The sequence below is a fragment of the Gymnodraco acuticeps genome, unplaced genomic scaffold (genome assembly GCF_902827175.1).
Source record: "Gymnodraco acuticeps unplaced genomic scaffold, fGymAcu1.1, whole genome shotgun sequence".
Classification (NCBI taxonomy): domain Eukaryota; kingdom Metazoa; phylum Chordata; class Actinopteri; order Perciformes; family Bathydraconidae; genus Gymnodraco; species Gymnodraco acuticeps.
Genome location: NW_022990646.1, coordinates 411361 through 466658, shown reverse-complemented (window position 1 = coordinate 466658; position 55298 = coordinate 411361). Strand labels below are relative to the sequence as shown.

At 40.8% G+C, this 55298-nt stretch overlaps 3 protein-coding genes across 6 annotated transcripts; all 3 read right to left on the bottom strand.

Annotated features, from left to right (window-relative positions):
- Positions 1–1446: 1446 nt before the first annotated feature.
- LOC117554788 (coiled-coil domain-containing protein 74B-like) lies at positions 1447–7067 on the bottom strand. Of its 3 annotated transcripts, XM_034229303.1 has the most exons (7): positions 6534–7067; positions 5599–5646; positions 4650–4767; positions 2242–2437; positions 2040–2140; positions 1868–1927; positions 1447–1759 (listed from the first exon to the last, which is right to left on the bottom strand). In XM_034229303.1, the coding sequence occupies exons 1-7, from the start codon at positions 6889–6891 to the stop codon at positions 1633–1635; spliced, it is 1008 nt and encodes a 335-aa protein (XP_034085194.1). In that variant the 5' UTR covers positions 6892–7067; the 3' UTR covers positions 1447–1632. The 3 variants fall into 3 exon arrangements, with proteins under 3 accessions (XP_034085194.1, XP_034085196.1, XP_034085195.1); XM_034229305.1 differs by lacking the exon at positions 1868–1927; XM_034229304.1 differs by lacking the exons at positions 1868–1927; positions 2040–2140.
- Positions 7068–8462: 1395 nt separating this feature from the next.
- Positions 8463–13210, bottom strand: LOC117554779. The gene is made up of 8 exons (XM_034229292.1): positions 13158–13210; positions 12084–12128; positions 11937–11984; positions 10725–11796; positions 10434–10589; positions 10097–10188; positions 9163–9220; positions 8463–8771 (listed from the first exon to the last, which is right to left on the bottom strand). Exons 4-8 carry the CDS (start codon positions 11412–11414, stop codon positions 8463–8465), a joined length of 1305 nt encoding a protein of 434 aa, XP_034085183.1. The 5' UTR covers positions 11415–11796; positions 11937–11984; positions 12084–12128; positions 13158–13210.
- A 780-nt stretch (positions 13211–13990) lies between these two features.
- ulk1b (unc-51 like autophagy activating kinase 1) lies at positions 13991–39742 on the bottom strand. 2 transcript variants are annotated; one of them, XM_034229285.1, is made up of 27 exons: positions 39084–39742; positions 38081–38173; positions 37525–37566; positions 34030–34062; positions 31970–32006; positions 30518–30691; positions 29429–29502; positions 29019–29120; positions 28439–28497; positions 27886–27968; positions 27692–27742; positions 27207–27298; positions 26921–27083; positions 26747–26801; positions 26559–26645; positions 26073–26216; positions 25801–25949; positions 22661–22914; positions 22344–22549; positions 21794–21915; positions 20754–20879; positions 19970–20154; positions 18955–19139; positions 18318–18436; positions 17605–17762; positions 16648–16783; positions 13991–16567 (listed from the first exon to the last, which is right to left on the bottom strand). In XM_034229285.1, the coding sequence occupies exons 1-27, from the start codon at positions 39171–39173 to the stop codon at positions 16512–16514; spliced, it is 3075 nt and encodes a 1024-aa protein (XP_034085176.1). In that variant the 5' UTR covers positions 39174–39742; the 3' UTR covers positions 13991–16511. The 2 variants fall into 2 exon arrangements, with proteins under 2 accessions (XP_034085176.1, XP_034085177.1); XM_034229286.1 differs by having other exon boundaries at positions 26921–27080.
- Between the last annotated feature and the right edge of the window lie 15556 nt (positions 39743–55298).

The following is a 55298-nucleotide window of genomic DNA, read 5'->3' as shown; positions in this document are numbered from 1 at the left end:
GAGCATGACAAGCGTTCCAATGTGGCGGGACAACTTCTGCTCATTAATGAAAGTAAAGTATATAAAGATGCAGCTCTGTTCCTCTGGATATTGAGGTTTCAGTGAGCATGCTCGTGAGCCTGCAGCTGGCACAGAGCGGCTCTCATCACTGCAGCGCTGTCTGAATGTTAATAGATTCGCACCCACTGGCTCTTAAGGGCTAATGCTTGCCAATTCCCACATTTCCACAAAGACGCAGTGATGCAACAAATTGGAAAGACTAAAACAAACAGGGCCTATTCTTCCTCGGGAGTAGAAGTTAAAAATGCTGTGTAACTGGTCATTTCCCCCAAATACTTTTTGTTTAATTACACTATGGTTTAATTTGTGATATTGTTACCAAGGGTCAAAACAAAACAGCCATATTTTCAGGTGGATATATAAATAATTTAGCCAATATTCCAACGACACAAACTCCATGCAGAATATGAAATCAATAAAAGTATCTGTAACCTCTCAAACATTGTAGGCTTCAAATGTAATGGACACTCTTCAATGTCTCTAAACACCTCCATCTGGTGGATGCATGCATGAAACAATGTGTTTAATCTGAACATAACATCATTTTACAGTGTTTGAACTTTTGCAGGGAGAAATGTCATACACATTGACAGACTGAGAGCTATTCACTTGTAACTAATGGAGAGGTATTGAGAGGTACCTTGAAAATGTCTGCCATCAGAGTATTTTGCTCACTGTGAAAATAAGTGCCCCTGAGGCACAGATTGGCTCTTACTGGGCTCTCACTGGCTGTATGAGAATCCACATTGTGATAGCTTTGAATCAGCAAAGGTTTTAGAGGTGGAGTGAGCTCAGCCGGGTTCATTCCGGGAATTGTCTGCCCCGCCTGGCTGCATGCAGTTCTTAACCTGCCCAACGCGGTTGCACAACTATAAGCTAGGTTTTGATTTATGTTGTGAAATTAAGCTAGGCTCTTTAACATGTTTGGCTTTTCACAGCTGTGTGTCTTCTCACTTCACTCAAATGTTAAGACAATTGCCAAAAATATTATGTTAAAAAGACAGGAAGAGCAGACGTCGTTGTAAAAAAACAGGACAGAGCTCTTTTTTTGTTGAGATAGTTCAATCTAGTTTTGTTGTGTAGAAAAAGGGCCTGGGAAAAAAGTTGTTATTCTTTTTCCTTAATGTGTTTTTAGAGAGCTAACTTTGGTTGTTTGCAGTGATAAAAGTATGAATTAGTTTGAATAATAACAAGTTATTATTTCTATATAGTACTGTACAATTCCCCCATCATTTTGGCAGAATTACAATAACTGTGCTCTAAAAGCTCAACGCACTGAATGCTGACTCAGTTTGGTAAAAGCAGCCATGTTCAGTTAGAGATGTCTACCTTTATAGTTCAAATGTCCTAAAATGTTTGGTAAACAATAAATAAATACATTTACCGTTACCAGGACAACACTGCATTTGTGACTTTATTTCCTTTTCTGTTTGTGTGCAGAATGAAAAACTATGTTTATCTTTTCATGTAAGCGGTCCTTCATGAGAACAATTATAAAAGAAAATATGATAGGACAGAAATACTTTATATGGTGGTGGATAACAGTGTACTGGATGTGTACTGGGGATCCTGTCAGTGCACCGTCCTTTTGAAGCGGTCTCTCTGCACAGCACGGGTCCTCCTCTGTCTGTCTGCGATGCTGTTGCTGAGGCTCTGTTTCAGGGCAGGGAGGACCACCCCAGAGTGAGAGGGTCCGGACCTGGGACAGAACATATGTAGATTTAACTGAGGGGGCCAAGATGGCTTTTTGAGCATGCAGTCAGTGCAAAATGATGGAACAGTTGTCCATAGAAACAGATTTACATACGGCTTTTCGGGAAATGTTTGAAGACCAAGTTTCGGAAATGTCTTTTCTTTTGTGACTTTGCTGACAGGTGCAACAAAAAAGAGAAAACCTAATCACAACTGTGGTCGTTTTTTTTTTAAGGAATCCTATATATTGATGAAGATTACAGTAATAAAATTGTCTGTCACTTTACCAGGTTCCGTCCACAAGGAAGGCCTTTGTCAGGATGTAGTTCTCTGGGGTGATTTTTTTGCTCAAAACAATATCTCTCAGCAACGACTTCACACGTATGATCTTTAAAGAAACGCGGTTGTTATAAAGCCATTAAAAATGTCCCAAAAAAAAATTAGAAAGAAAATAATATAGATGATTATTATGTGATGAAGGGCACTTACTTCCTGAGACTGTAAGCTGTTAGCGTTGTAGAGCTGCCGAATGATGACCTCACATTCCTGCAGGGTGGGGGCTCGCGGCGGATGGGAGGGGTTGCTGTGGATTCGTAGAGGTTGTAATGAGGTGATGAGCCCCCCCTTCACCTCTAGGCTGGGCTCCTGCCTGGCACATCCCAGAATGTCGCTGCCATCTCCAAGGCTGCACAAGTAGTCAGTGAGATCACATCATCAATCAATGTTGAAGGCAGTTCAAGACTTCCATTCCATGGCCTTGATTGTAAGGCGATACCAGATGTACCAAATCAAAGTGCATAAAATAATGTATATTTTGCACATTTATTTGACAAATCTAATATTACTTCGACATCTCTTTTAAATGACTGTTTCAAAAGTTGGCTGCACTACAGTTGAACCAATGGGTCGTTGCTTAAGGCCCCGTCCACACGGAGACGAAACGGAGACGAAAACGAACCGAATTAGATATCAAAAAAGTCTTCCGTCCACACGGAATCGGCTCAAGAAACGTGTCCATCCACACGAGACCGCTCGACCCGCTGGGCAGCTGTAGTACATATGCCGGGCCTATAAGTGGCGCTGGGGTCGGCAACCCGCGGCTCTTTAAGCCCTCCACTCTGGCTCCCTGGAGCTTAGACAAAAATAAGAAGGAAATAAAATAAAAGTATTTGTTGGACTATTTATATTTTGTTGCACGGTTGAAAATGTTTCGTATCTTGTATTTTGAGGTGATACTGTGACACATAAATTAAAAACAAAACGGTTTTAATTAGGTCAACTAAAATATGCGTCATATCCTGCTATATCCGGCACCAGCGCCTTTTCTTGCAGGTGAATAACCTGACCCCCGGCTCGATGAGCGAACTATGGATAAATCAAAGAAAAATAAAAGTATCGGAGGAACACAGGATTTAATTCTGTGTGGACAGAGTTATCTGCTTTCACAGCAAACGATGCTGGCTTACCGGTATGTTTGATATATAGAGAGAAGTTGTCAAAGGTGCTGCAGCCTTTACGTATTGGAGGAAAAACACGGAAGAGGAACACCGCTGACGATCTTCAGTCATAATTCAATCCGTTAACTCTTTTTATGGTGCAGCTATGTTTTATTTATTTCAAAGTGGGCCCATTTTAATTATATTAATTTTCTTCAAATGTGCAGGGGACTCCCCAAGTCAGGGCTCGAGCTTAAGGACGTCCAGTCGTCGAAAAAAATAGTGTCGGGGAGGATACAAAATAATTTTGGGACGAATTTGGGACGAGAGTTAAAATAAAAATACCCTGCTAACTCTACTACAAACGGCGATGAAAATGAAACCGACTGCACGTTTTGTGTAGCACACAGTTATTAAACCTCCTTGTCAACATAAACACACACGCACAAAACATTTAGAAACCCGCGAAATACACACACATAGGCCTACCTACAGCTGTGCCGCTGGCCAGCCGCCCAGCTGGCTGTGCCAGCGAATTCCTGGCCCGCAAATTCGCGGGTCTAGCTATGTACTGAGTGTGTGTATTTCGCGGGTTGAGTGATGTACAATGGCATCCCGTGGAGGAATTCTGAAATGTTTTACCGTTACATCACAAAAACGCACAGCAGAACCAGACCCTGGAGCGCCGGCCTCTTTATTTACTTACTCCTCTTCATATGCAAGAGAGCTAGGAACACTTTGCATTCAACTAATTACAATGTACTTATTTTTCTAAATGTTAGTAAAGAAGACTCCCATATCATATAATCTAAGAAGCTACGAGCATGGGATAAAAATGGGAACTAATGATATATCTACTTTAGAGTTGACTTTTAAAACAGTGAAATGTGTCAGCATTAAAACCATAAGCTCCACACTACTTTGTGAACTGTTTTTCTTCACACACTGTGGCTGTGGTGCACCACTGACTGTGGTTATAATCCGTGTGAATTACGTTTTCTTACACGCTACTTCAAACATTTCACACGCTTAATGGACAGCAGTATATCTATCCCCATTTCACAGTGTGTTCCACCTGAATTGTGCTTAACATTGTATACTTGTTGTTTCATCTCAATATTACATAGCAATATGAACCAACATGTAATTTTGTATTAGTGTTTTGATATCATTTCATTTAGAGCTGGACAATACAACCAATGTTGAATAGAGATATTGTGAGAGGAGATATTTTTTTGCAAAACTATGATAAAACTTGGGCTGAATTACTGTGACACAAATGTATGAGCTTATCAGATGTACCTGTGTGAAATCAAAACATGTTTTGTCAGCACATCTAGGTTATTTTATGATTTGTTTGAAATTCTTAAAACACTTTCAATCTTATCACACTCGAAGGTACTGAGGCAGGTAGGCGGTTAAGTATTGAATCAGATTGAAATGTAGAATGCAGAATTTCACCTCAGTGCTTGGTCCTGTGAGGGTCGAGTGTCCTGCAGCGTCTCCTCCAGGTAGAGTCCCGTACGGGCTTCACTTCCCTGAATGGGGGGTCTGATGCCTCGCCGACTTTGTGTCACTCCTATGAGAAAATAATCAGAATTCCTGTATTAGTCCTACAGCAGGGAGATGTCCATCGTTACAGTGAAGGGGACAGTGCAGACAAAAAGGAAAATAAATAAATTACATATTCAAGGTAAAAAATAAGAAGCAGCTTTAAGAACGCAAGTAAACAAACATATAAAAGTATTAGCGGCAAGTAAAAAAAAAGGACCCATTATTAAGATCATTATAAATTGTCATCTGTCTTTCACTTGTCCTTTTATATCAGATAGTTACAACTAGAACATTTCAGTTATTTTGCAAATCCAATACCAACGTTTATCATCCCACAGGCCATACGAATGTTAAACACCTGCACTTTTGAAAGAACGTATAGCATTCATCTGTTTGCAACTCATATATATCAATATTCCAATTACTGTATAGACTATTCTGCAGTTTCTATTCTATTCTGTTTCTATTCTATTTACTTGTACTATTTCATCTGTTTTATTGTGTTGCATTTTCATTGTCATAACTACATTGTAGCTATGCACACATGACAATAAAAGCCTTGAAACTTGAAACAATTAGAATCTTTTTCTGCACATTCTGAAGCTGCATTTGAACTTTTTGCCAATACAACGTTTACATTGTGAGATGTGTCATCTGCCAGAGATTTGGCCATACTGTAAACACCAAGATAATGTCCCTTTAATGACTGGTTGTTTTGTATATATTTATCTCAGAATGTAAAAGTACATATACCGTGTTAGAATATTTGATCAACATTGTCCACTACTTTCAACTCTTCCAATCTAGCAAGAAACACACAAGCAAAATCAAACTGTAATCCAGGATCACATCTTACCTTTTCTACAGGACTTGGGAGGCTCCATTATCATCTTAAACTGCAACTCTGCAACATTAAAATAGGATTAGTTTGCGACATACTGTAGGGAGGCACACAGGAGGTACAATGTTGAAACACAGTCCCGACATACAGGCGTGTTTCCATGGGGGCCTGAAGGCTGTGACAGTGTGCAGACAGAGAGGGGAGCTTCCTGGTGGGTGGTGAGGTGCATTTATGTGACCTGTTCAGTAAAGTGACACTAGATATGTGTCCACCTCCCACTGAGAGACCATCAAAACCCTGGAGTTGCTATGCGACCACTGTTCCTGGATTGAGTGTATTTCTTTTCAGCACCCTATCAGTAGACAGTCAGGGAGTGCCATTAACATCGATTCATTACAAGAAGGGTGGTTAGACATAACAACAGGAACTTTTAAATGGGAAAATAATAGGGATAAGGATTGTTCTTATTAATTGGCTCTGGGCCATTTGTCCAAAAAGTACCAGTTTTATTGATTATATCAATTTACTCTTGGAAACAATAAGGTATAATGTGTCTTCTCACCTTAAAAAAAACTCCTGCAAAGTGAAAGAGGTTCAATTAAAGAGGTCACACTTTTAGATATTTAGTTTTCCTTTATTTTTATATAATGGTTGTATTACTATTTAATCATGTTTTCCCTTCTGAAAAGCACTTTATAACCAGCTTCAGTTTTGAGAAACGTCTTACTTTACTCTACTGATATTATAATGGTATATTATAATGTCCTAGCTAACACAGCATACACTAATTTACAGGACTATGATTCAACTGTCAAAAAATACAACTATTTGTGCTTATCCCAAATTATTAGATGACATATTTAAGTGACCTCGGTTTAAGTATGAGCTATTGTGATAAATCGAAATTCTCTGACACTAATGGCAGTGTTTCAGGTCACTGTTTTCTTCACCTTTATTCTCCCGTCTGAGATACTCTATCTCTGCATGGAGCTTCTCGAGAGTGTCCTTGTGTTGCTGCTGAAGGAACTGGATATTCCTCCGCATGGACGCGACGTGGGGGTCCGTGTCGCTGTGAGAGGACACCTCTGCTGCCCTCCACACTCGTTTGTCAGCTGGAGGGACGACAGGCAGTGGCTGCAGTTTGTTTGGAGGTAAACGCTGAGGCGAGCAAGGCTTCCCGAGGCGCCCGACCCGGGTCCATTGTGGCAGATGCCGCACCGGCGGAAGATTATGACTTGACATTGCTAACGAACCATTGTAGCCTCTTTGGCTAGCGGTGACGACCTGTTTCTGCTCGAAGTGTTCCATTAGTACCAAGAGAACAAACTACCACCATCACCTAACAGTGTTTTCTCTTGCCATTATATTCCAGTGTGGAGTTTAAAACCTACATTGTTGTCTAACTATCTTGTTTCCTAAACTCTGTTGCTCGTAAACAGCTCAAGTACCCGTTGCGCTAATTTGACACGAGGCTCCACTCTCACTCACACACACAACGTTGCCATGACAACAGTTCAAGTCCATTATTTGTAGCCCTGAGTTGAAGCTCTCAGGTAAGATCCATTAGTCCCGCCTCCTGTATTAGGATTGGCTGCAGTATGGGTATCGTTTAAACACTGACATTTGATTGGTTGAGCTCGTTAGGGTCATTAAACTCCTAGATTCTGAGTCCTGAGTCCTGGATTTCGTCACTGTGGTCCTGCCTGACTCTCATCATACTACTTCTCTGATGGCTCCCACAGGATTGTTGACATCCTCCTGGATTCATCTTATTATTATAGACACATGCATTTCCAAACATTTGGACTATATTGTTAATGTATTATCTTTTCAATTTACACACGGCATCTGTCTGTCCGTGTGCCGTCCCATTTTCCCCCTTTAAACTGTGGGGTTTCTTTGGAAGTTTTTCCTTGTACGATGTGATGGTCCAAGGATAGAGTATTGTCATACTGATATTCTGTACAAACTGTGAAGTCCACTGAGACAAATGTAACATTTGTGATATTGGGCTATAAATAAACATTGATTAATTGATTGATTGTTAAACTATGGTATATTTACAGATGAGTTGGGGACACTAAGTATAAATGATCACTGTAGTTTCACATCCAAAAACCAGAAATGTTTTTCTACAATTCAGGCTTAGAGGGAATTGATAGTGCCGGGCAAGTAGATAAGATACACTCAAAGAAATAACTCATTGGATTAACTCAATTTTATTGTTGGCAGGTTTTCCATCCAATAAATATATGTGGCACAAACTCAAACTAATGGCATCCATGCAGTATAATGTAAATGAGTTAGTCCAACTCAAATTTTTCAAATAGAGTTTAAGTAAAATGATAACATTACCTTTATGAATTTAGATAATGCTAGTCCACCTAAATCCTATTTAATTAATTGAAAATGAAATAATGAGGTTAAATATAATTTAATAAAAATGTGTTACACATGATAGAAAACATGGTTTAGTTTTTTTTATTTTTAAATTCACATTATTCAAAACAATCCTCCATTCAATAGTGTTTAAAAATGAATGAATTCACACTGAAAGATGAAAAACATTTCTGAAAGATAATACCATTTTTAAAATGGCAGAGAAATGGAACTCCTATAATTGACTTACAAATCTCCCTTTGCCAAATACAATGAATACAATATAACAGGGGTATGCACTGCTCTTCTAACAGGACAATAACACATAACATGAAGAGTGCACTGCAAACACCAACATATGGAAATAGTGTTACAGTGTGTTGAAACAAACAAATACAGAAAAGCACAAATGATTGGTATAACGGCTCAATCTGCTCTGATTAGGAAACTCGTGAATAAAATGACAACAATGAACTCATGAGTCACTTCTTTTTCACATTTCAATCGAACAACTTGATCTTCAGACTTTCGATTTTACCATTCAGCTTGTGCCCATCCAGATTCATCACTACCTTCTGCATGAACTCGAAGGTGTGTTTGAGGTTGTCCGGAAAGCTCAAATCCAGGGCATAAATAAGTCCCAATAGCATGACAAACCCCACAATCACGCTGCCCAAGTTGTCCATGACTATATTGCCTTCGATGACAATTCCCACGTCCTCTTGCTGCCCATCCACATCTCTTTGAAGTGTGTATATGCCCATGACTGTGTTTGCCATGTCCCTCTTGGCATCTTCAGAGGCAGTGGCCTGAACAAAGACACAAGCATACAACACATGTGTTAACTAAAACCTGAATTACTACATTTTATAGAAGCAGATTTACTTATGTGGCTCTCCTCATTGATCAAAACAGTTTTAGACTAACCCTCTGGTATCACTCAAATGTACTACCCAATCTGGCCACTCAGGATAAAAATGTCCACTTTCAAAAACTTGAATGATAAAATGATATGATAACAATATTATATTTAAATATTTTTCCCCCACACTTTTTGGGAAGTGTGGGAACATTTTTTAAATGGACAATTAGGGTAATTTGTACACAGTGTATTCGAGACTGATTAGAAAAATTGAAATTCCAAAAAGTATCTAGAAAAAACACAAAATCATTATAGCCAAATCTGATGTGAAAAATTACCAATTTGGACAAAAATGTCCGAGTGATACCAGAGAAGGTTAGGACCTCCAACACAGAACTAAATTAAGCTTGTAAGAAAATGTTTACATAAATAAATTATAAAGATATATTCCTGTATGTTCTGTTTGATTATCAACTTTATCTTATTTATTAATTCAGGTATTAAGTTATTTGTTTACATCCCTACTTAATCATGTAATTTGTTGTTATTCCTGTAGTTAATTATGCATTTACCTACTTATTTCGATAAGTATTTGATTATTTATTATTTAATAATTTATTTCCTTGATTTATGTGATTATGTAATTATTCTTTTAACAATTTAGTAATTGCTGCATTCACATACCTTTTTAAACATGAATCTATTGATTAATATATTTCTGTATTTCAGCATTTATTTATTATTTTATTTATGTATTTATTCAATTATTTATAAGTTCTTACATATGTATTCATGTCCATATTTATTTATTCATTTATAGATGTATTTATATATAAATGTAAATATTTATTTCAGCATTCATTTATTATTTGTATTTATTTCCAGATATATTCATGTTTTAATTCACATTTGTATTTATCAATTGTATTCCTATGTTAATTTATAGATGTATTTATATCTGTATAAATGTATTAATTCACTTTTTTCTATATTTATTTTAACACTTGCCCGATGAAATTACTTCTGTATCTATTTATTATTATTTTTTTATTTCTGTATTTATTCATTCTTACATATATTCATTCCTATATTAATGTATACATTTATTTATTTCTGCATGTATTTATGATATGTGATAAGATATTTAGATGTAAGCAGGGATAGGGTTGTGTGCGCCATAGAATTTTCTTATTATCAATGTAAGTAATGGTGGTTATAATTGTGGGTAACACTGTTAACCACTACATTGAAAACATATTGTGATAAACATACCTGATACTCCTTAAAAAAGAGTCTGGATCCTCGTTGAGGTAGATCGCGATGCTTCGCAGGATGCACCCCCTCTTGATGTGGATGTTTTCAAACTAAAGCAGGGGCGATAAATCAAAGACAATTAAGCACAATGCATGTGCAACAGAGCAGGTAGTCTACAAAGTAGAGGGCTGTATCTGTCGTGTGTTTCCCTAAGCAGGACTCCTTACCCCTACATTTCCACAATAAGCTATTGCCTTAAAAACACTATAAAAGCAGACAATTTCTTAAATGTGTTCATATGAGCATGGACAAAAACAATACAGTGAAAAACGAGGTTCTCTGCATTTATACTAACCAAATCTGATATTGCAAGGGCTTCCTTGATTTTGTGGCCCTTTAGTCCTCCTTTGATCTTGAAGATCTTCAAGAGCTTGTCTGAGAAGTGGTCCAGCTGCCACATGAACTTTGATTGAAGTGGTGATGTTGTGATCCTCAAAAACTCCGCATTCACCTTAAAAATATTATTAACAAGCACAATACAACCAATTGTTACTTGTTTATTAGAATCACAACCATGCAAGGATGTAGACATGAATCACAAAGGATAATAATAAAAGACTGTCAACAAATACAAATATTTACTTACTTCACTCTGCTGAAACAGAGCAGGCCATCTGCATTTGAAGTCCCCTATCAAAGGCCTTTGCTCCACAATCTCAAGGCGTCTGTGAGAGAAGGTTTTTTCCATTTTTGCTTTTATCACCACTTCATTGTCACGCTTTTTCAGTTCTGACAATAAGGCAATTCTCTCGTTCTCCAAGCTTTCTGTGGTTTCGCCTTCTGGGTGCAGAGGAATGTAGTTTATTTCAGCTTTTCTTGTTTTTTTTATGTTTGCTGCAGCTTTGCCTTGGCCTGTTTTCTTGTGCTTTAAGGAGTTCACAAGGATTTCAGGATGTCCAAGACGGCCAAGCTTTGTACGATAGTTTTGCATTTTGTACTTAAGAGACTGTTTCCACCCCCCAAATCCTATCTTGGATCCTAGCTGCCCCAAACAAGGGTGGGCCCTCGTCAACGCTGCAGCTACCTCTTCACACTGATAGTCTTTTGGATATTTTGTGAATTTGATCATTTCTTGGGCTAGGCCATCAAGAATGACTCCTTTCAGCTTTAGGCCAGGCTGGAAGTATGTACCAGTTGTCTCAAACTCTGCATTCTGTAGATGAAGCTCAAATTCAGCCTCGTAGGTGAGCTTAGGAACCACAAAAACTGTGGGCCAGGATAACAATTGTGAGGCCTGAGCTTCAGGGGATGGATGCGGGGTTGACGTATACACCATATCATCACTGCAGCATGAGGCTATTGATGATGCAGGGATTAGAGACTCTGAGCTTCCAGTAATTGAGGTCTTATCAAATGAGTCAACTGTGTACTAAGTGATGGAGGGCTCAATATTTGACAATATAGGAGAGTAAATTACTTTCAGTGTGCTTTTATCCTGAATTTCAGACACTGATGTAAGATTCATGAACTCGTTAAAGTCAACATCCATGTATTGCAGACGGAAGTCCTCTTTCAATTGAAGAGATGTCTTGACAAATGTGTGCAGTTCTTCAACTGTTGCTGGGATTCCCGAATCCAGGGTCAGTTTTCTAGTCAGACTGGTCGGCAAAGATGATGCGCAGAAGCGCCCGACCTGCCGTTATGGAACACCTTTTAATCTAGAGCAGAAACAAGGTGAAAGAATAACAAGAAAGAAACACATTAGGATTATATCAAAGATGAACATAAAAATGTTTTTACAGTTTAACTGCCCCTTAAATGTGCATGTGTCTGCTGGAAATGTTTTAACAACAAATACCTGCTAGCTAGTTCCAAACTGCAGTGTTTGCACTGCCACATGCATAACCTGAAAAAGAGAATAAATAGAATTAGCAATTGACACTGAACAACTAACAATGTCACAGATCAGCTTGTGCAAGTATTGTGAAAGTAGCCGTGTACTTACCATAAATAAGAGGTTTCCCCAAGGTGCTTGTTAATGCTGATCAAACTGCAAAAGACAACAAATATATTTTAGAGGTGTGATTAAAATGCTTATATATTTGAATTTTCACAGAAAACACATAATTGCCTAAGATTGCACAACCCAAAAAACGTTTCTGCACAACTCTGGGTGCCTGCTTGTGAGTGAAGTAACCCATACAAGATTCACATATATATTATCTCATTATTTATATTAAATATTTGGCAGTAAAAAACTCAACTCAACTGAACTCCTACAGAAACGAGTGGCTCCGCCTGTCCTCCTCTGCCTGCACTAAGGCCAGGAGAGAGATGGACAGACCTGCTGAGCTTTATGATAGAAAATGGCGGCGCTTACTGGGCTGCATGCAGGCTCTGCCTCATACTGTTACCTCATTCACTTGAATTACTCTTTGCATTTTTTGGTTGAATTTAAACTGAATTTCGGTGTACTGTGTTCAATGACAATAACGTTAAATCGAATGTAATATAATCTAATGATCTCTACTATCCAGTATCCAATGCTAACCGTATCTAGCAAGCTAGCTAACAAACCAGTTATTTGGCTAGCTAGCTTGCCTCATGCACTTTAATTACTCTTTGCATTTTTTGGTTGAATTTAAACTGAATTTCGGTGTACTGTGTTCAATGACAATAACATTAAATCGAATGTAATATAATCTAATGATCTCCATTATCCAGTATCCAATGCTAACCGTATCTAGCAAGCTAGCTAACAAACCAGTTATCTGGCTAGCTAGCTTGCCTCATGCACTTTAATTACTCGTTGCATTTTTTGGTTGAACTTAAACTGAATTTCGGTGTACTGTGTTCAATGACAATAACGTTAAATCTAATGTAATATAATCTAATGATCTCTACTATCCAGTATTCAATGCTAACCATATCTAGCAAGCTAGCTAGCTTGCTGTTTAGACCCAACTAAAAACGGAGCAAAATATAACACGGTGGTTTCAAATATTCTTGTCGATATTATGAAAAGGCATTACTTGGAAACAGGGAACATTCTAAACTACTAGAAAAAACAAATACTTACCAAATAATAGACTTTCCACCGTCAGTTTCCCCAGTCAGTTTGCACAGTCAGTGTTAGACAAAAGGCGGCAAATGACAGAACGGATTTTGTGCATGCGCAAAGGTGATGTGCAAAGGGGCGGTCCCAAATGAAAACAATTCATTTTGAGTTGCTCTGTCTTAAATATATTTAATAAGTGAATTGATTAATGTAATTTGTGTTACACTAATGAACTATACTTAGGTTTATTTCTTAAATAAAAATATTTAAGTAAAGTGAAACCATTTTTAATGTGTCAAGTCTAAGAAGGGCTTGAATCATTTTTTTGAGTGTAGCAACAGATTTGAGAGGCTACATAAATTAATATATTACCTGTTGTGATTGCATTTTGTCACCGACATTCCAACAGGGAACTGAAGTTCATGTGGCTTCCTAGATGTGAGGATACAAGCACATAAGACTATGCTTAAGTAAATGACTAGCTGAAGCCTAAAGCTGACTACATGAGATTCGTAATAGAGTGTCTAACCTTGCGGACACTAGTCCCATTATGCACTATCCAAGTTTAATTGGTTTGAGCGTTGGGATTACTAGTTCAGCAACAGGACTGTACCTGTTTTGCCAGCCTACGTAGAACATTATTTCATAGCTGTGAGGATTTATTTAAATCTAAATCTAAATCAATGCATCTGAGATTTCCAAAATTGGTAGGTTCAGTTTGAAGTGTACAAAATCATACAATTTCCCCATCTCTAGAGAGGCATAGGATTTCGGATTTAATCTTCTGTTAAAGTAAACTTAAATATCCATAACCGAGATGACATGGCAGCAAAGAAAACTCACTTCATCCTAAATAATCTTTCCTTTTACTTTATTCATGTTGCAACTCAAACAGTAAAGGTTACACCACACACAGGGACACTGAGATTGTGTGTTTGTCATACATATGACAACAATAAAATGCTTTGAAACAGTCAGAGACAATATGGAGGATCAGCAGAAAGCCGATTCTTTGGAAATGTAATGACGGTAATGGTACTGTTCTCTCCATGCCTGCAGCGTCATATATACATTAACAATAACTTAATTTACAATATTTACAGGTAATACAGAAAGTGAAAACACAAAATTAAAACAGGTTTTTTAGCATACAAAACAAATAATACCAATCAATGACAAATGTATTCTAAGAGTGCACACATTACACTTAATTGTATCTTTCTGTGGTACTTTAAACATGAGCTGGTGGGGCGTCAGTATTTTGTAATAATTATTTCAACGTCAGCTCAAATGATCTTTATGGTGCTTTTGACTCCTACCCAAGATAATCCTTCAAAGGATGGCCAATAGTAATGATTGTAGGGAACATTACAAAGTGACACATGCATCAGTTTTATAAAGGTAAATTGCGATCACCATTACAAAAGTGACTGAACTGAACAGCGTGTGTAAGAGACAGAGAGGCTGTAGGAATGTAGACTCACACTAAAATAACACACAAAATGATCTCGGTAGACCTATAAAAATGTACTAAAAAGCTATCTGACAAAAGGCCACAAAGCAAATACACGTTATGTATATTTCGATAAATCTTCACCAAGGAAAAAAACATTTCCTCCGTTCTGTTCTGCTGACAGTGCTACTATACTGGCTTCATAAATATCTTAAGCCCTTTCCACAAATCAATATCATCTTCTCAAATGTTCTCGTAGTCACCATCTTGAATAACAACTCATTCACATCTTGTCACAGAGCAATTGGTTCTACAGAACAAATCCCACTGTCACTCAATACACCAAATATCATTTCAAACATGCATGCACACAAGCTTATCTTTGACCCTTCCCATTTGCCACTTAGGGGAGTACATGTATCCTCTTGAGATATAGCTCTAAGGTCAATGAAACACAAATATTAAAACACTAGCACTCCAAATCAACAGGTCACTTTTTTAAATAAAACACAATCGCCAAACTCTGACTACTCCAAACACAACACAATGGATGTAAAACTTGTTTCAGTGTAAAGTATTTTTTCCCCTCTTTCTTCTTAAAGCAATCTTTCTAAGGGTTCATAGCTTATATCTCTCTGTCAGCATTCTCACATCTAACACACCTCTAAAACCTTTTGACAGCAACTAAAACACAACTGCAATAAAGTATGGAATAGAAATCTCTAAATAAGCAAATCTGTCTAAAGGTATCTATATAAAAAAAAAACAGGACTCGTTTAGCATGTTCCACTCAAAATCGTCCCATCCAGTACTTAAACAGTGCAAAAACATTCAGACGCTAAACGCGGGGTTTATAATTGACATACATTAACGCAGTTTCTCTCCTTTCAGCACTACATTCAAATGTGATTATACTTGCTGAACTCCGACATGATTGATGAACCACACATAAGGAGACGGAATACGAAGTTGTGTGAAGACATTACCAGCAACGGTAGCAAAAAAAAAGCTTCTGTATACCTGACGAACACATCCCAGGTTATTGCAACATCTTTAGTAAGATTGTATTCAGGGATGCTTACACACCAGCTGGAATGAAAGCTATATTCGGCATGTAGCAGTGTGGTAGTGAGTGTTTTCTGGACCCATCTTCTGCTGTAATACCTGCCACCATTTAAGAAAACTCAATCCCGTGTATATCATTGTTTCAATGATTGATTATTGTCTGTTACATAAGGAAGTATAGAATTGGTAAAGTGTCAAACAGGGATCTTTTTTTCCAAACCAAAGATACCTACAACAAGTTTAAAATAACACAAAAGCAAAACTACAAATATTTTGGCAACAGATTGGTTATACGCAATTCCTGCCACCAACTGTATCGTTGCTATTTTAAATGTCCTCCAGCAAAGCAAGTAATAATTAGATAAATAACAGTAAAATGTATTCAAGGAAAGCAAACAAGGGGTATAAGACAAATTATGTTTGTTGGCCTATTTTCCTCCAGCAACGGATACGGTAGAAGATACATTTGTCCATAAAGATTTTTGAATATTTTCCCATCTAAGAAAGCTTTATGTATGTAGATATGCGACTACTTGGTGATAAATGCTCCGGCGGGTGTCATCCCTAGTCCCTTGGAAAAACATTTTCAGCACCAGGAGCAGAGTCCTCTACCCGTAGGCGACAGCGCAGACATTCTTTCTTCATGTCCAACACCGGTACAAGTTTAGTGCCGGTGTGAGTCACTGCCACTGTCCAAAGCTTGAGATGAATGGCAAGCCATTAAAAGTCGAGCCGTGAATGTTCAGCAAAAGTGAAGCCTTGTGGTTTTCTTGTGAAATCTAAAGCATTTCTAAAAGGGAAAACCACGAGATGTGGGTTGAGATTTGATTCGTTGATAATATGCAGGGTGACATCACTCAGACACAGAGTCCTGACTGCAAAGCTGTGAGGCGCCGCTCAATACACTCCTTACCTGCAGATACAAAGGAGAACAGTTAAAATGTCTCTTTTTTTCTGCAGGAACATTACAAATAGGCTGATAGACATACTCACATTTGCTAACTCTGAGGATGTCTTCCTGTTCAGTGAGCAGCTGAGACAGACCCTCCATCAGCAGCAGAGCTTTATGGTAACGCAGCACTGACGCCTCCCCCTGGTGGAACATCTCGTCCAGTGCAGCCGTCTGAACCTGACGCCACACCAGGAGGCTCAAGTTAATAACCTAAATCTTGACTTTTAACATCCACATGCCTGACAAAATATACAAATGTAACCACAGAATGCAAAACCTGTTATGAAATACTAAGAAGCCATTACTTTAGTGGCTTTTCAATATTCGTGTAGAGATAAAGGGAGCACATCACTTTGGAAACAAAAGACTGGAGCCTAAGACAAAGAGACATGATATATTTTGACTTGCTTAGATTTAAAAGGAATAATCTCAGATATTTGTATTTAAATAGGCAAAATGATCATTGATTTAGCCTATTGCCCATTGATAAAAGCGTTGCAATACTTATATTTTTGCATTTTAAAACAAATCGGGGATCTGTGGGGACATGGCCGGAAAAAAAGCTGCATTAATGTACTACTTATGTAGAAAATAATAATTCCCACTGCTTTGGTTTTCTATTTAAAGAGGAACATAATGAGGTAGTCAAAGAAAATGTAATTAGTTTTTTTGAAGACACTGAACACTTTTTCTCCTCAAAAAGATGACAAAAAAACCCCATGTTTGCCAATTCTTTGAGAGTGGATCAGTATAACATTTAAAATGGTTAGTTGGGCCTCCCCCAGACCTGTAGTATTGAACACATCTGCAGTAACCACCAGTATAGAGTATGGCTAAATCAACCAGGACTGAAATGTAACGATTACCACATGCTAGGATTTGTAATTAGCTGGATGCCCACAGATAGAGTATCTAAATAATTCCGCTGTGGCCTGCTGGTCAATAACCCCTTATCTCCTCCTCGGGTTCCCTACTGTCTCATTTTCCGCCCGGCTTACCATCTGCACGGTGTGGCTGAACAGCAGCCGCTCAGCTGTGATGGAGCTGATTTGGTCCATTAGGCGGTGCTTCCTGGAGAAGAAGCGCTCCAGCCGGGTGCTGAGTGAGCGACAGGAAGCCACACTGGACTTGTACAGTTCATTCAACCTCTTCACAACTGTAGGCAGACAGAGATGTATTTTAATATGCTGTACTTTGAATTTTATGGTAGTACAAATATATATATATATATAGTGGGGCAATTTTGTCCTGGTGTCCTTTGACAGCTCTTTGGTCTTGGCCATAGTGGAGTTTGGAGTGTGACTGTTTGAGGTTGTGGACAGGTGTCTTTTATGCTGATAACAAGTTTAAACAGGTGCCATTAATACAGTTAACAAGTGGAGGACAGAGGAGGCTCTTAAAGAAGAAGTTACAGGTCTGTGAGAGCCAGAAATCTTGTTTGTTTGTAGGTGACCAAATACTTATTTTACCGAGGAATTGACCAATTAATTCATTAAAAATCCTACAATGTGATTTCCTGGATTCTTTCCCCCCATTCTGTCTCTCATAGTTGAAGTGTACCTAGGATGAAAATTACAGGCCTCTCTCCTCTTTTTAAGTGGGATAACTTGCACAATTGGTGGCTGACTAAATACTTTTTTGCCCCACTGTATATATATATATATATATATATATATATATTAGAAGTGTTATAAAATGAAATGCCTCGTACTTTGTTTGACAGTAGAGGATGGGTAGAGTGTGCCTTGTTTAACTCCCTCCATGGCTGTGTGTAAGGCATTGGACAAGAGCTCTGCAGTCTTAAGGTAGAGAACCAGCTGTTCTGCATGACTGAGGAGAAACACACACACATTACTTAACATTCCATTATAAATTGAGAAATGAAATAGAAAAAATACAATGAAGTCAAATGTGATAGCAGATGTAGCCGCTATATTTCATCTAAACAACTGGCTTTTTTTTCCGACCTGATTTTCATTAGGTAACACACTGCCCATTTTAAAACCCGTTTACAGTGTGTTTTTCCAAAAATATAAAAGTTCATCCTTTTCTTTCCCTGCATTCCAACTCTACAAGCAACCACTGCATGAGTTAGTTGTTTTTTATGTGTATGGCTTTGTTTGATCTGTTGGAAGAAATACATTTATGCTAACAAATCTTGCGTCAGACCAAGCGTCAGATTTGTTTCGGTCAATACTCCAGAGTAGGTTCCATAAATATTGTACTTGACAGCCCTTTTCTCTAATTTCGAACATTAAAAAGACGGTTTTCTCCCAGGGTTGTCCACACTTTTAGACGGTATCACTGCCATCAACAAAGACTGACAGACGTAGCTGATTCGGCCTTACCTCCACTCTCTGCTCAGAGAGCTTATCTGATCTGCTACCAGGCTCTGGGGCTGATGGAGGGAGGGATGACAAATGTCCCCCTGCTCCTCAAACAACACCACCCCACGGGCTCCGGCCACCTCCATCAGACAGCGGGTGAAATCCAACGTGAAACGCAGGCTTTGCACAGTGTCTGTATGCTCCTGCTGCACTCCGACACACGCAGGGAGCAAAAGGGAGACAGCCACAGAGGGAAAAGAGGAATAGTTTAGTTATTTTTTTAAACAGAGGACGTCAGACTGTTTCTTTGACAGACGATGCATTCAGACTGCATTGGTTAAACAAACACAAGCATTAACACGAGACAGCCGTAATTGACGACAGGTGAGGGATATATATTTACCATCTGCAAATGAACACAGATAACCGGCATTAACACACTATGACACTATGATGGAGCAAATAATAAGCATTAACTTCACATCATATCTTTTCCATAACTATTTTAGTTTTGTGTGTAAAGGAAATAAAATCTTGGCTGAATCTTTGTGAAACGTCTATGGAGTTAGAGTTTAGCCAATAAAGGCATATTTATAAAAAATGACTTTTTTGATAAGGGTCCCCCCTTAGTCACTGCTGCTTAAACATGTGTCCCTATAAGTCCACACATATATTACATTGGACAAATAAGGACAGTTAATAGAGTAAACTACATATCAAAATCAAAAAAGAACAGCTGAACAATGATATGCATTATTTTGTATGACAAAAGAAAACCTAATGGTGCTATTTGGGTGCATTGCATTATTCCACTCTGATTCCACCTTAAGAACTGTTTCCATGATTACTTGAACTAAAGACCCTTCAACTTTACAACGCTTGTTTGACATTTCTCTCAGAGTCCACGTTGTCAAGAGGGATTAAAACATTTTGGTTTTGTAAGTCATTCCTTTATAAATACATAGAAAACACAGGATCTAAAAGGTGACTGCCCTTGCTCTACTTTCCAGAGCTGTGTATAAAACATTGTTCTCACCTCCATGAGCGTCTCCTCAGGCAGCTCAGGAGCCTCAAAGGTTACATGAGCGCCCATGTTGGCAGAGATAGGATCAGTGAAACTGTAGCGAGGATTTGGAGGGGCCTCAAAGCCGTCCAGGTAGGTGCCCGTCTGGGGGTGGCGGCTAGTGAAGGAACCTGCGGGGCTGATTGAAGTGAACGAGCCTGTAGGGGTCGGAGAATTCGCTTTTTAAATTTCAAATGTATTGGATATATCCATTGTTTTTCATCAAATTCCATGCATTTCGATCTCTATACAATAAAACATCAAATCTAAAACAGACACCAATTGATAATACATTGGTTTTGATTGCATTTCTACCAACTATGTTGCCGTTTTGTTTTTGGCATTCAAACATGTTGCTGACCGCTGTAATGAGTGGAGATGAGTTTCTAGTTAACGATCAACATCTGCCAGGAGTTACATGGATTTTTCTTCATAAATACTCTAAGTACCAATTGGAACATTTGGTATTTGCAAACAACACTTATTTGGGTTATTATTACTCCCTAAATGTTGCTACATATCTCCACAGTTGAGCCTAATCGAAAAAGAAATTCAACCTTTTATGCTTGCCTGCATAATATTCAATTATGTTTTCACATGATAGTTAATGAAAGTAATAGCTTTCACAGCACTCTGTTGTATGATGTGCAAAGCATAACACTGAAGCTGCCGAGTGGAATTTGATCCCTGCTGCTTGCAGAAATGATGCAGAAATATATTATTAGAATTGAGCAGCGCTAGGATGCGCATGTGTTACCTGAGTATTGCCTTTGTCTGGAGGTATGAGGGGGGGTGCTGCCACTGGGGGGAGAGCCCACGGTGAAAACCACCTGTGCTGGGCTGATGGAGCCAGGTGCAAAGGATGCCCCACCACCGGGGGGCACTAGAGGGAAAAAAAGAACAAAGATTAAAAATAGGAATAGGTATATCATATTATTAGGGATGCTCCGATCGATCGGCCGCCGATCATTATCGGCCGATATTCACTCTCAGCCGATTGATCGGTGCGCACTATAAAGGCCAATCAGGTGAGCCGATCGCATGACGTAAAATACATGACACTTTTCTCTGTGCGCGACAAAACAAGCTCGCCAAAATAGCTTCACAAGTCTGGCAGTATTTTAAGGTGTCCGAAAAAGACAATAAAATAGCGGTATGCAACGTGTGTGAAGCAGAAATCCTGCAGCTCCGCCCGCTGTGACGTTCTGTTTATTCTTCACTGTCGGGTCATTCATTACTGGATCAGCGAGCTGCATGAGATACTGACGGGCTGTCAGGAGAGAGAGAGAGAGAGAAAAAGAGAGCGCTTCCGCTCATTTCTCCCGTGTTATTATCCAAAGTTAATGTAAACTTGAATAATGTACTTCATTTGAATGTAATAATTATGTTAGTTGTTGTTTGTGGAAGCTCATCATGTATTGAAAAATTAATCTGAACTTTTCGATCCGTTACGATTATAAACTGAAGCAATATAAAAACGAGCCCCATTAACTGAGTTTTAAACATCACTTTAAATGGAAGATCCCCCATAGCTCCCACCCACCCTATGATCGGATCGGCGATCGGTATCGGCCGATACTGATTCCGGTGATCGGCCCCAAAAACCCTGATCGGAGCATCCCTACATATTATTAATACTTTTTCATAGTCCTGAAACTGGAAAAGTGCTAAATAATAGGCCACACTGTATTTCATAGAATCTTGACTTCTAGACTAATGGAAGAAGCCACATAAATAAACACTAATCCTAAATCACATATATATATTTGGTTTATGGTAATCGATAAGAGTTCCTACCGGTTATGTCGATGGCTTTTTCAGAGGTCAGGTTCTCGGAGCTGCCTCTGTCACCTAAGGGTCCACCTGGGCCGAAAGCAGCCATCAGCAGCATGTCAGACAGACGACCTGCACTCTGAGACCTGCACCAGAGAGACAGGAGACACATGGAAGGAAATAAAACAATAAGAATAAGGCAAAACTCTCTTTAAATATATATATAATTTGTTTTAATAACTGCTTATTTTATTTGTTCCTTTAATTATGTACCTATTGCCTTGCTAGCTGTATTTAACATCCATTCTATCCACCCCATTAGGTTCAATCATAACCATGAGAAAAATGAATTAAATGTGCTACCAACATGCTCAATCCATTAGGAAAAAGCTTAGTGATAAGACATGCAAAGAATAAAAACTAAAATAAGCATGATTTAAGATTGAAAAAGATAGAAACATTTCAAACATTTTGCAGTCCTGTCCTGTCTTTCCTGTATATGTGGGTCATCATTTGTTTCTGGATACACAGCATCAGTATGGTAAACCTAACAAACAGAAGACAAATATCCAACCTTCCAAAACCCTTGGCATCATCACTCAGTCTGTGGATGCAGTGGGCAGGCTGGTTGCCCTGTGTACGTGCTTGTTGTCCTGCGTCCCTGAGCTCTGAGGGGGCCGTCCTGCTGCAGGGCAGGCCGAGGACCAGACCTTGCTGTGTCAGGAAGGTCACGAGATTGGTGGAGCTAGGAGCCTTGGGGAATTCAAAAGGAGGGATGGTCTGAGGAGAGAGAAAAGGCAGACAGGGGAGAGTCGCCAGAGATTTGTTTAAGCTGTGTTCCTTTTCTTGTTCAGTGCATCTCAAGAGATTTACGTTCTAGTGCTGACTCACCCTGGAAGGTGAGCCCAGGATGGTGGGGAGGGGGCTACGCTGCATCAGCTCGCTGAGTCTGGGGGACGAGTGCAAAGGGCGGACAGTCATCAGAGCCGTAGAGGGGGCCACCACCGGCTCTGAGTGCTGCTTCCTGATCTTGTGTCTCACACCACCACTGGCGCCCTCCAACAAACAGGGGGCGCTGTGGAGCCGCGTGCCCAGGCCTGCCGACCGCGGCTGAGGAGTCTGCCGGGCTTCGATGAGCTGAGGAGCTGTGGGACAGACCAGTGTTTTTTGTGTTAAGACAGCAGGTGGCATCGCAAAAATGGAATGTCAGACAGGACGACAAAACAAGAAATCCAACAAAAGACAGTGGAGAAAACGGCCACACTCCCTCGCTGCCCTTCTGCGTGTCCAGACAGCGATAGACTGTGACAGCATGAGGCACAAACGAGCTACTGGTGGTGACAAGGAGAGCATTTGTGTAGGAAGTCTGTTCATTTTCTCCATCAGTGGTAGACAGTAAATGAATAAAGGAGGCTGGTTCTTTTATTCTCCCTCAATGGTACAGTTTATATAGCCTTTTCTAGTCTTTGCAACCACTCAGAGGCCTTTACAACAACACCACACGTCAAGTCAGCGAGGTCCCTTTCACACACACACACATTCATACAGGCATTTACCCAGAGTTGGAGAAATGTGGGGGTTTTGCTCAATGACACTTGGACATGTTGACTGCAGGGGTCGGGGTTTGAAACACTACTTGGTCTACCTCCTAAGCCACAGCCACGCAACTTTAAAAACTACTGACCATGTTGAGTCAGAGAAGCCTTTGCAAAACCCTATTTCCCTCTTTCGTTGAAGACTACAAGAAGCCAAACTTGATTGAAATCCCTGATCGCTCTATTTGAGTAGCTTTTAATTTGAATTGTATTTAACCAGATAAAAGCATTGAGATACAATCTCATTTTCAATGCTGACCTGGCCAAGAAGGCAGCAACGTCACATAACACATAACACAAACATATAAAATACAGAGAACATATCTAAGAAAACAAAAGAAGAAAAAGCAGTCACTACATTGTGCACATTAGGACAGTAAGAAAGGTGCACTACTTATTACTGCAAGAGCAGCTGGTGGTAAGGACTTCAGACAACTTCAATTTAAAACATGCTATTGAGACAAGTGCCGTCAGTTTGAGGCGTGATTGAAGGTCATTCCAAGACCAAGGACCATAATAAAAAAGTCTCCTTTTCCCAGCCTCAGTCCGCACAGCAGGAACCTGGAACCGTATCCAGACAATGGATCTGAGGTTGTAAGAATCACAAACTGGAGCAAATCTGGCACATATGTACAGTGGAAGCTTACCTAAAATGGCTTTATACATTAATAAAAACCAATGCTGCATCCTACGCATAGTAAGTGAGGACCATCCAGTTAGGCTATACAGTTTGCAATGATGAGTTCTATAGGGTGCATTTGATATAACGCAGTGCAGCATGGTAGAGTGGGTCAAGTTTGGCCAAAACAGTGGGACAGGCAAATCCATAAATGGTATCACCGTAGTCCAGCTGGGACAGGAATAAGCCAGAGACCAACCTTTTACGAGATGAAGTTGAAAAACAACATTTAAGTCTGTAAAGGAAGCCAAGAGTGAATTTCAATTTCTTTGTTAGAACTTCAATATGGTGTTTGAAGTTCAGATTACTGTCCAATCAAAAGCCAAGATATTTGTAGGTATCGACAAACTCAACAGAGACGCCATCAAGGGTGTCAATGGAGAGGCAAGAGGACGCTGACTTGGGAGCAAAAAGCATTGCTTTGGTTTTCTTACTGTTCAAAAGCAGTTTGGAATCAAGAAGTGCATGCTGCAGCGTGATAAAATCAGATTTTAAATTGGAAACGGCCATATCCAGAGAAGGAGCACATGAGTAAACAATAGTGTTATCAGCATACATATGATAGGTAGAAAATTGCATCTGATTACAAATATTGTTTACATATAATAAAAGAGCAAAGGCCCCAAAATAGAGCCCTGTGGAACTCCCTTCTCCAAGGTGACAGGGTCAGAGACAGTGCTACCCAACCTGACGCATTGAGTACGGTCGGTTAGATAACTCTGAAACCAGCAAATGGCATTATGACCGAAACGAGACATCAACATAACGTTGGACATAATGTGGTGATCTACAGTGTCAAATGCTTTGGCTAGGTCAATAAACAATGCAACACAAACAGATTTTTTATCCAAAGCAGCCTTAATATCGTCTAAGACTTTCAGACTGGCAGTCACAGTACTGTGCTTTGATCTGAATCCAGATTGCATAGGGTTAAGGATGTTGTGTGAATTTAAAAAAACGTTTTAGCTGAGTAGAAACTAGGGACTCAAGAATCTTTGGTAACACAGAAAGATTTGAGATAGGACGATAGTTATTTAACTCTGTGGGATCACCAGCTTTCAAGAGGGGTGATACCAGAGCTTGCTTCCACACAGCTGGCAGTGTGTGAGTGGACAGGGAGAGATTACAAATATCAGTTACTGGTTGTGCTATAATCTGAGCTGCAATTTTTTAAAAGAACGGGTCGAGGCCGTCAGGCCCGGCAGACTTTTTAGGATCAATTGAGTGCAAACCCTGTAAGACTTCAGAGACCGAGAAATAGGCTAAATCAAAAACAGGGGAGTTCATCTCTTGACTAGGGCTGTGAGTACGACCATTTAGAGAGTCATGACTTTGCTCATCAAAAATGTGACCAGCCTTTTTGAAGTGAGCATTGAAAGCATTAGACATACCATCTGAATCTGAAATAAAAGAATCACTGACCTTCAATTTTTGTGGGAAACTAGAAACCTTCTTGTTCTGAAGTGATTTAATTGTTTTCCAGAACTTAGAATGGTCATTCAAACAATCAGTGGTTAAGCTCAGATAGAAATCAGCTTTAGCTTTTTTAATAAAAGGGCTGAACATTTATTTCTGAGGACACGAAAAAGAAGCCAGTCATGTTAGACTTTCTAGCTAAGGACCATTGCTTATTTCGATCATGAATTAGATCAGATAATTCTCTAGTAAATTTATATCAAATTAATAAATCAACTCAGTGAATTCTAAAAACTGTAGCATGGAGAAAGCTGTGATATATGCATCTATTGATGTGCTACCTTGAGGGGAGAGCTGGAAAGGTCTGGCTCCTCCCAGGGAAAGTCTCCGATTGGTTGCAACTACTGCTTGTCCGTAAGGTGGTGACGGCCCGGGCCGGGCAAAACCCAAAGAGCTTCCGCTGCTGCAATGGCGCACTGGTGGCGACAGCCTGATAACAAAAAGATTGATTGATTTGATTTGATAACAAAAAGATTATGAGTCACCCCAGCCAATTTAAGATATGGTAATACAGATATACATTTGGCAATGGGACTTGTTTGGGGATACAGACCATGGGGAGCCGTCCTGTTTCGGAGAGTTGAGGTTCTGCTCCATGCGTTGGTAGTTGTGGACCTGGGTGGGGACTGGGATAGGCAAGGACTGACCGTGGTTTCCATAGCTACCACTGTAGTTACTTCCCGAGAACTCACTGGGCCTGCCAACAACAGTGAGAAGAACAGAGAGTACAGAGGGAAACTGTTAGACAAGAGATGAGAGGGTGTATGTGGTTAACACTTTTAACAGGAATGAGTACACCAAATATTTTGGAGAAGAAACATTCTGTTAATGACAAAACTCCCACACTTGTACAATAACTGTGTGTAAAACATTTCAAACACTGTGGTAGATATGAAATTATTTGAGGTAAAGACATGTAATTTACAAGGTATCACATCATTTGATCTTCTTAGCTGTTTACCACCAACCATTTTGTTTAAATCTTACAGTGTCTACCACTTGTAGCCCTACAGGAAAACATTGAGCTTTGTTCTGTTACCTGACAGGACTTGGAGATCCGCTGTAGGAAGGCGAGTGTGGTGGGGTTTTGACTTGGCTGCACAGACCAGCAGAAGCCAGAAGAGAGCTGATAAAAAGCAATACATTGCATTATGGTCACACAGCTACAGTGAATAATTAAAAAAACAGATAATGACAGTCTTTGCATAAACAATGCTTGCTCCTTACCTGCTGTTCATCAAGCTGTCAGGCAAAACTTTACTCTCACATGGCAACTCTACCGCTGAAAAACAGAAAAAAACATTTAGAAAATGACCAAAAAAGGTAATATAATAATAATAATATAGGACTATGCACAGCTTCATTTGATAGTTAAGTAGGAATACATAAATGTGTTCTTACTTGTTAAGTTAGCAGGCACCATAACAAAGTCATCTGTGTCACAGGAGGAGTTCTTGCTGCTGCCGCCCCCTCCAGAGGACTCCTTGAGGAGAAAACCAGCAGCCTCCTGGGTAGGGGAGGTCAGAGCTTTGGCACGCACATGCTGAACCTCAGCAAGAGACTGCTGCAGAGAAATGACAGAGAAACTTTAGAAGATAAACTTAGGAAAAGAGCAAATAGTCTGAGAAGAGCTTTTGTACAGACAGACAAACAATGAGGAGATAATTCAGATATAATAAACTCTAACCGGTGGTGAGGCGAGGTGCGAGGTGGAGGAGCTGCTACAGGAGCTGGCCGAGGCGGAGCTTGGGAAGCAGGTCATGGACACGGTAGGAGTTGCTGTAACAAAATGCAACCTTGTGAAACTCAAGGATGCTGTATGTGGGAAACATTCAATGTGAACAGAACTGTTGTTTGTTTACAAGAAAAGCCTACAGGGCAAATATAAAGTAATAAGTCCATGATGTTTCATGTTAGACACACTATGTTGTTGGATCTAGTCTGGTCACAGAATAACAGCATCACTTATATGGAAGTGACAGTCTGGGTATTATTTCAATCTTATTTCCAATTTTTTGAAAGAGATCTTTTTGCCTGTTTTTATAGAATATAAATAATGTTTATGACTTTAGAAGTGCAAGACATTTTATGTATATATACAATATAGTCCTGTATTTCAGAGTATTTTCCAACAAATCTTTATTAAGAAGTGCATTGTTTATTGTTTCTTACTCTTTTTCATGGATGTGCTAGCCTCCAGGAAAGGATGAGAAAAGAACTCATCTACCAACAACACAAGAAGAACTTGAATTAGCAGGAGTAAGTCAAGCAGAGCAGTAATAGGTACATAGATACAGTCGTACACAGGAACATTTATTACACTTGTTTAATTTAGAAGGAAGTGTAGGTATTTTTCATTGACCAACCAAAGTCCATGCGGTCCTTGTGGTTGCGCTGCAGCAGGCCCAGCAGCAGGTGCCTCAAATGGCTTGAAGTCTCTCTGGGGATGCTGCAAACAAATGAAAATCACAATCAGTGTGTTCTGCTGTGCATGAAAATAACTCAAAAGGTTAAAAAATACAACAGAAAATTGTAATTGCACATACAGAAACAACTCTAGCTTTGCTTGGTTTACTATTCGTTTATACTAGATGTGTATAGTCTGAAGAAAATGTAATTAATGATAACCTTTTCAGAACACATATTTCTGCAGGAGACACATTTATTTTGTTAATATCACTGTAGGAACACAAACACTATTTCAAAGCGTATGAGGTCTCTGAAATGTTTAGGTCAGGGTTTCACATTCCTGGTTCATTTATTCTGAAGGTGTATCTCAGCAAAGTTTCTAATTTCCTCAGAAATGTTCAATTTAAAAACAATGCAGGACAAAAATATAAATGTCACTTTGTTTGATTTTTTTTACCATAACTTTTGTCATTAATAAACAAAAAATGTCGTCTCACTGTTACTCCTTACTTGGGGCTGAGAGTCTTGTTTTTCTCATAGAACATCCGGAGGTCCTGTGGACTGCTAGCCTGAAAGAAGTCAGAGGTGAAACAATAAATGTCTGCTCCAATCATTTGAGTAAATAGACTTTAGCTAAAGTTTTAAAATGCAGGTCAATGAAACAAAAAGAGAAACTACTGGTAGTTTCAGAAATGCTGCCGGACGAGTTCAGACATTTTGTAAGATAATATGTGTGTCATCTTTCTTAACGTCCTTAAAGTTAGCTGCAGCAAATTGCTTGTTTTTTGGAACCAATCACATGATCCCGAGAGAAAAGAGAGTCTGTTTGAGAAAATTAGATAAACTAAACTGTGACAAGATGGAACACATGTTCGAGTATGATTCAGCATGGCTTTGTGCACTTAATTCTGCAACTATTTTTAACACGACTGCATCTGTTTTCCATCATTTCAATCTTTTTGTCCTCTTGGCAAAACAGACATACATAAATGTAAAGGCCATGAAAGAAATACGGATTTTTGTCCTTTTTTCCCTTTCATCGTTTATGTACACAAATGTAAAAAAAACATGATCGTAATTGTGTGTTTACCTGAAAAGGAGCCTTCCCAATCAGACACTGAAACACGATGGTTCCTATACTCCACAAGTCAGCTTTGGCATCGTAGGTTTGGGACATGATCACCTCAGGAGCCTGGTGAAGAAAAAAAGGGATTGTGAGACTTTAGGAATGCTTTCATAAACAATTAAAGAGATAAATACGTTTTAAGGACTGTCTTCGGCTAAGATATTCAAATGAAACATTCTGCATTTTCACATGGAACATTTGAGCAATTATAAAGTTTGTATGGACGAATAACACCTTCAAAGTGTCCTTTTTTAGTTTGTAGCAGTTTTCTGAGTGAAAACATAGAAGTCAGTGAATCTGTATTTTCTCAAGCGTTGCATATGCTGCCCTTTATTTTCCATCCCATCTCTGCATAACCTGCAAAGAGTGCTTACCATGTACATCGGGGACCCGCAGAGCGTCGCCGCCATCATGTTGCTCTGGAGGTACCTGGCAAAGCCGAAGTCCGCTGCGGAGGGAAAATGTGCAGATGCTGAGACTCACAAACTGATAACAAAAGGAAACAGTTGCAGGAAATAAAAATCCCAAGTGCTTCAAAAAAATATGTATTCATCTGCATGACAACGCAGCGCACTGGAGTTTATACCTCCAGTGAGTCACGGCTGAATAAAACACTTTTGGCTTTTCTCTACATAGATTTATGTGTCGCTCATTATATTACATTTTGATACTTGACAAAAGGAAAGATCCTTGAGCATACAGTCTATTTGTTTAACAAACCAAAAGAATAATCTTGCAGTAATCCGTCTGCCACCGTGGATGTGCCTGTGTGCCAGTACCTGCTTCAATGTGGGCACAATGAGTATGAGTGTGTTGGTGTGAATCTGCAAGTTTTCCCAGAGTAGTGAGGATAATCACATTCTGCAGTGACTCCACTCCCACAGGGCAATCGATACTCTCCAAAGGAACAAGAAATAAACGGTTTAAGGATTAGCAGCAGGGTTTCCAAACCGCCGAACAACACACACTCGCTCTCTGTGCTCAGTTAATTTCACTTCTCATTACTTGTTTAGGGTCAAATCAGCCATTCTCGCAACTGATGACACATGAATCATATCTGTTCATCCGTCTTGGTGTTTGTTCAATAGTGTTTAATCAGGGGGGGAATAACACTGCTAAGGGAAAATGTGCAATTATATAATCCAATCAATTTTCTCTAACCAGTTTACTCTTATTATCTTGGTGGAATCAATTACCTTGGGGAGATTATTATTAGGTCCTGTTAAAATAAAATACCCTGAAAAGAGCTTTACTTCAGCGCTGGGATTTATATGTGCTGCATGAGATTACATTTTTTTTGCTCCTTTTTAATGCTTTTCCAATTGAATCCTAATGTAGAAACCACAAGTCTCATCTCTGACATGTGAAAAATCTCAAGAAGTTGACAAATCAAACAACATTTGTGGCAAAATATTCACATGGCATGATGGCCTGTTCTCACACTTTAACTCCATGGAACATACCGATCTTGATGCAGGTGTTGTTGGAGTGCGACTTGCGTCCTGCTGGGTAGGAGAGCAGGATGTTCTGGGGCTTGAGGTCCCGGTGGATTATGCCTTTGCCCTGTAGGACCCTCATGGCCCCTGCAATCTGCTGCAGGAAAACCCGGATTGTGTCCTCACTCAGCGTGCCTTTGCCTGCAGGTAAACAAGGTGATGCAAGTGAACTTTTGTATGCTACAAGTGAACAGCATGATTTATTGATGAAGCACTTTTGCAGGTGGGGTTATACTAGACACATGAGGACTTTTACATAGATTTTTCTAATTATATTAGTTTTTCTAACAAATCTTAAAGTCAAATCATGTTATTTGAAAAGACAACATCTCATTTTAACATTTTGTATGTGTATTTCTCGTTCCCAACATGACCCCACTGCCACCTATAGCTCCCCATCTCTTCCTTCCCTCCACCTCCAGTCATCTCACTGTTTTAAGCCAGACTCAGGCTTGACTGGGGCCAGGAATAAAACGTTTTGACCACAGTGGGAAGTGTATACAAAAACAGGCAAGCAGAGGCTATAACTAGAATGTGTTCCCTATTTAATCTCTGTGTACCTGGCAGACACAGTTAGCAGCTGGAGCTACAATTATTCAGCTACACTGAGAGGTTGATGTCTTATACCACTCTACCTACACAGACAGATAAGTTGAGTGCACTAGCTAAGCAGAGCTTTGAAAATTATGATAAGTGACAAACCAAGGCAGAATTGTAGACCAGAATTCTCCCATTGCGTTAACATGGTGTTGAATATTTGCAAGAGGTGTTGTACTGTGTGTATGTGAAGTATGTCTCATGTATATGTATATATGCCAAGACATAGGAATACAGCAGGGCAGTTTTAAGATGTGTTCTGATAACACAGCATGTCAAAGACTATTTTAAGCCTGAGGTCGTCCAAAGCTCCTCCAGCACCAAATCTGTCTCTGTATTTAAGGCCTTAGATAAAGAAAGGCAGGTTTCTGCGGTCATACAGGAAGGAATTGTGGGCTGAATGGCAGACTTTATTATTTATTATTTATTAAAGTGGGTCCTTTTTATATGCACTTCTTGGCAGATATAACAAAACTGAAAAAAAGTCTTCCTCTTCTTCTACTACTTGATGTCTTGACCAGCAGCTCCTGTCTAAAGATAATCATTTTAGTACTTGGGTTAGTTACTTTAATTGGTCGCGTGTAGCGTTTTTCATTATAGGAATGTAATATTTTTCTCCTGTTGGGCATTTTGAGTGTTATGATTTATGATCTTGGCTTTGAGACAATAAAAAGTTGTATTTTTAAAAACAGTTTTTCATACAGAACGAAACGACTTTGTTGTCGACGAGCAACAAAGACGACACTTTCACCATCAGTCCAATTGATTTTTCTACTGAGAAGCACCTGAAGCTTTTACTAGATTAATAGATGCACTACTTACAGTGTAAATAGTCAGCAAGGTCGCCACCATTGCAGTACTAGGAGATAAAGAGGAAATGAAGGAGAGGGAGAAGAAAAGGAACAACATTAGTAAACACAGGTAACACTGAGGGCTGAGAGGGAAACTATAAAGCAAAAGAGATCCGAGCAGTGATTTGCTGAAGAGTGATGCGTTTACAGATGTGTACCCTCGCTCTCTTTCATAGCATCAATAGGACTGAGGCTAGGAGAGGGTGTTGTGAAAGGTGGGGCCTGACAGGTCATTTCCTTTTCTAAGAACCAGAGATAAGCATGAAAAATGGAGATAATAATGAATAGGAGTATGAGAAATGTCATTGCCGTTCATTTCAAGCTATTCTACCTCTTTGATCTGTTTCTTTGGTACTGTTGTTTACCAGTTTATATTTTTATGTTTATCTGAAATTGCATATACATTTGACCTGAAGAGCATTTTGAAACTCTCTTTAAAAATACTAAACAACTTGAACATTGTGTCGTTATTACTGTGGAAATGACCTAAACTGTTCATGGTTTGAGGTGAGGAAATTGAGGATGCCGAGTCAATTTCTGACATTTTCAAGAAAATGCCAATATTTGTACTCTCGATTTGGAAGATTTAGGGGACTCTGGATCATTTGGATTGGACAGATTGTGATTTTCTTTTTATTGTCCACGGTAGAGATAATAATGTTGATTTTGTGCTCTCTATATCAAATAGTCGCAACACTATTCATGCTGTTCAAAATCAGCCCACCTAGAGAACAAGTATGGCTACTTTCTGGTTAAAACTGCCATTACTGATCCTGAAAATGTCAGAAAGGGACTCCTCAATAACCCCCAAAACCACTGCAAAATTGTCCAAAATCTTTTTTTAATATTTGTTTACATGCCATTTGTAAGGGAAACTTCTGTGTAGCAATGCAGTGGGAGTCACCGACTCAGGAAAGAGACACGGGAAGAGCAGGAGCTTTGATGTCAAACACTGATGGTTTATTTGGAGCTTCGGCCGGAGAATTCACATCACAAGTCACAGCAGCCACGATCTGACTGCACGGTAGAGTTGCTACGTCAATTCTGAAGAACTCTACCCCAGACCCCTGTATTTAGCTAGTTCCGAGAGCATCATTAACATGCTGCATAACAAGATAAAATCATAACACCTCTATCAGCCGACGCCAACAGGCAGGAACAGGGAGACAGAACACTGAGAGCACAGCAGCCAAGGTTACGAGGTGCGTGTGCTCAGTCAGGACAGTTTAAACTGATAAACTGGGTTAAAGTTATGGGCCTTGGAAAATATTCCCCAACACCATTCATTTCAATTAACACAGTTTATGCTAATTGTGCAAATTGCCCAACATATGCAAGTTAGCATTCGGCAGTTTCTATATGCTGGGGACCCGTACTATATATTTATATCATAAAATGTTGGTGTACTCAACACTTCCGGGTTCGCTGTGCTGGCAACTAGACTATAATGTGGACTCTACATTTTGAATCTTATGCATCTGGCATGCAGTGTGAGCCATTTCAGCATGCCAGGGGTTTTGTTGTTGTTCTGTCCGAGCAAGTTTTTCTTCTTAGGTGACAAACATTACATGGATCTTGACAACATGCATTTACAGAAAACCCAAGCTGGGTTAACAAAAAAGATATCAATACTAATAGTATGATCGGTGTAGTTTAAAATACTTAAATGTCAGAACAATAAGATCTAGCATGACAGAAATTTCTTCTCGCCATGCCTTGTGGGAATGATCAGTATGTATAAAGCAACAATAAACAAACCGTCATGTTGACAGTTGTGTGTGTCGTTTCCTGGTATTCAAATGGCAACCAGGAAGCTCAAACATTCATAATGCAGTAGTTACAAGATTCACAAACAGTATATTACTTGTAACATCTATGCAGTGATAAACCGAGCAGCATTGGGCTGTTTGACCTAACAGACGTTTACCCCCCCCTTAATGCCCGAGGACTCGGCTAATTATAGCCCGGGGCCTGTCAGAGCTGAGACAGTACAGCGCCGAGCAAACAAAGCCAAACGGCACAGCAGCTTACCTCCATTACCAGGTACACTGAGCTGGCAGTTTCCTAAAGAGAGGAGAGATAAGAGAGCAGGGTAAAAAACACATGTCAGGGACAGACAAAGGAGGGGACAGAGGCTACTTGTGCTCAGCCAGGGTTGCAAAAAAAAACTGCTAAGAGAAAAACTGATGTAGAGAAAGAAAGACAGTCTATAATAAAAAAAAGCTACGTTTGTTAAAAGTAGATCTATCTGGCACTTGGACAAAATACACTTTCTGTGGTTATAGCATACGTTTGGAGCAAATTCAAAAGAAAGCATGCCTGAAGAAATATGAAAACAATCTACTCTACTACGTTCATACTGAGCCAAAAGGTGAATCAGATGTTGGCTCAGCTGTTGACAGAAATATCAAACAATCATGAGGAGTGAGAGACAGTGAGAAGCAGTGACTGAAGAAAAATTAACTCATAAGCTCCCACAGCAATAATAAGCTATTTACTTACTAACAACTTGGATGTGTTTTGTGCAACAGATGACTGCGGACCCTCGCTCTGACCTCATCTCAGTATCATGACGAGTCAACCAGTCAGAGGCCAGCGTGTTTTCTATAGTTCTGCTGAGTCAGGCGTTTTGAAATTGGTTGTCTTTGGCCTTACTGAAGCTGGACGGCGACCAAACACCCGCTTTCAGTCAAAGAAACAACCGTCTGGTTTCTACTGGCTGTCACTCTAACAGGGTGGCAACGCAGCAGCAAACTTCTGTTGTGATTAAAAGTTTGGTGAATCGTTTGAAATGTATCATCATCTTATGCTAGGACTTGCTTTACAATGCTGAGAAAGCCAGGTCCCGTTTCACAAGGTGGAGTATCCTCAGATAGACAGCAAAGTCTTAGTCTGTTCCCCTAAGTGTGAAATTGTTCATCTAAATAAAACATTACTAGGTAACATAACGACTACCTGCATTGTTGTTCATTTATAACAATAACAAATGTTTTTCCCTAACCCTTTGCCTATGAAAAAGCAGAACATCTTTATAATTATTATCATTTATATAGTCAAAAAAGGATAATTTGGGGGATTTTTTGCTCTTGCACAAAACCTACAAAATAGGAAGTAAAATATGTTTGGTTCTATAATGTTCAACAAAACCATTATTTGACTCCGAAACCACATTTTAAGTCGTTTTAGATAAAGACAATTAGATATGTAGAGCAAAGTAAAATACATGTCTCTGGCGTCCAGTGTTTTCAGTTTCCTCCTGACCTAATTAGCTAACACGATCCCCTGCTCCGAACATCCACTCTGTCTGCGGTGCAACAACAAACTGTTGTGTTGGCTCAGAAAATTCCCATCGACAGAGAGGTGCCACTGTGAGTCAGTGTAGAGCAGGGGTCACCAACCTTTTTTAGGGTGAGGGCTACTTTCAAAAAACAAAACAAGTCGGGGGCTACTTTTACTCCTCTTTTGTTGTTTTTTGCAGTTTAGCACATTTTAACATTATTATATGCTGACCTTTAACCTTTGTGTGCTGTTTGCGTTTTCAGTGTTTACTAAAAGAACATGTATGCAATTTCATTATTTTAAACTGCTTTATTTGGGGGTGGACGGGCCTCACCTCCTCTAGGGGGGTCCGGGGGCATGCACCCCCAGGGAGATTTATTTTTAAATGTTGAAGTTAAATGCATCAATCTGGTGCACTTTGAGCACAACATGAATTTGGATACAGCTCTCAACACTCAGATGAAAGGGAGCTGTATACTTACATTTCCTTTTTGTTTTGTGTATTTTATACATTTTGGATTTGCTTTGCGAGCTATTTTTAGAACATGGGCGGGCGGGCACCGTGTTGGCTACCCCTGGTGTAGAGATAAGAGAGGGACATACTTTTGCCATTAAAACCACTTGCAACGTTTTTCTTAGAGCTACTAATAAAAGGCCCTTGGGAGATGCTGCAAAGTGACTGGAGCTAGTAGTGCTCAGCATATAAATGCATGCGTCATCAGTCTTAACTTTTTTATAACCTATTTTGCATGATGACTAAGGCCTCTGATTAAAGGAAATAAGGATGAAAGTTCAATTAGAAAGCAGTGAAACCAATCACATAATGAAGCTAACAATATCTGCTCTCATCCAGACTTAATGTAGGGTTTTAAATATAAGATTACATGAGATAATAATACATGAATAAAGCCCATTTGGATCTGGGTTCGAATCCGACCCATGACTCTTTGCTGCATATAATCCCCCCCTCTCTAAAAGCCCCCCAAAAACATATTTTCCAAAGAAAAACTAAAGTAAATATAACTGCAATATATCAAAGCTTGTGACACACAGCAGCAACTACCGGTATGTAAAATGTATCAAAAGTGACAGTAATGCAACAGGAGGTATGTTGCTGCAACACATCTCATTGTACAATGTAGTCTTGTCAGATGTTACAATAAGAATAATCTGCAGATTTCTTTAAGCAGATGGCAGCGTATTAGCCTCAAAGCTGGGTTGCGATGTCTAAATGATCTGACAGGTGTTGTCACTGTGAGCTTCACACTGGTTTCTACGCTGCAGGCGAGAACTTGGCTGAGACTGTGAATTCTTATTCATCACCTTACGATGCAACACCTGCCTAGTCTGGCGCTGAGCTGAGAGGAGTATTAATATCTGCACATGTACACATGCATAGGTTTTATTGGAGCTTAACACCTCCTCCAGGCATCTGGCTCGTGTCTGGAAAATACGGCTCCATGTCTGTTTCAATAAGTAGGCAAGTAAAATGTGAAGATGCTACACTTCCCAGAAAGTCAGGGAGAACAGCAGAGAGCCCATTTGACTGTAGACAGAGGGTCAACTAAGATCTATAAAAAATAACTAATTGTGATGAATCATTATGGAAATTAAGGTATGATTTACAAATATTGGGGGTATTGATCATTTTTGCATCATTATTCTCATTATCAATGAAGGATATATGTAAAATGATCATGGTGTGATTTAAGAGGATCTGGACCAAACATAGATATTTTTGTAAGTCGTAGGAGTATGAATTTCGTTTTTTAAGCCACGACTTTTATTTAAATCTTAATAATTTTACACATATTTTGCCTGTATGAATATTGCACTTTGTTTGATTTGGTGATTGCATTAGTCCATATTGCGATGTTGGTTACTGTGCAACCCAAATGTCAACACGCAAGATGCTCAACAGACCACAAAGTCAGAAATATTAACTCAACCTTTACAAAGATATTCATTACACGAAAGAGTCAACTGAAACATGCCTGAGCGGTTTTTTTTTTAGAACAAACAAATGTTGCAAAGCCTCATTTAACAAGAAGGGAAAACAAAACTGTTCAAGCTGCATGAGACAGAAGTGGGTCATGTGGAACATCCAACAGCCCATCTGCTCGGTTTCGTGAGCACACACTGGAGGGGAAAGTGGGACAATAAGAGGTGTGATAATCATGTAGTCAAACGCAGGCCTAAACACTGTGCAATCAGCCTGATACCATCTGTAAATGTAATCAAACATACCTGAAAGTCCAGCAAAGCCACAATGTTCTCATGTTTCAGCTCCTGCAGAAAATGACACACTGAAAATCAATATCTGGATGGCGTTTGTTTATTTTGTTTACATGTTTAACTTTGACTTGTACAGTCACTGTGAGATCTCCATATAGTGAGATTGTCATGATAAGGCATCTTTCCAGCCCTACTAAAATGTTGTATTATCAAATACTTTATAGAACCTTGAAATGGCAGAGTACGAGAGAAATAAACCCCTGCTGGTGAGGACAGAAAGTGATCAGGTCGAAGAAATGTGGTCTCAAACAAACAGGTGCTAGTTCATGGTCTACTATAATCATCCATCAGAATACAGATTATTTCCTAGATTAAAATCACTCGGTTTTAAATGTTGGTAAATTGTAAAATATGCCCATTAAAAATTATCCCAAAGTGGAATCCTGTTTTGTGACTATCAGTCCATGAAAACAATTAAATCTAGATATTTGAGAAGCTGCACGTTTGGCTAGTTTTGGATTTAGATTTTATCAAACGATAAATCATTTCAGCTTTACTTCTGACTTACCTTCAGTATTTTGATCTCTTTCCCCAGCAGTGTCTGGGATTTGGCCAAGTTCTTCTTGTTTATGCACTTCACTGCCACCTCCCAGTCATGTTTCTAGAAGGAAACACACAAAACAACATTTTTGGTCAAATAAATGCAACACATCATGTGCTGTATGTGTTACACTGCACCTTTGTTTGGTATATAAAGAGCTACTGATCTGCACTGTAGTACAACTGACAGCTTCCGTCAGTTCATACAGTAAATTAGTTCAATGTTCCTGATAGATTGGGTCATTTTTAAAAGAAAGGTAATTTCCCACAACCAAATGCAACTTCCCTGCCGGTGTTTTTCCTCAACTGACAGCATGTTCTAATGTTTTGCATTATGTATGCCTTGCAATCTGGGTTATTAGATGCCAGTCATCTGTTATTATGGATGAAATATTGATCTGTGAGCCAATTTACTAATGAAGACAGGCCTATATTTCCCCGTGGGTGTATTATCTGACTTAGCAGATGTGAAATATTGCATTAGCACTGTGTAATGAAATGAATGCAAAGCTATTATAATGTATACTCTTTCCTTCCAGGTGTAGGACATGTCTCATCATATTCTTTACTGGTCTCAGTGTGGAGCTTTCTAATGGAAACAATAAGTGCCTGCTGCTCTATATTTAGCCAGGATTAAGGACGTGCATCATCTGCCAAACCAGACACAAAATAAAGAGTATCACAAAGGAAATGTCCATGCATTAAGAGACGGTGTTTGCATTCATATAAAAAGTATTGTATTTGTTTCTTCATTAACTGCCTGTCATTTTATGGAACATCCTGTCCGTGCTCCCAGGCCTCTTAAGGCCGTACAATGAAAACAAATACAACAGATGGCCAATTAAACGAGATTCACGGCCAACAATAGAACCAAACCATCCAAGCTACCTTTTGTTTCGTTATGTTTGCAATGGACGGGTAAGTGTATGTATTTGTATGCAATACCAATACAAGTCAAGGAAAATACTCACTTCTCGGTGTCTGCCTTTGAAGACGACAGCAAATGCGCCATGTCCTATTAGGTCCTTCCGACTGAACTCAAATGTCCCCACCGTCTCCATATTGTGCCAAATTGTGTTTTTTCTACTGATTACAGGAGGATAGAATGACCAGGAGGCCTCAGGTCAGCCTTCTGGATATCAAGTGCTCCTTTCTCCTCTGTCAAGTAGGGGCAGGAGCAGGGATATTCCCCCCCTCTCAGACTCGCCAGGAGCTGCCTTCCTGACAACAAACTGTCCTCTTCTCTCATGTTAGCACGCACACGTAATGGAGTTTAACTCCTAACAAAGCTGTATAGTGTTTCCCATCGCTGTCGACGCGACCAACACGAAGTGAGCGAACTTAAAGAGAATCGGAGTCCTTGTTGTTGCAGCTGTCTCTGACGTGCCACCTTAAAAAAGGCAACTCGCTGCGTTTTGTTTATATACAGGGCAGGGGTTCCTGTCTTCTGTCGTCTGAGGCGGTTTGAAGCGTAAATACGGCAAAGCAAACGCTGGCTGTGCACTCAAAACAAGCGTACAATGTCCAATAGTGAGAACATATTGTGAATATTCCCGTTATGTACGTGCAATTCACAGCTGACACGGCAAAAGTCGTAGCATCGATGGTCCCAACAAAGCAGACGGCGACGAGCCTCTGCAACAGTGCGCATGCGCGGAGCCACTACAGCTGTAGGTGTGACGTCAGACGGCAGGCTCCATGGCTTTATTTACACAGTTTATGGTCCACAGTCAACGTATTAAGAAGCGTTTTTAAAGTGTTTTGCTAGGTTAAATGATGTTATGATACAGTAAACGTGCATGTGTGCTTGGACGCTATGTGTGCCGTATTAGAAAGAAAAAATATATATATTGCTGAATAGACTTGGATATAGTCATTGAGATAACAAACAACATTAGAATGATATGATATATTTTTATGTTATAACAAATAAATGGGGTAAACCTTGACAAAGTAATACAAATGGCAATTTTTGGCAGTGCAATTTTAGTGTGTTTCAGACAGCCTTGACCTGAATTCACTATAATACTCACTAGGAATACCCAATGAGCCAATACAAAGTAAAACATACAAGCGGTATTGCGTTTCTAGTATGTAAAATGTGTCCCACAATATTAAGAAAACCAATCCTCCTTTTATAATATTAAGGGAAATCTTCATAGTCCCTTAATGTACCTTTTTTATGGTGCCCTCACAACTAATTTAGTATTTAACTCACCACTAGTTGGAGAAAAGGACTATTATAATCATCATCATAATCATCATTGGCTGTGGAGCAAAGTGTTCAACACCATACCTTCAATCCCATTATTTGTATGTTTCTCTTAGAATTTTGTATTTGTATGAGATTGAATGGGTTCATGCATTTCTGAAAAAACGTATTTAGCATAGTGTCCTTAAGTAAGTCCGTTCACAGTTCAGTGGAAATGACAAATGTGCTCACAATTCCAACAAAAAAGAATGTGGTATGAATTTAAATCACATTATTTCAGCGTACATTTCATAGCCTTGTGCAGTTGATTATATGTATGTTTCTTTAAATAACACGTCCTTGTAACAGCATTTTATATTTGTCGACATTTAAAGGTCCCATGTCATGCTTTTCCGGTTATTACCCGTCCCTGCTGTGTGTGTTATGAAGGTTTGTATGCATGTAAACGGTCTGCAGAGTCACAAACCCTCAAAGTACAACCTGTAGCAAGTAAAACTCTAACACAGAAAACACCTGTCTATGCTGCCCAGGACGCCTCGTTGGAGATTTCTCTTTTTCTTCCTGTGTACAGTGACGTGCCCACACATGGACCCATGGACCAATCCGTGGAGCTATTACGTTACGTCCCTCACACACACACACACACACACACACACACACACACACACACACACACACACAGGAGCGGGACATCCTTCTCAACCTGTCCGCAATAAAGAGGACGGATACCTGAACCGTAGCGTCCAGCTAGCTTAGCGATAAATACACACAGCGTTGTATTCTCCTCCACCTGTCGGCCCTAAAAGCTTCAGATGGCGGATACCTGAGCTCCATAGCGTCCCGCTAATGTGAAACACAGCGTTAGCGGGACATTCTCCTCTCCCTGTCGGCCTTAAAAGCTTCAGAGGGCGGATAGCTGGGCTCCGTAGCGTCCCACTAGCTTAGCCGCTAGCTAAAGGTAAACATAGATGGGTACATACTATAGAATATGAATAAATCGTCACCGATGTAGAGGATATATTTTTGTATTCACTTTGAACTCGGCCAAATGGAGTTTAATGCTTTGGGATTTAAGTTAGGTCACATAGTACGTGCATGGGTTTGAAAGTATAACGTGCTAGCCTGCTGTAATACATCGTATAGTCAGGCACAAATGTATGAGAGATTTAACAATGGCCAATTATATTTCTTAAATAATATGTAGCCTATTCCCAGAGCATAATTCATGGGGAAACAAGGTGAGGTGTAAAATGTGTTTTAATATCATAAATGTTACGCCAGCAAACTTCTTGTACGGACTTCGGCAGTAGTGAAGACTCACTGAACGAATTAAGTACAAAGACGAATCGTTCGCGAACGTGCAAATCACCAGAAGTCGTTCGCGAACCGGTGAACGAATCAGTGAACGAATCTTTCAAGTGAACTGAATCAAAAGATTCGTGTCCCCGAAGGGAATCGGAATTCTCATCACTAATTATGTCCGACTTGCTCTGGAGGCTCGCCTACATGAGACGTTGAAATCTCGCGGGACAAAGACGCCCGCAGCCTTGAGAGCGAGGCGCAGTTCCTCTTCACGGGCTGCGGAAGCGAAATGCTTGATGGGAAACGGAAACGACTCGCTGGTATCTGGAGCTGAGCGCTCATTGGTGGTTTTTACCCCGTGCTGCTGATGAAACTCTCCAATTGGCTCGGCAAAAGTTTGTTGTTGTTTTGTGTCAGTTTTACGTCGCCACATCCATTCCCATTTTTCATCATTGTTCCACAATGTTTATCATCATTGTCTCAGTACCTGTAATATGTGCAATAACAATAAAGTTGAATCTAATCTTGAGCAGGAACAAATGTATTTACTTAGTAGGCCTACATATCTGACATTAACGATTAAACACATGTGTGCATTCTTTATAAATGCAAACCGAGTCAAGCCGACTCCGGAGGTGGCGGTATGCACCTTAAAGTTGTTTGCAATCCGCCAAAAAACCGAGAGAAGAAGAAGAAGAAGACGAAGCCGACTCTGAGCTGTCCGACTTCAGGCGAGCTATTTGAGACCTCCCCCGGCTGCGATCGGCTATTCTCGTCTACTTTCGAGGCAAGCCGCAACGCGTCTCAAACAAGCCTATCACTAGGCTTGTTTGAGACAAGCGAGACCGACGCAGACCTGCGCAATTGCGATCAACGTCTTGCTAGTGCGTTGCATGATGGTTAGTCATTTTGTCCGACTTGCTCTGGAGGCTCGCCTACATGAGACGTTGAAATCTCGCGGGACAAAGACACCCGCAGCCTTGAGAGCGAGGCGCGGCGTGGCGGCGCAGTTCCTCTCCACGGGCTGCGGAAGCGAAATGCTTGATGGGAAACGACGTTCTTATTATACATCCATGGAAACGACTCGCTGGTATCTCGAGCTGAGCGCTCATGAGCTGTCCGACTTCAGGCGAGCTATTTGAGACCTCCCCCGGCTGCGATCGGCTATTCTCGTCTACTTTCGAGGCGAGCCGCAACGCGTCTCAAACAAGCCTACTCACTAGGCTTGTTTGAGACAAGCGAGACCGACGCAGACCTGCGCAATTGCGATCAACGTCTTGCTAGTGCGTTGCATGATGGTTAGTCATTTTGTCCGACTTGCTCTGGAGGCTCGCCTACATGAGACGTTGAAATCTCGCGGGACAAAGACGCCCGCAGCCTTGAGAGCGAGGCACGGCGAGGCGCGGCGAGGCGGCGCAGTTCCTCTCCACGGGCTGCGGAAGCGAAATGCTTGATGGGAAACGACGTTCTTATTATACATCCATGGAAACGACTCGCTGGTATCTCGAGCGGAGCGCTCATTGGTGGTTTTTACCCCGTGCTGCTGATGAAACTCTCCAATTGGCTCGGCAAAAGTTTGTTGTTGTTTTGTGTCAGTTTTACGTCGCCACTTCCATTCACATTTTTCATCATTGCTCCACAATGTTTATCATCATGAAATTAATGTCTCGCAGATGGCCACTGGGCTCATATGGAGGGGGGGGGGGGGGGGCAGGAGCTCCAACAAGCCGTTTAGGACAGAGTGAATACCAGTCTATGGTGAATACACATACTATCAGAGATGGGGTCGTTACTAAAAAAAAGTAATATATTACATATTACTTTAAAAAAAAGTAATATATTACACTACTTCGTTACTCTCTACATAAAGTAACTCGTTACTTTATTCGTTACTTTACTCGTTACTTTACTCGCAGGGCCGGCCCGCCCCTACCTACAGGCAGATCACGCAGACTGCGGCGCACCTACAGTGTAAGCGTGCCACAGTTTTGCCTCTGCGAGACTCCACTTGCACCCCCAATTACTATTGCATTAAGGAAGACATAACACAAGTCTTTCTTTTTATATGCTCTAAAATAGGCTACCAGCCTACCACAAGAAGCTAACAGTCTGTGAAACGTCAAGACACTAATTAATGAAACCAGTTCAAGACGCATTATTCTTATCATTCTTTTTGAGCGCAGTAACGGTAAGGTATCTAATTACTTATTTATTTAGTATTCCATAACTTAGTAACAGAGATGGTCAAACTAAAGTGGTAGAGACATGGCAGAATTCCTACAATGAAGCGGGGCATTGAACTGTTCACCCGTGAGAGGGCGATCAACAAAAGAGAGCGAGCGGCCCCATTGAGGGAGTTTACAGATGAAAAGACTCAGCCATGTTTATGCAGCACTGCACGTGGAGATGTGGTCTCGCAAGTCGCGCAGATTACATAGGCCTACATGCAGTGTTCGAATTACCCATTTGCTTTCGGGGGAGCCCTATTTTTTTGTGCACATCCTGCTACTAAATATGTCACACGCACGCTCTGTTGACTGGCGGAGCAGCGCGGATGCGATCAATTGCTATAAAAACACTCTGCTACTACTATAGACGGTATTACTGCCAAGGCACAATAACATTTCAGAGAGAATAAATAACAACATGAGGCTACTGTTTCAAAACCAATTGATAGCCATTAGCCAACATTTATTCAATTGCAACAAACAAAACAAAGCAACGACATCAGCTGCTGTTGGGGACACATGGCAGCGTTTTTCAGTGTAAAGGCTATATAACATAGGCACGGCGGCCTCAGAATTTAAATTAGTTGAACTTTTTTTCAGCTGAAGGGGAAGGAATTGGGGCTTCTTTAGGACCAGCCTGGAATAGGCCTACAGTATTGTCCCTATCGCTTCTTCCCTGTCACTCCCCTGTGGGTGGATTGCTATGGAGGGAAAACGGACGAGAAGTTGTGTGTGTGTGTGTGTGTGTGTGTGTGTGTGTGTGTGTGTGTGTGTGTGTGTGTGTGTGTGTGTGTGTGTGTGTGTGTGTGTGTGTGTGTGTGTGTGTGTGTGTGTGTGTGTGTGTGTGTGTGTGTGTGTGTGTGTGTGTGTGTGTGTGTGTGTGTGTGTGTGTGTGTGAAAAAGAGCAATGCCTATAGATTGATTAGACTATACGCAAGTCAATCAGTCTGATAAAAACCTAATAAATCCCACAACCAAAAATGATATCAACAGTAGGACTGGGGCCAGTCCAAACAAACAAAAAGCTCAAACAGTAAAATATACTCTCTTACCTTACTGTAAAAGCGACTACAGGGACCTGGGCGGCTTCTTCTTCGCTTTCGGTCCCGGAACCCAGGATGTGGAGGGTTTGTGGCCAGCTTTGATCCAAGACCGTACAAATGGCTGAGGGTCGAATTGCTCCAGGGGGGGGGCCATTGATGTCTACGAAGAGAAGTGAGAAGAGGCTCTTCTCCCGCAACTTGTTGCGTTTGTCGGTGTCGGTCGAATTGACGGCAGAAAACCCCCTCTCACACTCAGCTGATGTAGGCAAAAAGGTCTTGCTCGCTGTCTGCAGTTTTTGCAGGGCTTTCCCTGGAGATTTATTCTCTAATTTGTAGTCCCGAAACTCCTCAATGGCCTCTCGGGCCGGTTCCCCCAGTACTTTTGCCAGTGCGCGTACTTCATTCTCCCCATAGAGGATCAGGGCGCTCCGTTGTTCGGGCCAAAAGCGCTTGTCCAGTGGTTTCAGCATGCGGACCAGGTCCGGTTCAGGCAGTCGCTTCTTCAAACTGTCTATTATAGACTGGTAAAACTGCAGACGGTTTATCTTGGGCCTGCTCTCTGAGAGCTCAACATCCTTGAACATGCCAGTAGCAATGCCTTCTTCCACTTTTTGTGTGGACTTTCCGCCACTGGTTTTCATAGCTGTCAACACATCGATGGTCTGCTGAATGTAGCAACTTGCATCTACCAAAGATGTTTCTCTGCGTTGCAGTTTTAGCGACAGGCTTTTAAGTTCTCGAAGAACATCCTTCATTGTTGCCAAATCAGCCAGAAATCCAGTGCTCGTGAGGAGTTGTGCAGTCCCCTGAATTTCTGTCTCTCTGTGTCACTGCGAGATGATGTGTCGTCTGTTGCTGTTTTGAATTGGCGTGCCAGTGCGGGATAATCTTTCCAGACAGCTTTCACAGTCTGAAAACTACTAGCCACCCAACGAATAGTGAAGATTTGGCCTATTTTCAATATTTGCACGTTTAATTCTGCTGCTGCTTCTTGGAGCAAACGGGCATTTTTTGTTGACTGGTGATAGAGAGCATATAGTTTTGCAACAAAAAACTCAAATTGATTACACCCAGCTACTTCTTTAAGGCAATCCTTGACAGCCAATTCTAGTCGGTGGGATAGACAGTGAATAGACTGCACTTTGGGGAAATCCTGTTTGAGTTTTGTCACAAGTCCCCCAACTCTGCCTGTGAGTACTGCTGCTCCATCCGTTGCTATTGAGATGAGATTTTTCCCCAAGAACTCGTCATCCAATCCAGCTTGTTTTAAGCTTTTCCTCAAACTGCTGTACAGCGAGTTAGCATCCGTACCTTCTGAAAGCTCAACAATATCCAAAAAAACATTGTCCACTTCCCCTTTTCCTGTCATGTCACATCGCACGTAAATAATCATGTAGGCCCGCCCATGAACTGTGCTCTCATCTATTGTGATACTAATTAGTGAGCCCATGTCTTTTATGTTGGAAACGAATTTAGCTCTCATTTCCTCTGCGATATGCCTGATTATTTCAGCACAGGCATGGTCCGATTTGTGCACAGTCCCTACCGTAGCACCATTGAGTTGTTGTAGGAACATTACAGCAGGTAGCTTTCTGTATGACATTTCTTCTTTGGCAATCATATACGCAGATCTGAACGATGTATATGTCTCCTGCATTAGATCAGCATTGATTGCTAATACCTTGTTTGGCAGGACATCTTTCTTTCTCATCTCCGAAATTGCGATTGCCTTTTCATGTGCCTGGCTCTTATCGTGCTTATAAATCTTTTTTCGCAGGTTATTTTGTTGATCACAGCTGACCTGTCCCTGAATCCATTCTGGTGAAAGGTGCACTCCGGTGGATTTCTCTCCGAGCGGCAAGGAGATCAATATTGTTTTTGCGTCTTTGCAAATCTCACATCCAAATTTTTTATTTTTGATGAAAAGCCATGGATACTTTTCTTACCACTCACTACATCTTTTCAGTGTCCAGTTAAAAGGCAGGCCATCATGGGCATCGTCAGCGTCAGGTTCGCTAGTGCAGGTCGAACCGGCGGCTGTGGCCGTTGTTGAAGCCTCTTCTGGCTCCGCATCGGCAGGCCTTTCCCTCTGAGTGGAGCTGTCAAAATCGACCCTACAGCCGCTAACAGCTGTCGAACTAAAAGTTGTCCGGTTGACATCTTCATTTTTCGACTCCTTTGCTTCTTTAGTCGTGAAACCAAAAGCTGCGAGGCTTGGCTGTTTTCGTTTCGCCATTTTCTTTATTATTTAGTAAACAACATCAATATGAACATTTCAAATCCCGCGCCGGCGCCTCCGTAACCATAGCAACGTAAGTAGCGTAAACAATGCAGCACCGCCACGTACAGAGCAACACACAGAAATATTCACAAATGTAAAACGAATATTCAGAAACTGTAATGAACAATGCCTATAATTTATTTCAAGAACTTTTATTTACAGAAACTCAACATTTCTAATCTGTGTGACACAAATATGCACGATTTTTTTGGGCTCCCCCTATTTATCTCAAAGTCGGCCTTCGGGGGAGCTCCCTCCCTCTTCGGGGGAGCCAAGCTCCCCCTGGCTCCCCCCCATTTCGAACACTGCCTACATGTATATAAACCTGCGGCGGAAACCCCTCTTGTCTGTCAGTGAGTGTGATTATTTTATAAAAGTAACGAAGTAACGCGTGTCGGGGCAATGTTAGTAACTGTAGTGTGATTACTGAATCATAAAAGTAACGCGTTACACTACTCCGTTACCGGCAAAAGTAATATTATTACAGTACAACTCTGCATACTATATACAATATAAATATATTTTAGTATACCTAAACAATGGAATTATGATCAGTAGAAATGGCCATGACATGGGACCTTTAAATAATCTTTCTTCTTTGAATCCACTCCATCCTGTATGTAAGTACCAGAGGAGGGCGGTAGAGGACTGCAATACAACAGAGTGTCTCTATGGTACTGAGATCAGGTTGTTCATAATTTGTAAGCACTGGTTTGAAAATGTCAGGGAAACAGTTCATTAAGTCATAATGTAATATTTGTTCTCAGTCTTTAGTATGACTGTTCCTTCAACATTTGATATACAACGATAACCACTCAGGGCATGTAATGTTATTGGTGATGGTGACAGTAAAATGAATCATGAAATACAGTTTACCTGGACACATTTTCTGACAATTCAAGTTATTTATTTATGAATTATATTTTTAGCTGTTTTGACACTCGTGGGAGGCGGTAAGATCACATCCCACTCAGCTACTCTGGTATTAAAGAGCTATTGTATCTCAGTTGATTACAAGTTCAATGTCAGCCAGTTATTATATAATACTGGTGCAGCACTTACTATACTGGTGATGGCTGGCATGAATCAGGAATAGTGGTTTTCCTGAGCCAAGTATCCAGCTCCTGCACCTGCTAACAACTGACAGCTAGGCTGAGGCTGTCATGTCTTCATGTATTGTTAAATGAGTTTTCTACTACTCTTCAGTGTGTTTCACAGTGTCAAAAAGTTTGACTAAATAGGGCAGCTGGTTTATTTTACTGTGAGCTGCCTAGCTGCCGCCATTACAGCTGTCCACTCAGCATGGGTTTGGCTCTGGGTTTTAATATTTTAGCTCTGCTCTGTGGTTCAGTCAAAAGGATTGATCGGTGCTTCATGGACCACATTAGGGTCTCCGTGCTGGTGACAGTTGGTACGAAAGCCTTAAGGTATTCACTCTAGTTAGAGAGAAGACACCTTAGCCAGCAGTGTCCCAATATACTTGCACATACAAACTTAATGTAAGTTGTTAAATAAAAGTTTGATACAAAAGAATCATAGTCTGTATAGCTGATCACGTCAATTCAAGGTCATAAAGGTCTGTTTGTCAAGGCAAACTGTGTAATGCATTTAATGATGTTTAACCATTTATGATTTCTCAAGGACAACTGCACATAAACCTTTTACGCACACAAAGTAATGTCATCCCATTTGCTTAAATAGATTTTAAATTAGGCAATAACTTCTTGCAAAAGCCCAATCAGACATTTTTCCCTTTATTCTACTTACTTTTTGCTGTATATCAATATATTTATTATCTCTGGAAAAATCATGGTCTGAACAAAGTTTGATCAACAATGTAGGATTTATATTTTCTTTTTGTTAAAGATAGGAGATGGTGTTTGAATCGAGCAATGGTATGTGTGATGAAAACTTCTGTGTTGCAATGTTGAGATGGAATGAAGGAGACTGGATCGTCGTTAGCCAAAGCACTGAGAGTTTATTTACTAGTACATTTAATACAGCCGGGGAGATTTCTTAGTTTCACACATCCCTGTGGTCTACCAAGTCATCTCTGACACAAATAAACCACAGCACGCATCAACATGAGAAGAAAACCCGCGTTTTACCTAATCAATAGCAGATGTGAGACAATAATCTGTTTGTCTCGCAAACTGCAATGCAGGCCGGGACCCTTCCCCCACAGGAAAGGGGGAGAAGCTTTTTACCTGTGACCTCAACTTACAGAGAGGAGCTTTGACTTTAATACAAAGAATGTTTGCAATATCACAGATTCTAAGAAAAGGTAAGAAACTCTATAATCAAGATCAGATTAAAATATTCTCTTACAGTTTCACTCTTTTTATCAATCTATTAATAACCAATTAACATTAGTCTAAGAATATTTCAGTCAATACTTAAATCAATAAGCGTCTTCAGAGTTCAGAGTCAGATACATCAATTACATCAAAAAGTAAAACAAGATTGAAAACACTTCAATCACCATGATTGAACACAGTCAATCATAATAAAAAATCATCTCTGTGTGCATCTGGACCCGGTAACGACATTACCTATTGACGCAGCAACCACTGTAAGTTATATTCTTGTTTAATTAGACTTCTCTGTTTCATTTATTCGACTCTGTATAAATTGTTATTGTAGCTTTAACGGCTAAATCGCGTTTGAGAGATTTTAAATCTCAGATCTGCTCAGGCGAAACCTGCTTTACAGGTCTCAGCACTCAAGCCTGCATTAATATAGGCACAGCCAGTCTACTGATAGCGTGAAGTACAACCGCGTGACTCAGTCATTTTGTACCTTAAAAAGCATTTAAATACCGCATTTCAAATCTGATGAACTCAGTGTGCATCTGGACCCGGTAACGACATTACCTATTGACGCAGCAACCACTAAGTTATATTCTTGTTTAATTAGACTTCTCTGTTTCATTTATTCGACTCTGTATAAATTGTTATTGTAGCTTTAACGGCTAAATCGCGTTTGAGAGATTTTAAATCTCAGATCTGCTCAGGCGAAACCTGCTTTACAGGTCTCAGCACTCAAGCCTGCATTAATATAGGCACGGCCAGTCTACTGTCGCCCATCAGCTGTAGATAGTTAACTAATTATAGGGCCGTGGCCCTACAGCTGTGTGAACTGAGCAATCAGGCGTCCATTTTTGGGTAGCTCTTTCCTGGAGCGTCAGCTTCAGCGTCAGACAGCCGAAGACTGACAAAGACATTGGAGTCCTGCGGGAGTAAGACTGACAAAGACATTGGAGTCCTGCGGGAGTAAGACTGACAAAGACATTGGAGTCCTGCGGGAGTCACGAGGGAGGCAAAGAGGAGGCAAATCCTACTCTGATTGTGCTGGTGTCTTATTTATCTTTTCTTTAGTTTTCTAGCCCCTCATGCTATAATCATGTGTATTTTCTCCATTCCTGTTCATGTGTCTTCTCGCAATTATCACTGGCCCTGTGTATCTCCTAATCGATATAACCGGCCTGCTCTCGTCTATCTCACGTGCTCCACTGAGATCCAATATCTAGTTTCAGGTGGCCTGTGGAACTGCCAGTCAGCTGTTCCTAAGGCTGACTTCATCTCTGGCTACGCCTCCCTGCAGTCTCTGGATTTCCTTGCTCTCACTGAGACCTGGATTACTCCATCCAACACATCCACCCCAGCAGCTCTCTCCACTGCATATTCCTTCTCCCATACACCCAGACCCACTGGCAGAGGAGGTGGCACTGGTCTCCTGCTATCTCCCAAATGGAGCTTTTCCCTCTTCAAACTACCTAACTTCACTCCTTCCACCTTTGAATTCCATGCCGTCACAGTAACCCATCCTATACAGTTAACCATTGTTGTTCTCTACCGTCCACCAGGCGCCTTGGGGGACTTCTTGGAGGAATTAGATAATCTCCTCTCACTCATCCCTGAAACTGGCCCTCCCGCTGTACTTCTCGGAGACTTCAACCTCCAGACGGGGAAGATAGACGAACTAACATCTCTGTTAACCGCCTTTGCTTTCTCACTGTCTCCGTCCCCACCGACTCATAAAGCTGGCAATGTCCTTGATCTCATATTCTCAAGGAACTGCTCTACTTCTAACCTCTCTGTAAACCCGCTCCACACATCCGATCACTTCTTCATTTCATTCTCTCTATCCCTTTCCAAACATAACAAACTAATCTCTTCCCATCCTGCACTTGTCCGCCGTAACCTTCGCTCCCTCTCCCCCCTACCTTTGCCTCGTCGGTGCTCTCAGCCCTCCCTTCCTCTGATTCGTTCCATCTCCTGCCTCCAAACTCTGCTGCAGAAACTCTCCTCTCTACTCTCTCATCCACTCTGGACTCGCTCTGTCCTCTCACATCTCGGCAGGCTCGTCAGTCCCCTCCTGCTCCCTGGCTAAATGATGCACTGCGTGCTAATAGAACCGTCCTTAGGGCAGCAGAGCGGAAATGGTGGAAATCCAAACACCGTGACGACCTCCTAACCTATCAAGCTCTCCTCTCCTCTTTCTCTGCTTCGATCTCTCAGGCAAAAAGCACTTTCTTTCAAGATAAGATCCAATCTTCCTATTCCAATCCTAAAAAACTATTTTCCATCTTCTCCACCCTCTTGGACCCTCCAAAAGCTCCTCCCCCCTCCTCACTTCTGTCAAGCGACTTTGTTACCCACTTTGAAAAAAAGGTTGATGATATTCGCTCTTCTTTTTCTGACTCACCTTTACTCACCGCTGGGTCACCAGACCCTCCTTCCACCAACACACTTACCTCCTTTTCCCCTCTCTCTCCAAGTGAGGTTCTTACCCTCATTACCTCTGCCCGCCCTACCACCTGTCCTCTGGACCCTATCCCTTCAAACCTCCTTCAGACTATCGCTCCTGATATTCTACCGTTTCTCACCCATTTCATCAACACTTCTCTAACCTCTGGTCACTTTCCAAACAGTCTCAAGGAGGCAAGAGTAAACCCTCTCCTAAAGAAACCCACTCTCAACCCGTCTGATGTTATAAACTACAGGCCTGTCTCTCTCCTCCCGTTCCTGTCTAAATCACTTGAACGCGCTGTCTTTAAACAACTCTCCTGTTATCTCAATCAGAACAACCTTCTGGATCCGCACCAGTCTGGTTTCAAGGCAGGTCACTTCACAGAAACTGCTCTCATTGCTGTCACGGAGGAACTGCACACTGCCAAAACTGCATCCCTCTCCTCTGTCATCATCCTATTGGACCTGTCTGCCGCATTCGACACGGTGAATCATCAGATCCTCCTTCGCACTCTCCAAAAACTTGGAGTTTCAGGCTCTGCACTTTCCCTCCTCACCTCATACCTCAAAGACCGTACCTACAGGGTGACTTGGAGAGGGTCTGAGTCCGACCCTTGTCAATTAACTACGGGGGTCCCTCAGGGCTCTGTTCTTGGTCCCCTCCTCTTCTCCGTGTACACAAACTCGCTCGGATCAGTCATTAGCCCGCATGGTTTTTCTTACCACTGCTACGCTGATGACACCCAATTAATTCTGTCCTTTCCCCGCTCAGAGACCCAGGTCGTTGCACGCATCTCTGCTTGTCTAGCTGACATCTCTCAGTGGATGTCTGCTCACCACCTCAAGCTCAACCTTGACAAGACTGAGCTGCTCTTCCTCCCGGGAAAAGATTGTCCCACTCTTGACCTAACAATCAACATCGGCACCTCAGTTGTTTCCCCCGACTCAGACTGCAAGGAATCTGGGTGTGACCCTAGATAACAACCTGTCCTTCACTGCAAACATCGCTGCTACAACCCGTTGCTGCAGATACACGCTTTACAACATCAGGAAGATACGTCCCCAGCTGACTCAGAAAGCGACTCAGGTTCTGGTCCAGGCTCTCGTCATCTCACGCCTAGACTACTGCAACTCCCTCCTGGCTGGTCTACCTGCATGTGCCATCCGACCTCTGCAGCTCATCCAGAATGCAGCGGCTCGTCTGGTCTTCAACCTTCCTAAATTCTCCCACACCACTCCGCTCCTCCGCTCCCTTCACTGGCTTCCGGTAACTGCTAGAATCCACTTCAAGACACTGGTACTTGCTTACCATGCTGCGAATGGATCTGGCCCTTCCTACATCCAGGACATGGTTAAACCGTACACCCCAGCGCGTGCACTACGCTCTGCATCAGCCAAACGACTTGTTGCGCCCTCGCTGCGAGGGGGACCCAAGTTCCCATCGGCGAAAACACGTGGGTTTGCTGTCCTGGCTCCAAGATGGTGGAATGAGCTCCCCATTGACATCAGGACGGCAGATAGCTTGCACATCTTCCGGCGCAAACTGAAAACTCATCTCTTTCGACTCCACTTCGAGCGTTAGAACTACTAACGAAGCACTTTTATACTAATAAAGGACTGGCTTACCTAAAGCCAGTTGAGTAGCACTTGAAATGTTTGGCTCTATGAAACCTGATGTACTTATATGATTCTGTTTTCTTCAAGGTTGTGTCTTCCTGGTCGAATGTACTTATTGTAAGTCGCTTTGGATAAAAGCGTCAGCTAAATGCAATGTAATGTAATCTCTCTTCAGTGCTTGGCATCTTTTGTCAAAAAGCACAATAATAAACACACGTGAAATACAAAAATATAATAGCAAAATATATGTTTCAAAAATAAGATCTTTTATCATTTATCACTCAGTTAATCTCATTCATCAAACACAAATTCTAAATCAGCTTACATCTCAAAGATTTACTTCAAGGCAATTACTTATTAAAACACAATTAGAATTTAGGATTATAAGAAATCCAATTGAGGTATTAAATCAGAATCATGAGAGATCCAGCTAAGGTTCCTAGTTAAGGTATAAATTCACAGTGATGAATCGATCAATCTGTAATCTGTAAAGTTACAGTGTCCTCAATCTTTAACATTACTTTACGTTTACTTCATTACGCTTTATTCAAGAGTAAGGCACTTAGTGATACATATATTTCATTCAAATACATTTGTTCAAAATCTGAAAAGGAAGAATCAGACATTTTATTTGTATAACAACCTGAAAAGGAAAAATCAGACATTTGTTCTTTAATCCAGAGTATCAACTGTAATCAATTATCAAAACATCTGTTCTTTATTCAGAATATCAACTGTATTCAACTTATCAATCGCTGAACGGGGGTACCCATGGGTCAGAAACCGCGATGGAGACCCAGGGATCTGGAAGCTCAGCGTTGTACATTAATATTGTGTCATTTACAGTCGAATGACCCACTAGCCTTTGTGGGGCCTGGAGGGCAGTCTTGGCAACCCTTCGTATGGCTAATTTAACTACAGTGATCAAACAGATCACTAGGATTAGCACAACCAAGATAAACACTGAAACAGTAACAACAAATTTAACCAACCCCCGCACCCCAGGATCCAAAGGTTCCACTTAACTCCCCAAATGTAAACCCATGAGTTTCACGCAATTATTTTATCCCCCTGGCAGTATCATGAGCCATATCCATAACTTCAGGTGTGGCATCAGAGATGAAAGAACAGCACTCTGATCCTATCACCTTGCATGTGCCCCCCTGGGCAGCTAAGAGGAGATCAAGCGCCATGCGATTCTGTAGTGCTACTGTCCTAACTTCCTGCAATTCTTTGTGTTCAGCTAACATCGCTGTGTTGGATACATTTAGATGGTGTTCTACAACTTTGGACAGTGCCACAATTTCCTGCTGAGTAACATAAATACCGTACCAAGGCAAAAATAGGCTAGCTATCTGTTGTCCTTGTGTAATTGACCTGCTGTTCCTGTGTAGAGAGGGAAGAATCGCTGCGATCTCCTTAGCCTCTACTTTACGGATTAAAGGGATTAGGTAGGCTAGATAACAGGTGCCATAAAAAACGTCATATGGCACACAGCCGTACGCGCGATCCCCACAAACTAAGTAAACTCTCTGTGGGAGGGGAATTCTGGCTAAATGTACTCTCACTATGGTATTACAGTCGCTGTGTCCCACATCAGGAGAGGTGTGTGATCCTACTTCATTCTGGAAGCAGATGGACACATTCTTCCATTCATGTACCACAATTGGGGGAACATATACTGAGCAGTCACGTGTAGGGGGCTTGCCAAGGGTATTGGCTGCGTACAGTCATGTATTTTAACCTCAACGG

What these genes read in the sequence shown, in the direction of transcription:
- ulk1b (XM_034229285.1), bottom strand. Translation starts at nt 39,173, where the DNA reads ATGGAGACGGTGGGGACATTTGAGTTCAGTCGGAAGGACCTAATAGGA. An exon ending in TGGCTTTGCTGGACTTTCAG is followed by an intron (nt 34,063 to 37,524) that starts GTATGTTTGATT and finishes TCCTCTCTTTAG; the next exon opens with GAAACTGCCAGCTCAGTGTA. An exon ending in CAACACCTGCATCAAGATCG is followed by an intron (nt 29,503 to 30,517) that starts GTATGTTCCATG and finishes TTCCCTCCGCAG; the next exon opens with CGGACTTCGGCTTTGCCAGG.
- LOC117554788 (XM_034229303.1), bottom strand. Translation starts at nt 6,891, where the DNA reads ATGGAACACTTCGAGCAGAAACAGGTCGTCACCGCTAGCCAAAGAGGC. An exon ending in TTCCTTGTGGACGGAACCTG is followed by an intron (nt 1,928 to 2,039) that starts GTAAAGTGACAG and finishes TGCACCTGTCAG; the next exon opens with CAAAGTCACAAAAGAAAAGA. An exon ending in CAAACATTTCCCGAAAAGCC is followed by an intron (nt 1,760 to 1,867) that starts GTATGTAAATCT and finishes GTTCTGTCCCAG; the next exon opens with GTCCGGACCCTCTCACTCTG.
- LOC117554779 (XM_034229292.1), bottom strand. Translation starts at nt 11,414, where the DNA reads ATGGTGTATACGTCAACCCCGCATCCATCCCCTGAAGCTCAGGCCTCA. An exon ending in CTCTGTTTCAGCAGAGTGAA is followed by an intron (nt 10,590 to 10,724) that starts GTAAGTAAATAT and finishes AATATTTTTAAG; the next exon opens with GTGAATGCGGAGTTTTTGAG. An exon ending in TCTTTTTTAAGGAGTATCAG is followed by an intron (nt 9,221 to 10,096) that starts GTATGTTTATCA and finishes AGCTTAATTTAG; the next exon opens with TTCTGTGTTGGAGGTCCTAA.